This window comes from Carica papaya, chromosome 3 (genome assembly GCF_054855325.1).
Source record: "Carica papaya isolate Zhongbai chromosome 3, ASM5485532v1, whole genome shotgun sequence".
Classification (NCBI taxonomy): Eukaryota; Viridiplantae; Streptophyta; class Magnoliopsida; order Brassicales; family Caricaceae; genus Carica; species Carica papaya.
Window position 1 is genome coordinate 30,242,324 of NC_142311.1, and position 72,089 is coordinate 30,314,412.

At 32.0% G+C, this 72,089-nt stretch overlaps 7 protein-coding genes across 13 annotated transcripts in view; 1 reads left to right on the forward strand and 6 right to left on the reverse strand.

Moving 5' to 3' along the window:
• LOC110819933 (Heavy metal transport/detoxification superfamily protein) overlaps window positions 1–902 on the reverse strand; it is a 2,720-nt gene extending 1,818 nt beyond the window's left edge. Inside the window, exons 1-3 of the mRNA XM_022049287.2 lie at window positions 429–902; window positions 241–316; window positions 1–38 (exon numbers count right to left, since the gene is read on the reverse strand). The exon at window positions 1–38 is cut by the window's left edge and continues 1,818 nt beyond it. Of these exons, the coding sequence (XP_021904979.2) occupies window positions 1–38; window positions 241–316; window positions 429–458 (144 nt within the window). The 5' untranslated portion in view covers window positions 459–902. The remainder of the gene's footprint in view (window positions 39–240; window positions 317–428) is intronic.
• A 4,345-nt stretch (window positions 903–5,247) lies between these two features.
• LUL4 (RING/U-box superfamily protein) lies at window positions 5,248–11,188 on the reverse strand. Of its 4 annotated transcripts, none has more exons than XM_088216423.1 (4): window positions 10,509–11,187; window positions 7,471–7,984; window positions 6,931–7,023; window positions 5,248–5,270 (listed from the first exon to the last, which is right to left on the reverse strand). In XM_088216423.1, exons 1-4 carry the CDS (start codon window positions 11,033–11,035, stop codon window positions 5,262–5,264), a joined length of 1,143 nt encoding a protein of 380 aa, XP_088072549.1. In that variant the 5' UTR covers window positions 11,036–11,187; the 3' UTR covers window positions 5,248–5,261. The 4 variants fall into 4 exon arrangements, with proteins under 4 accessions (XP_088072549.1, XP_088072547.1, XP_021905048.2 ...); XM_088216421.1 differs by lacking the exon at window positions 5,248–5,270 and adding an exon at window positions 5,533–5,885 and having other exon boundaries at window positions 10,509–11,188; XM_022049356.2 differs by lacking the exon at window positions 5,248–5,270 and adding an exon at window positions 5,533–5,874.
• Window positions 11,189–12,000: 812 nt separating this feature from the next.
• Window positions 12,001–13,963, reverse strand: LOC148268557 (RING zinc finger protein). 2 transcript variants are annotated; one of them, XM_088216425.1, is made up of 2 exons: window positions 13,305–13,963; window positions 12,001–12,748 (listed from the first exon to the last, which is right to left on the reverse strand). In XM_088216425.1, the coding sequence occupies exon 2, from the start codon at window positions 12,745–12,747 to the stop codon at window positions 12,265–12,267; it is 483 nt and encodes a 160-aa protein (XP_088072551.1). In that variant the 5' UTR covers window position 12,748; window positions 13,305–13,963; the 3' UTR covers window positions 12,001–12,264. The 2 variants fall into 2 exon arrangements, with proteins under 2 accessions (XP_088072551.1, XP_088072552.1); XM_088216426.1 differs by having other exon boundaries at window positions 13,237–13,963.
• Window positions 13,964–14,100: 137 nt separating this feature from the next.
• Window positions 14,101–22,007, reverse strand: LOC110819922 (SNARE associated Golgi protein family). The gene is made up of 9 exons (XM_088216424.1): window positions 21,605–22,007; window positions 20,913–20,974; window positions 20,461–20,515; window positions 19,313–19,411; window positions 18,969–19,055; window positions 18,043–18,159; window positions 16,721–16,813; window positions 15,443–15,473; window positions 14,101–14,520 (listed from the first exon to the last, which is right to left on the reverse strand). The coding sequence occupies exons 1-9, from the start codon at window positions 21,698–21,700 to the stop codon at window positions 14,336–14,338; spliced, it is 825 nt and encodes a 274-aa protein (XP_088072550.1). The 5' UTR covers window positions 21,701–22,007; the 3' UTR covers window positions 14,101–14,335.
• A 3,588-nt stretch (window positions 22,008–25,595) lies between these two features.
• On the reverse strand, window positions 25,596–28,940 carry LOC110819839 (cytochrome P450 family protein). 3 transcript variants are annotated; one of them, XR_015817998.1, is made up of 3 exons: window positions 28,315–28,940; window positions 26,005–28,039; window positions 25,596–25,909 (listed from the first exon to the last, which is right to left on the reverse strand). XR_015817998.1 is itself a non-coding variant. In XM_088216427.1 (2 exons), exon 2 carries the CDS (start codon window positions 28,037–28,039, stop codon window positions 26,186–26,188), a length of 1,854 nt encoding a protein of 617 aa, XP_088072553.1. In that variant the 5' UTR covers window positions 28,315–28,940; the 3' UTR covers window positions 25,596–26,185. The 3 variants fall into 3 exon arrangements, 1 of the variants encoding a protein (XP_088072553.1); XR_015817997.1 differs by having other exon boundaries at window positions 25,596–25,916; XM_088216427.1 differs by having other exon boundaries at window positions 25,596–28,039.
• A 978-nt stretch (window positions 28,941–29,918) lies between these two features.
• On the reverse strand, window positions 29,919–35,666 carry LOC110820008 (alpha/beta-Hydrolases superfamily protein). Its single transcript, XM_088216428.1, has 9 exons — window positions 35,212–35,666; window positions 34,393–34,469; window positions 33,811–33,916; window positions 33,079–33,171; window positions 32,907–32,972; window positions 31,584–31,729; window positions 31,220–31,328; window positions 30,794–30,858; window positions 29,919–30,256 (listed from the first exon to the last, which is right to left on the reverse strand). The coding sequence occupies exons 1-9, from the start codon at window positions 35,482–35,484 to the stop codon at window positions 30,109–30,111; spliced, it is 1,083 nt and encodes a 360-aa protein (XP_088072554.1). The 5' UTR covers window positions 35,485–35,666; the 3' UTR covers window positions 29,919–30,108.
• Window positions 35,667–63,300: 27,634 nt separating this feature from the next.
• Window positions 63,301–65,125, forward strand: IPT5 (isopentenyltransferase 5). Its single transcript, XM_022049328.2, has 3 exons — window positions 63,301–63,656; window positions 63,759–64,390; window positions 64,490–65,125. Exons 2-3 carry the CDS (start codon window positions 63,765–63,767, stop codon window positions 64,860–64,862), a joined length of 999 nt encoding a protein of 332 aa, XP_021905020.1. The 5' UTR covers window positions 63,301–63,656; window positions 63,759–63,764; the 3' UTR covers window positions 64,863–65,125.
• Window positions 65,126–72,089: the final 6,964 nt, after the last annotated feature.

A 72,089-nucleotide genomic window follows, 5' to 3' on the forward strand; every position in this document is an offset into this window, starting at 1 on the left:
TTTACCTTGCTCGGAATCTATGGTGGTCTTGTAAACCCCTGTTCAAACCAGGGCAAAGCAAAAACAATAAAATCAGAACCGTGGGAGTTTTGAAGAAAACGATATAGTTTACAGAATGAACAAAAACAGATCAAGGATTTCTGCGAGATTTAACACGAAGGAAAATGGGGCCAAGGAATATGGATTAATACCATCATTTTTTGAAAGATGAAATAGAAGAGGGAAATGGGGGAGAAGTACCATCAATTTTCTGCAAGATTTTCTTGACTTTCTGCTTACATCCATCACAGTGAATATTAACTTTAAGAACACAGGTCTGCATGCAGAAGCAAATTCAAAAGAACAAAACCATAAGTTAAGGAGAAGAATAAGAAGAAAACAAGATACAAAGAAAAGCAAACAAAAAAAAAAATAAAAGGAAGAAGTACCTGGATCTTCATGAACTCTTCTTTACTCATTTTGTTTAACAACAAAAAGAAACAAACAGAAAAGAACAATTAAACGAGAAAACAGAAAGCTTCAAAGCTACTAGATCTGAGATGGAAACAAGGTGCTCCTCTGTTCTTCTTCTTCTTCTTCTTCTTCTTCCTCCTTTTGGGTTTTTCTCAAGCATGTACAGAGAGAAAAAGGAAAATAAAACGAGAGAGAAAACAAATGGTGGATCAGTTTTGTGAGCAGAGAAAAGTTGAGAGACTAGAAAACAGGAAGAATGGTTGAGTCTTTGGAGAGATAGAGTGTGTGGGTGGACATTGAAACTCTGGTTTTCATCTGTTTCAGGATTGGAAAGAGAGAGAGAGAGGAAAGAGGGGTTAGCAAGGAGAGAAGCAAAGGGACTGGCAGAGAGAGTGAGTGCTGCAAGGTTTCACTCAAGTCTTTTAGGCCTTTATTTATTGGTGGGATATAATGTGTGGGTGTGTATATATAATATATAAATGATGTATGTATATATTGTGAAAATCACTGAGTTTATATTAGGCTTGTAATAGCCACTAGCCACTTAGCCATGTGGGTATTTGGCTTGGCTTAAAGGTTTAATAAATAAATAAAAAATTTAAAAAAAAAAAAAAAGGGGTGAGAAAAAGATAAAGGCAATTGTGGCTTCTCCAGTTTGGGTTTTAGGCTTCTTCAAATTTTTGGAACTTTTGCAATAGTTTACTACCAATAATATCTTTTAAAAAAGCACAATTTTTAAATTCTGATTTTCTTTGTCACAAATTAAAGACCACTTCATAATCTATAAATTTCTAGATTCAAGTTTAAATATATCAATAATAATTATAACTACTATTCTCATATTATTTAATACTGATATGTAAGAACACAAAAAATAATAATAATAATAATAATTGTTGTGGAATTTTGAATGTTTAATAGATGGGTTAGGGTTTAAGTAATAAAGTAAATTAATGAAGAGGGTAATTTATGATATATAATTTTATATTAAATTATATATATTTATATGTATGCGTGGATGAATGTATTGTCAGATTTTTCTCTCCAAATTTGGGTGGTAACCATAAATAAATAATCCAATTTAATGTGTACATGTAAAAATTATTAAATTTTGCATACTGTTTTTGGTACGTTGCAAACATTTTGTTTCCCCATCTAAATTTACCCTTTTGCCCCTCTTTTTGGCCTTTTCCTCTCTTTTCCCCATACTACAACTTTGTAATTTCCAATTTGTATGTACAGGCACACATGATCACGTATACATATACATATACATATAGAGAGAGAGAGAGAGGGATTTATTATTTTTTTGGTTGGTTTTTTGAGTTGGCATAGAACCAGAATTAGCAATTAGGTTGATACTGGTTCAATTTATTATTTAATAAAAAGACACTTTTTATTAATTACAGAATTGAATTGTTTATTTAATAATGACAAATCAAATAATGAAATTTAGGTTCGTAGTTTGACATCCCAAATTTCTAACATCTAATCAATTCTCAATTATAATAAAATTACAAAATAACAATTAGTGAATTATTGATTTTTAAGAATCTATGCAATTTTATTTCAAAAACAGAAGTTATCAACCTGAGTCATTAAATTATATCATTAATTCAGTTTTTTTGAAATCTTTTCTTCATAATTCACAAAACCCACTTAAATAATATATTTTTACAAGAATTGCAATTAACATTTATGTGATATTTATAATTATATAAATTAAATAAATAGTTAGAAAATGATACTTAATTTTCAAAGATTTACATGGTCAAAAGTAGAATTGGAACTAATGGTCAAAAGATCTTCAAGTAGCTACTGACCTTCCAACAACAACAACAAATTAAGTGGGCGACTGCTGCCCTTTTTTTAAAAAAACTATTTAGAAAAGAAAATTTGGACATGAAATCCATTTAAATCCAACGTCCTGAAAAGAGGGAGAAATTATATGATCTCCAATTATATATATATATATATATTGCATTTGGAATTTTACTCTGTGATAAACACCCAAATTGTTCATTTTTAAAAGTGACTTGTGAATTTTACTGTGTGGCAACTAAAGTGAATTAGTCACTTTCTAGATAATTTTATGATTATAATATATTATCTACAATAATAATTTTTATTTTTTTTTTATTTTATAATGATTTTAAAAGTTACTTTTTAATATCTAAACATTATATAAATTTTTTTCATTAAAAATAAAAATAAACTGAACCATTTCAAATCAAAACAAATAAAAAAAAAAAAGATAAAAATCGTGAAATATCAATCTAATAATTTCCCCAAGGATAAATACTTCTTCTAGGTTTAGTTCACTTTTAAGATGATTGGAGTCAACTTTTGCCATGTTCATTCACACACACACGTACATGTATGTACATGTGTGTGTGTGTGTCTCTCTCTCTCTCTCTATATATATATATATATGTGTGTGTGTGTGTGCATATACATGTATGAGTAAAATTGTTCACCACACCCCTCTGCTCTGCTCTTTCTGAATTCCCCGGAAAGATACTACTTACCAGACACTCGCTACAAGTTGGGTCAGTACGTAGCCACTCTTACATTGTTATATTTAGAGAAGACGTGACAATTCTGGAAAAATCTATACTTACATCTATACACACACATACACACACACACAAAATTTGAAGGCCTTGGTGTTCAAGTCATTGCTAATTTTGCATGTGATGTGAATATACTTTGGCATACTTTGTTTTGCAGTTTTTGTTGTATGGACTTTTGTCAAGAAAAGTAAGCATGCATATGTATAGGCACCGAGATTTATATATACGAAAATGAATCAAAAGCTCTTTTGGGTGTTTTTTTTTTTTTTTTTTTAAATTTTCTTTTAATTATCGTTTTTAGCAGAAATTAGGTAAAAAAGAAAGCCTCAAATAATTGCCCTACTATATTTGGTTAAGAGTAATTTTTTGATATTTATCTTCTTATTTTACATAATTAAAACCCATTAAACTAAATATGAAAAAATATATATTTTAATTCAAATTTATAATATTTGATAAAGAAAAATAAGTAATTATTCAATAAGAAATGATAAAATATTATATTAAATTAAATAATAAAGCAAAATTGAAAATGATGCATGGAGAAAACAGAAGGCATGTTTTAAGGGGTGTGAAATCCTTCTTTTCCACGCAAATAATTTTTCAACATTTCTCAAAAGCTTAAACCATATGAAAACCCTTGTCTCACTTTTTATGTCTTTCTATTATTATTATTATTATTATTTTCTCTTTTTTCTTTTAAGATGTGATGTTACTTTACTTGTAAAATTGCATTTGAATGGCTTGATACATATCCTCCCACATCAAGTTAAAAGCAAAATGCAAAGCTAATATAATATATATATATACATATGTGTAGCTAAGTGGGTGATTAGTGATATCTTTATACTATATATACATAATATGAGTTATATAAGTATTTGTTTAGTTTATTACTAGTGAAATCACTTAATGGTGGGTTGCTTTTAACTCAAAACTAAATTAGTTAAATGTTTTTTTTTTTTTCACATTATTTAATTAAATAATTAATACTTTTTTAATTAAAAAAAAAATCGTGATTTCAAATCGAAATTATGTTTCTACATTTATTTTTATTTAAAAATTATTTATAGTACATGCGTATAATATAATAAATTATTTATTTATAAAAGTTAATAAAATATTTTTTTAATTTAAAATAATTATTAAGTATATATGTGGTTTTTTAATCTCAAAACAAAAACAATGGCATAAATTTAGTTTTAATTAAAAGAAATTGGAAATTATGATATTTTTATTATTTTTTATGATTTTTAAATTCTACCAAATTCTTTTACTCCATCTGTGTAAAACTTATAAGTAGAAAAAAAAATGCACCAACTTATCATATTAAATTACTTGATAAAATTTGCAGAAGCATAATGATTTAGGACCATTTGAACAGTAAAAAAATATATTATTACTGTTGGAACTGAAAGCTAAGAAATTTGAATTGGGAAGGAAATAGTCAAATATGATTAGGAGTCACATGAGCACTCCATGGGGTGTGAGACAGTGATTGATGATGGATGCATGGTAGATGGGTGAGGGGCCATTTATTGCTAATCTTAAATGCAAATGCTCAAACTCTCAACCTTCACATGCTCAACATAATACATATATACATATACATATATCTATATGCACGAATAGAATAGTATTTTTCTGGTCTTAGCCCCCAAATTTGTGTGAGAAAAATTAATATTATGAGAGATTTTGTACATCTTGAGAAATTTTGCCAAGGAAAGAATTTTATTTTATTTTATTTAAAAAATTCTAATTTAATTTTACTTTTTATGTATTTCCATTATAATCATTTTGGGTTTTGACCCACTTCAATTTTTTTTTTTGGCAGAACCACCAAAACTTTAGATTGAAATTTGCATTCATTATTTATTTGGCATTTTTCATGTTGTAATCAAATTAGCTGTTTCTTTTCACATTATGCATTTGGGTCTTTTCATAAATTAGGTTAAGTAGATACCCAAATCTGAATATCGTATGCAACCTCCTTTCATACATAACCAAACAACTCCATTCTCTTTTTCCTTTTTGCCTAATTTCCTCCCTTTAATTGAATTTCACATGTATCAGAGTTTAACACACACAATTTCTATTCTAAAATAGTAATTGCTTTCCTGACTTGTAAGCCAAATCTAGAGCTCGGTTCTTCTTACAAGACCTCGATGTACATAGTTTACCTTTAATGGGTTTCGGAAAAAAATTTTAGTATTAACGTATAAAATTAATCGAAAATCACCCCAACTGCTTAGCCAAAAAAATTTATGAACAAAAAAAAAAAAACAATACGTTAGGTTAAAGCAGGTAAAAAAGGATTAAATAGTTTTAGTTGATGATGTCAATTTGTAAGTAAAAACTTTTTTTAGTTATTGAATTACACAATCAAAAATCAATGTTGGGTTTAACAGTAACAGGTGATGCCTACAAAACCACCATCACCAAGCAAAAAAAAAGAACAAGAAAAAAAAAAAAAAAAAAAAAAAAAAAAGAGATTGTTGTAGATATAGAAGAGTCCAAAACTGTGGCAGCTATCAACTGCTAGGTGCCAGCTCCATGAAATGGGCAAGTTAGGCAAATTACAAAACAAAGTCCAAGCAACACTGGGTATATTTCATTATCATAAACAGTTCAGAACTGTAGCATATATGTCTGTAAGTGATGGTGGCAGTTCGATTAGGACAGCCTCTTATAGAAGAAGAATAATAATAATGATAATAATGATAAAAGGTCATTGTTTTCATAGATAAATGGCATCAAATTTTAGAGGTCCAAATTCCAGATCAACAGTATGTCTTGGCATGTTTTCTGCACCATTTTTCTTGATTTACTTTTTCAACTTAACCTCAACCTGCAAAAAAGCTGAAAACCAAGTTCTACTGCTATCCCAACTTATTGAATTAATCAATGGAAATGTTTTATACAGTGAATTTTCCACCAAGGTACGACTGCCCTATCAACTACTAGTAGGGTGTATGGGATATAGATATATATTAACAAGCTCTAGAAGGTTGGTCTGCAAAGAAGAATGAGTTATATAGAAAATTCCCCAAAATTTGTTTTTTCAACCAGCTGGACAAATGTTATTTACCATTTTGACAAGCCTGCTTGCAAGCAATAAAAGAAGATAGGCTCTGAGACTGCAAATAGAAATATGTTTTAATAAGATGCAAAAAGTGAGTTTATTATTGCACATCTTTTGTATTCCTCATCTTTTCAAAGTAGAAATCCTCTCAACACATAACCCAAGTTTTGAAGATTCTTGGTTTGTATTCCTGAATGCTAACTTCCATGGTAAATATTCTCTTTCAGCCTCTCCTTTTGGCTGCTAGCCAAATGGGAAAAAAATCATGCCTCTACACCTACTATGTTCATCCGGTCTAGCACCCTTACAGCATCTTTCTTTTGTTGCTTTTTGAATATCCATACACACCAAACCCATATACTCATGAAGAACAGATGAATTTTTTTAACGAAAGAAGAGCAGGTTAAGAACATTCCTGAAAGGGTTAAAGAATAAAGCATAAAGCAATGAGTTCTAGAGCTTCGCAAAGACTTCATTTTATTTTTTTAATTCTTCAAACAACTTTCGGTAATGAGGGGAAAGGTATAATCCTTCCACCTCACTGATAATACCTTATGTAAACAATGAAGGAAAGAAGAAAAATTTCACTTGTTACAAGCTTTACAAATTATATGGCAAGATCTAAGCCTGATAATCTCTGACATGTCAATGGAAGTCAGAGAACCAAAAGTGAGGTGGAAATATACACAAAAAGAAAATGGTTGCATGTATAACTATAATATAAAATATTACAAAAACAAAAGAGAGAGGAACTTAACAGTCATACCATACAAGCAAACTTGGCATGAAGAAAAGAACTTCTCAGAGATTATTGCTATTTACCTTGATCTCTATAAGTTCCTCAATAGGTTGCCGGCAAATAGGGCATTTATTTGACTGAACCCTCAAAGCTTTTGCACAGTCGCTGCACATGCACTGCAAGACAAAACATATATTGGCTTCAAGTATATCCAAGTGAGATTCAGAGTGGAGAAAAGAGAAAAACAGAGAGCAGGCCTGAAAACAGGCCTGTCATAAACAGATGGAGCTTTTTCCTAAGAACTTCTAAGAAAATTCTTATGACCATTTTTTCCAAAAGCTAGATCTAAGTGAACTTCGAGAAAATTTAGACATGAACAAATAAAAGGGGGAAGAATCTCCGTCAAAGCAAGGAGAGAGATGAATGTTTCAATCATTGTGGCTGTTGCAAATGTTTCTAATCCCAGAAGCAAATTTTCTATATAAGCACTCCCATTCCCCACCCCTACTGATTTTAACTTTCAACAGCATATAACATACTGTTCAGTTAATATGCAGAAAAAAAAAAACAAACAAACAAAAGCAAGAATTGCAGTAATTAAACAATTCAGGGGGAACCCTCACCATATGTCTGCAAGGTAATACAGCAGTATCCTTAGGTTCAGACATACAAATCACGCACTCCTTCCCTGGGTCACTATCATCAAAACCTTCTGCTGTTGCTGAGCTTCCAATTCCATATATCTCACGCAGCTCATACCGAACTCCATCAACCCACAATATCTGTCTTATTACTTGCACCTTGAAAGAATCATTATTGTTTTTCTCCAGAACAGCTTGGGTAACTTGCATATGGGCAGATGCATTTGATACAAGTTCATCAAGATTTTCATCAGCTAAGCGTGGTGATACGCGTGTTTCGGCACATATTACAAGGGGGAAAACATCTTCTTCAGCTGATGATTTTGAAAGGTCATCTAACTCAAAGAAGCCTAAATCAATTCCTGTTCCTGAGGGCTGACAAAATTTTTGGCCAAGTCCTTTTTGAAAGGGGATTCTTACTGGCATAAAAGCTTCAGGAAATAGGGGAACAAATCTACAATCTGACTCCTCCTTGGCAAAGTAGAAAATAGTGATGCTGTAAATTAGAGAACAAAAGGAAAGGACCCATGTTAAATTAATGCCAAATATATCATGCGCTTACATCGCTTGTTTAAATGATAAAAGCATAAAGAAAATCATATTAACATGCAGCTTCAGATGCCATCATCTGTTCATAAAATTAATAGCTCACAACCCATAGCAAGTTCAAAAAAACTTCTCATGCTATAGCAGTCATGTTTGGAGAGTCAAGTATCCAACAGCAAGAATCTCTCAGGAAATTCAAGCTTAAGGAGAGGATTTTCATTTAAAAAAAAAAACGATGAACAGAAGAGATGTGCCATTAGAAAAACCAAAAACCAACAGATATCATTCAATCATAAGTGGCATTATTAGTCAAAATAGTCTTAAGGACTAGAGCTAACCCATGCTTTTAATAGAGCTCTGCACCTGCATCTACCTCACATTCTAGATGCTAGTAAAAATTACACTGCTTTTCCAAGAATAATGCTGTTCGACTTTTTCACAAGTACAATGGCTATACAGGAAAGGGAGAGCCTACTGTCTCTAATAGAGCTCTGAACCTGGATTTGTCTCACATGCTAATAGCAATTATACTATATTTTCAGGACTAATATCATTGACTTCATTTCACACCTATAATGGTTATAGAGGAAAAGAGAGACTCCATGGTTTTAAAAGGAGATCTCCACCTGGATCTGTCTCACATGCTACTAAAAATAGCATTACATTAGCAGGACCACTTTCATTATATTGAGTAAATAATCAATGACATATATAATTCAAAATGACAAAAACATTTATATGCAAAGGTGATTCTGTTAAGCTCAGAAAAACAAATTGTTGCTTCCACTAACTTTATAGGGAGGCATATTAAACGAAAACATAAGATCCCGTTAAAATGATTCGTATCATGTTCATGTTATGAGCTTATGTAGAATACTCAATCTAGTAAAGTTAACAGTTCCGTCATACCTAGTACCCCTTATTTTCAAAAAACAACTTATATCATGAAGACAAACTACTAATATACCAATATATCAAGCTACAGATTTTGCATCATAGAAGTGATAATACAATTTCTGTGGACTAGCATTACTGACCTCAAACTGGAAATGAGAAGAAACTATATTGCACAAGTAACATCTTAAATAAAATAATACTCACAAGAATCGCTTAACAAACATAGAGGTTCAGACTGAAGCTCTAATATAACGAAGCAAAAGAGTACATGCCTCAGAAAAGGAATGAAAAAATAACTAATGAAAAATCAATTTTCATAAGAATGCTCTCTCTGAAAAGGAACGAAAGAACATTTCACGAAAAATCAATTTTCATAAGAACACTCTATTACTTCCTGATAACAGGATTCTTAACTGTAAGAAAGTTATCAGACAAGAAAGGATTTGAAATTTCATCACTTTCAATTTCAAGAAATGCCCTTTGATTGCATCAATCATCTAAAAGAGAAAGAGAAAGGAGCGGAATGAATCTAAGAAAAGGACCCATAAGATATTCCCTGGAAATTATACCACTAATAACAACATAATTAGCTGACCGGTTCATACTTTAACCATGTCAGAAATGGACATAAACAGAAAGCAAATAAAGATAGGACTATTAGTGAAGAATAACATTCAGCAATATATAAGTTTGATCTTTTTGCTCCATGTAGAGGGTAGCATTAGAGTAATGGCTCCAGGAGCAATGCAGACTCACTACTTGACAAAGGCAAACTACAATACAGGCATATAGCAAACAAGGTTTTCTGTACTAAATCACACAAGATAGAATATCTCCCATCTTAATACTTTTCTTTACTCAAGTTGCAGAAACCTGAACAGCCATTCAAAAGACGTGATAATGAAACAGAATTTAGATATGGTCTAATTTTCAACCTAGAATAAACTTCAACTCAATTCTGCTAATATGGTCTAATTTGCAGTCATGCTATATACTTAAATTTAGATATGCAGAGACTTCGATAATTTCTTCATACAGACTACTCACAAGCTTTTACTCCTTACAATAAAGAAACAGGCAAACAGAATTTTGGAATGGAGCAAAATTCCATATGAAGGTCATGCCCTAGAATTCTAAATGCTTTAAAGTCCTTGTTCATAATACCATCAATAATATTTTTAGCAACCATGATCCTATCAACATTCCCAACATCCAGAGCACCTGAACTCTTTATTAATACTCTCCTACTATTTATTTTGCAAATGTATGCTCATAGTTATTCAGTATATATCACCTTCATAAACCTTTCTCTAGTACTTAAATCTTTCGGTCCAATCCAGTTCTGCAGATCGTAGACAACTAGTTACATGAAGCTTTTGAATTAGAATTTCCTACTCCCATATCTTTCTGAAGATTCAAAGAGCAAACTTCTTAATTCTTTTCGGGTCTAATTACCAACCAGTCAAAAGTGGCCGAGACTCAGATTCACCAAAACCCACAGACCTAAATCCGACATATAACAAGAACTTAATATAATAAACCAAAAAAAAAAAAAACCAAATCTCCGGTTTCCTTACCTCCCATCAAACATGGCATCAAAGACAAAAGAAACCAGGTGCTGATCAGGGTGCTGCTCATCTATTTTGAGCCGCAACGTATCCTTGTGCACATTTACATCATTCCTCACCTTCTTCGCGTTCTGGTGGTCCACGTACGGCGGCGGCGGTTGCACCTGTCCTATCACCGGAGGCCTAATCGGAGACCACCCATTTGCATAGTAAGGATTTTGATGCTGATGATAATGGTAGTTAAAGCGACCCACCATTGGATTCACATAACTGCATGAACTGTAAGGACCACATGTGTAATGAGAGTGAATCGGAGGAGGAAGAGAAGGCGGTGCGGCGTATGAGTTTTGTGGTGGGGGATACGGAAGATTTGTAGCGTACAGAAGATTCTGAGGCAGGGGCGGCGGCGGAGGAGGAGGAGGAGGAGGAGGTGGTGGAGCGGGGAGAGATGGGGGTTCATGGGAGTAATAGTATAGTGGTGGTGGGTTTTGTGGGTAATGATTGTTTCTTCTTCTGCTGCTAAATGAAATCCCCATTTTCTGTTTGGATGGAAAGAAAAAGTTGATGAGAAAGCAAGAGAAAGTTAATGGAGGAAGAAGAAGAAAGTTGCAAGAGTTGATTTGAAGCAAAAGAACTGTTTGCGTGTTGAAGAAAACAGGTAGATTTCTTCTTTTGACTTTCTCTCAGTTGATTAACTATATGAATATTTTGTCTGTTGGTTCCCACAAAAGATTATTCTTTTATTTTTATTATGATTATGACAATAAAAATTGAAACTTTATTTTTTATTTTTTTGTTTCCTCCATCAATTTTGAATCTCAGCATGTATAAACTAATCATCGATTTTTGACTGAATTAAACAAATATTTTATATAAAAATTGATGAACATTAAAAAAAATAATTAAGCAACCTAATTATTACTAATTTTTTAATTAGTAACATATGATTCTCAAGCAAGCGTGTGGAAGATTGGGCTACAAGTAGTAATTTCCAAGCAAAACCATCATTAACCCAAATTCTTAAATTTATAATCTTCATGTGCTTCTCATCACTTTCTCTTGCTTTGATTTTTCTTTCCCTCCAAACAAACACCAATACCCATGTTCACTTCAGTTCAGCAGATTGGCTAGAACAGTTATATGTTATTAAAAACAATTTTTTTTTTTTTTACGTAGTACTAAAAAAATATTTTATTTGTTGATTTATTTAATATTACAGATAGTTAATCAATGTGGCATTATATTTTCTATACCCAAGACTGCAATGAAATAGACATAAACTTGGTCAAAGTTCTGAGATAGAGATAAAATCAGTTTTCAAAATCTTATTTTAACACTATATATTATAAGGAATAGCAGTTTATATAGGTAAATAAATTGTTAGAAATAGTCGTATGGGATTACATTTTCTAACAATTACCATGCTGGAATTGGAATCTTCTCATACAAAAGTTGAAAAACATGGAATCTATTTGATTGAATTAAAAAAAAAAAAAGTATATAAACCAGATCAAATATCTTCATTATAATATTAGATGTAGTTTTAATACAATATCATGATCAGATTGGAATATGAAAACACCCATCTGATAATTCTTCCATCCAATACATCAACACCAAAAACATGAAGATCAAGATCAAGACAACGATCAAGGCAGACAAAACATAGAAAGACACCACACAAACCCCAACATGAAATTTGCAAAACTTGACTGTTTATATAACTATAATATCATAATTGTTAGGATTTATATATATATATGTATCAGCAAACATCAGGCCTAGGTTTCTTACGAACAGCTATGCATCCTTTCTGATGATCTTTGAAAATTCTGATATCAGAATAATCTCTCAAGTCCTCCAAGCTTACATACTGCTGCTTCACCATTCTTGAAGAATCACCACCAGTGTCATGCACCCAAATATAGGGATGACATGACTCGTCATAGTAATACAGCAAGGTCTTGATGCCGCCATGGGTGCAGCTCCTTCCGGGCATGTAAGCTTTGTATATGCTCTTGAAGTTCAGTCTCTTTGAGCATCCCGGCTTCAAAGTATGGATCTTTTTGAGAATGGATCCTACCCTTATCTGCAACTCCACTTGCCTGTCACTCAGGTTCCAGATCCTGCTGCTCATGCTGGACGCTACCGGGTTATGATCGCGGCAACCATCAAGGCAGCCACCCGTTGGGAAAACTCCGAAGGCTGCCGGCAGTTTTTGTCTTAGGGACTTTGGAATCACATGCATTCTGCAACAACAAATAATTCAACACATAGGATGTGTATGTGTGTATCTTATCCCATATATATAAATCCTAACCCATTTTTCAGATATATATATATATATATATTTGTGTATATTGGTCTACCAACGGCTGTGATTAACAGATGGTGGAGGATCTTATTTTTTATGATATTTCTGATTGGTTTGTATATTCAATTTAATACCTTTATGGAGAGAACCTTAAAATCATTTGTTTAATACTAAAGAAAATGGTAGGGACCTCAAAAGTCACAAATTTTAAGCAGAAGAAGACAGTGCGAATTCTAAGAAGGGTAAAATATGTATAGACATATAGATATAATATGTGTATATATATATATATATATGTGGGACATGTAAAGGTGGCAGCCGCACTGGTCTTTTCTCCTGTTTGTTTGGGAAGATGGAAAAAGAGAGTGGAAGGCAAAGTATTTAAAAGATTGATGATATGGGAAGCCTATGATTTTGCTTCACCTTTCATGATTGAAGGTCACTTTCTGGTTTCCTCATGTTGCAAGTTTTCAAACAAACACCAACTTTACCTTCTCTGTAGGTTAGGGTTTTGCACCGATTATGCTAGTGGATCATTGCTTGGACCGCACTATACATGGGACAAAACTTACTTGAAAATCCTCTTAGACTTAGTGTTTGAAATGTTGTTTCTTTTTCTGTCGTGCAGTAGTCTTAATGGTTTGTGTTACAAAAGTTTTCATGACAGCTTTGGCCGAAAACGAGGATGAAGACGACGATACCTTTGAGTCTCCGCAGTTGCCTATTGTGGCTGAAACAGTAGTAGATCTCAATCAGAGTAGGATTGGTTCAAATTTAACATATATATTTATATAAATATGTATTCGTATAAATATAAATATATAAGATACACTTATTAATGATCAGTTATGTGCAATTTGAAAAACCCACAAAATCAATGCATTTTGAAAAATTCAAAAAGAATTTCTAAACTTGCCCAACTTCGTAATGAATTCTGAGTTCATGTGTTACAGAGCACGTCTCATTCAAATTTAGCAAAACTTATTCTAAACTGTGTTATGATCATCTCTGCTTACACTATCTCTTTGTTATCAAACACAATCCTACAAAGAGAATTGGTATCAACTAAAAGCAAGCTAACAATACTTGTTTGGTCACACTTGGAAAACCCTACCTGTTAGGGTTTCCATTAATTATGAATCTTCAAGCTTTTAAGGAGATAATAAGCACTATCCATAGTAACATGCATCACCTGTAATAGGAGATGCATCTTACAGAACTTCCAGCTAAGGCCATTCTTAGAGACAACAGTAGTAAAAAATACACACCAACAGACAGATCCCAGAATGCACCCAGGAAAAAAATCACTCCCTCTTTAAAATCACTATTTGTCCAGTTAAAAGGACCAAGGCTACAATTCAACATATCCCAATTGTATACTTAGCCGATTCTGCCCAAACCTAAATTCATAAATAATTGAACTATACAACTCATATCTGAGACATCAGATGCTTAAGCAATAAAGTGGTGTATATTCTTTTAAAGGAACAAGAGAAAGAATGTACATGACATGACATGGGATTTATTTTTCATGATTATCATCTGCAACATCTATCTTGATTATGAGTCGCTGATTGAGATCTACTGCTGTTTCAGCCAGAATAGGCAACTGTGGAGACTCAAAGATATCATCTTCATCCTCGTTTTCTGCCAAAGCTTTATCCAAAGCCGTCTTGGCAACTTTTGTAACACAAACCATCAAGATTACTGCACAAAGGAAAACAAAAGAACATTTCAAAAACTTCGAAACTCACCAAAAAAATCTTCTGGCAATAAAGTACATGCTGATTAACTTTTAACACGACATATCAGTTCCATGGTTGATTATAAATCTTAAAGTACAGTTAACTCCAATTATTTGGTTACTTCCTAGAAAACAAACTTCCTCCGGTCTCCCTATGACCAGAAAATGATATTCTTTTTTTGATATAAAAGTTAGTAGATGTATTTATCTAAGAGAATATTGATAACAGCTCAAATGTTATTGAAAGATAATAAGTATTGTACTCTAACCAGAAAATTATATCTTATCCTAAATTGGTTGAAAAGCATTGTACTCTAACCATCAGCGGCCAAAAGTTAGTGATCATTTAACCTACACAGTTCATAAAAGGCACGAGGGATATTTCTCATTCAAAATTCACAAAAGAAAGAACCAACCAAAAAAACTCCCAAAGTATTGATAGTCTCTCCTCCATCTTATCTTCTTTTTTCCCTAGACTCTTCTGTTTCTTAGGCAAATTTTGATAAAAACTTGAAATTTACGCCCTGTGGGTGGCCAGCTCATTTGGTAAATACATTTATACACACAAGGACACGCAACAGAATCCTACTCACACTTGAGAAGTGGCTGGATGAGGAAAGAGTGAATACCTCTTAAATAACTAATTAACAGACCAATTGACTCCATTTAGAACAAAAAAATAAACCATAATATGTTGATGCCCTACACCCAAACATTCTACAGTTACATTCTCCCAAAGGACCTTGGATCATCAAGCTTCCCTTCATTTATATTAGAGGATTTAATGGAGGAGGGCAGAGTTATTTTGCCTCTGTATCCAGTATACGGCAAGCAAAAAAGCCAAATGGGATTGGGAAAAAATAGTTGCCAGCAATTGTAACTCACCAGACACCACAAGGCTCAAAATGAGAAAAACCTGCACCACCATGAAGGAACAAATATATGTCAGGTTACAGGATAGAAAAAGTTTAAAGCAATCATTGTTTCAGGAATTAGAAAGTATATCATTCAAGCTTCTTTCCTTATGACTACCCACAGATTCACATGTTGTGTCAGCCCAAGGTTGTTAATAATGAACAAGAACTTATCTCAACTTTCTTTTGGAGTAATTCACATCCATATATGTATATGTTGGGTTGACATTTTAGATTTGAGATATATTTTAAATTTACATAACCATTTCTGTTAATTGCCCAATCAAGCCAACCAATACTGAAAAAATCCAGAGCACTCGATTTAAGAATAGAGATATTGATAAATTTTTGTGGAATTCCTTCCTCTATTTATTATCACTTTGTCACTATTCAATTTGCAAGTATGTGTTATAGTTATCAGCACACATCATCTTCAAAAATCTTTCTCTAACAGCTACTATTTCCTTTGCATTCAGTTATGAAAATTTAGAAAATTGCATTAATGATTATAAACAACTAGTTAGATCAAGCTTGTAAGTTAGAATTATAAGTTAGAATTTCGTGCTCCCGTGGCTTTTCTAAGATTCAAAAAAGAAAAATCCAAATTTTCTTTTCACATCTTGCCATCAACCAATCAAGTTAAACAACCTCACCAATCAAAACCAAACCAAAAATGGCTTTATAAAGAAAGAAAAAAAAAACAAAATTAAACTATAAGTAGGAAGTATAGAACATAAACTATAATAAACTTTTTTTTGAATGAATAACTATACTAAACTAGAATAGAAGTAAATAGAAAAAATGAAAATTACCAAAAGATGATATAAGACACAGAGAAAGAGAGAGACAAAAGAAGAGAAATACCATGTTAGGTAAAAAGTAGGGATTTACTCCTTTAGAAAAAAATTATCAAAAGAACTAAAAAAATTATACAAAGAAAATTTTGGCATAGAATTCCACTTTGGGCAGCCCAATAGCCACTGTAGTATTATAGATTGGTTTTGACCAATATATATCATACCTAGTATGATTAACATAGGCTGATATGGTCCAGAACAATTTTACCTATATTACAAGTCATAATATGCTATCTCTCACCTTTGTGTAGACCTTTATGCTTCAAAATAACTATTTTTTAAAAATCCAAAAAAAAAAAAACACCCGAGCATGTGTTGACAGTTAAAAAGACATGTCTTGACAGTTGAAAAGATGTAGATGATGCCTCAAATAGACATTCCACAATCCTTACCCAACGAGAGGTTGAAAACTCATTCCATCCATGTGTAACATCAGAAAGATCCTTGAGAGTTGTTCCAACATACACTAGTGCAAGCGTTATTGGCTGCAAAAAAAAAAAAAAAGAGTATCAGACACATCCAAGACAAGAACCTACCCCATACTACATTATCAATAATCTCTCTTATACAACCTAGCATGAATATTAATAAACTGATCCAAGAAAGCAATTGTTTTCTTCACAACGAAACTAATCAACTCGTCCTGATTGTTCCACATACAAAAAACTGTTCAGCAGAGAGAACCTCCAGTTCTCTGTATACTGAACCATGCAAACACTATGATGTTACTACTAACAAGGTCCAATAACTACTTCTAGTGTTTGTAGGTTTATATTCAAGAGGGCTTTATTACCTCTTTTATTTGTGACGCAAGGAGGATAAATTCTCGTTGCAGAAAGGGGACACTTAGCTGGTGGGTGCTACTGTTGGATAAAACAGAAGGGATTAAGGACTATTTCTCCCCTCTATTAATTCTTGGGAAGACAAATACTTTTTTGGCATCTCTTTGCACTAAGGTGCATTACCTATATGAATATTTTCTTTCTATAGACTGGCCACTGTTCTTTATTCAATTGTTCACTATGTTGTTTCAACCTATTCTTTCTTACTTCTTTGTTCTAAAAAACATTTGGAGGACAACTAGTCCTCCAGTTATGCCCTTTGTTTCCCTTCCTCTTCAATAATAGTTTTTTTTTTTCAATAACATTGAACTGAGACAGGATAGGTGCCTCCCATAACTGAATCCAAATTCACAAGCCATATGCAAGCATCAATTGAATTCCCAACTAAACTACCCACACTTGCTACTGACAGAATTTTCTGTTTATGACATAATTAATTTTATAGGAGTATCATTGTTAACAGACAGGAACTAAATATTTGCTGAGATGCATTTTCAAGAAGAGTATCATCCTTCATCCTTTATTTGTCCTCGTGCCAATATTTTTTCCTACAGCGTATACATTGATATGCAAAACTCGTGCCAAACCATTAACTTCTGTATCATACTAGAGATTATGTACAAAAAGAATCAACTGATATATAGCATGGTACAGTCAGGTTTCAAATGACAGTTTTAGGATTTCTGCGAATAAAAGACTACTCTACTTATTGATTCATTTACATACAAGGCAGACAAATTGTTATGAGATACCAAACACCATAGAATCTAAATTTTATTAGAAATTCATGAATAATGATGCTTGTAGCGTATGCTTAATATATCAGGCCACTGGACCAAAAGACTATTAGTTTAAAGAGATAAAAAAGATACCATCATTCCCAGCCATGAAGCCAGCATGTATGAGCCAACTGGAACAGGAGTGACAGACAGAAGGTAATTCAACATGTTGAATGGGAGCAATGGAACAAGTCGAAGCAGCAACACAATCTGTCATCAAGAAAATAATTAACCGAAAAAAGTTTTAAAAACCAAATTAAGAAATTAGTCAATAGAAACTACAATTTTTGCAGTCATAGTCACATTTCTTCTTTGTGAAAAGTCCAAGAGATATGCAAGAATGCTATATAAGAATTTTTCAGTGCACAAATGCATGATTATGAGAATTTTAGTCTTGACTATCTTCATATGCAAACTTCCAATGTTAAAATTGCAAATTTGTATTAATCTTGAAACGCATAATTAGCATCTCCTTGGTGCCAAACCAAACAATCAGGAATACAGGCATCTAGTTTGAAATTCTCACAAATTCATGGACCGGTTGAACAATCAAAACATAGGTATAATACACATTTAAAGCACAACTTGTACTCTTCCAGATATCCATTGTTCATGCCATTGGTTTTTAGCCCAGTGAACTTTTCACTGGCTTAATCACAACCCTCAACAATCAACAGCCTTGGCCCGGCAGTTAGCCAAGTCCCTAACTATGTTACAAACTTACTTTCGACTTCTATCTCGTGTAACATTAAAATATATATTACATTGTACTAAAAAAATAATCACAAATTCAAACTAAAACTAAAAGTAGATTTAATTCTAAGATTCACCAATTCACTTCATATCCATCAGGTGCAAATAGTTACATCTGCTCATTGCTTCATTGTCAGTCTCATAGTTCTGCAGTCACTCCCTCTTACTATTATAAGAAAAGGTCGGCAAATGTAACACGTAGAAGAAATCGAAGGACAAATTGCGAGCATCCAGTCATTTAAAAAATATCGAATATGAACACAAACCTTAAAACCAGATCTTTTTATTGCAATTGCAACTGACCGGAACTTTGGATAATCCTTCAACTTGGAAGCAACATAAGATTTCCCTATCTATAAAAGAGAAACACATTAAGATACAAATAAAACAATATAAACAGTTTAAGACACTACCAAAATTATCAAAATGGACTTTGGAACAGAATATCGAAAGATTAACCAAAAATTAACTGCTAAGGAAAATAAAACATTGTCGACCAAAATGCTAAGATCCTCACGGCAATCCATCAATAATGATCAATTATAACAAAATGGGCACTCTTTGGAACAATTAGTAGTGTATCTACCACTGGAAGTGTTCAGAAACTTACCGTACGGCCAAGGAGAAAAGCAGCCCCAGCACCAACAGTAGCACCAATAGAGTCAGCCACAAAGCCCACAGTTAATCCGAAAAGATAACCACCACCAAGCTAAACGATGGAAGCCAAATCGCATGTAAGATGGCACTTACTTAAATACTCTGCTTTATATGTAACTATTGTTGGAAAGGGTGTGCACATTAAGTAATATGATTGAGACTAAGAATCAATCACACATACAAAGACATGAGATTGCAAAAGGGAAACACCAAGTAGACATTGTCATTACCAACTAATATTGCACACCAATCATAGAAAATCTAGTACCATCTTCAATTAATTAGAAACAAATCATATTCATAAACGCTGCCTGGTTAGATATGAAAGCTGGTGTTTGCAATTCTAATTCAATGTATTGCACAATAATCTTCTCAACCAAGAATCGCTTACCAATTCCCAGAGAAAGGTAAAGGATAGGGAAAAGGACAAGCTATAAATAATCTACACACGAGTTACAAAATTTTGGATCACACTCCACCAGCAACCTTATCCTTCCTTGCTATTCCTATAACCAAGAGAAACTCGTAATCTATTGTCTCCACGATGAGAAAAAGAGACTGAGGCTTTTCCAAGCACTTTTTCATGACAAAGGCATAAGTGCAAAAGAGCATAATGCAGTTAAGAATGAAATTAAATTATAACCAGGCAAGGAAGCAAGGGAGCAACTTTTTACACTGTTTTTACATAGTTTATAGTTGATAAAACCAAGATTTAATGTAAACTCTATTGTCATTTTCGTACTTTCGACTACTTGAAGAATTTGTCTTTTTTCAATTACTTAGAGAATTTGTCTTGCTTCTTTCCTTTTTATGTTGTTCAAAAGATTTTACCCACATTTTTTGCATTAACTTCCTAATATATTTAACCAAGACATAATAAAAAGTCTAATGCATTTCGATTTTGATAAAAGGAATTAGAAAGCAACTGCCCAAATTCCTACAGACACAGGCCAATATTTGAGATTGTGAATTCAAATATTGATGGAAGTAATTTAACAATCTCAACAAAATAAGCAAAACAAAAAAGAGTAAATTTTCTCTGAAGAAATTAGAGAGCAAAAAGGATTAGCTAAAGCATAAGGGTAAGAATTGAATGCTTACAGTAAGTATGGATGCTGGAACAGCCAAAACTGTCAAAGGAATGTAAGCCACTGCCCTGCATATCATTCAGAGAAATATTAACTGTGTTAACAAAATTGGAAATACTTGGGTTTGTTCCAGTCATATGGGCCAAAGAATAAGAACATGATGACTACAGTGAAAATATGACAGGATAAAAACATTTAATAGTAACAAGTAAGTATTTATTGCATTTTTGTGAAAATAAGACATATTGCAAAAATAGTTACAAAGATATTACGAAAATAAATACTTCCCGGGCATTTGCCATTTCCTCTTCAAAGCTGCTTATTGGCACTTACAAAGTACTCTACTTAGAAGTTATTAAGCAGTAGATTCAAACAGAATGTTAAAAACTGTTTGTCAACACGTTAAAAGCAAATCCAAAGACACTTAATTACATTACAAAAGACAGAAAACTAAAGATCACTTACAGAACAAGTGGACCCCAGACCCCAAGATCCTTATCAACCCATAACAAAAAGTCTTTCAGAAGCTGCATGAAGAAATAATCAGATCAACATCTGCAAGGAGCTCATCCAAGAAAGAACCATCTTTATACATGTCAAGTTAGTTACAAGGATATGATGGTAGCCTGGAATATTATGTTTTAGAAATGACATATAGCATTCATATATACTGTAGAGCTCAAAATTAAGCAATGACGCTATTAAAACTACTCTGTGATCTTAAGACGGTTTTATCAAAATAAGCTAGCTTAAGTCCAAGTGAAATTAGAGCATGCGGAGGAGTTATTTCCCCTTTTCAACCAAATCTTTTTTTTTTTGGGATCGAATTCTGCCCTATGGTCAACCTAAATTCAGATGCTCATCTAATTAAGAAACAAACAGGCAAAAACCAAAATTCTCTCAGAAAGATTGAAAGTCAATTAAACAAGACTCTATTGATCCCCAATTAGCAAGATATACACAAAAACAAGCCATAAAATCCCTAAAGAATGCCAGGTAAACAAAAAATTGAACCGAACCCAAATTCAAATTATCAAGGTTCACCAAGAACACCAAATGCTGGTCTCAAGAACCCATAAAGAACAGTGAAATCAACATATATCCAGAATATAAAATCAGAAAGAAAGAAAGAAAGGAGGAAAGGGGGGAATTGGTACCTTTTCTACGGGAAGGGTGAAACAAGCAAAGATAACAGCGGCAATGAGAAAGAGAAGAAGGGCGATCCTGAGCGCAGAACCCCAGGTAAACGCCATTGAGAACCTGCGACGCCAAGGTCTGCAGTATTTTTCGTCGTAGTCGTTGCCTGATAGAGTTTGCTTCAAGGATAAGCGAGCCCTTAATCCCTCTACGTTTGCCAGATTTTGGCTGTGGAAAAGAACCCTAGAAAGCCAATGTAGATTTCTCTATGTGGATACCGTCGGTTCGCTTCTGAATTGCATACCCATCATCAATCAAAGATACTCGAGAAGGAAGTCACCTCTTTCTCTCTCTCTCTCTCTCTCTCTCTCCCCCTCCTGACCTGACCTGGTTTGATGCTCACGCTATAAGTGGGGATTTTGTGTGGGAAGCTGCTCAATTAACATAATTCCAGAGGCTCTGTAATAATAATATTATTTTATTGTTATTACCATTTTATTTTTTATTTTTTATTTTTTAAAAAAATAACGCTAACCTATAATTATTCTCACATGTTTTATATAATAAAATTTATTAATTTTTTATTATTTATTTACCATTTTTACATATTGTTATTTTATAAAAAAAAAATTATTATTTATGTACTATTTTTTAATTTATATAAAGACAGATAATTACAATTTTTTTTTTTATTATATGATTCGGTCATGGTAAAATTATATATAAAATTACACATTAAATAGACTAAAATTCTGTTCTTAAATTGATTTCTTATAATTTTAGATGGAGTTCTTAATACATTTATTATTATAACCAACTCATTATTATATTTTTAATAAAATTTTAATTTTTTTATAATTAACTCTTTATTGTAAATAAATAAATAAAAACTATCATTTAGAAAATATGTTAAATTATTTTTTTAGGTAATTGAACATGGGCATCCTATTCCAAGTATTTAAATGTTTTAGGAAAGAGAAGTAATTATAATTAACCCTTGGGGTTAATTGTGGCTTTACATTAATTATGTTTATTTGCAATTATATCAGCTTTGAGTACGTGTAATTATTAATTTATTTACACGCAAATTACCTTTTTTTTATTATTATTTTTAAAGGAACATTTAGTTGTTTAACATTTTAATGTACATGTAAAAAAGATCTTCAATCTTTATAATAAGCTTTGGAAAAGTTAATACTCACCCAAATAGAACTCAGTCATTATCTCTTGATATATATATATATATATATATATTTTAATTTTAGCAATAAGAATAATATTATTTAAACTTGATTTTCTGTAAAATATGTCAGATGATCAAAAGTAAAATGCACACGTGGATTAACCCTTAATTCTACTACATTATATTTTTATTTAATTATTTATACACCAAATTTAGTCATAGTTTAAGAGATGTTTTAGATTATTTATTTCCTACTTAATTTTAAGAATTTTATATTCACATTTTAATATAAAACGTATAGTGCATATGAGTTTTTAACATTGACTTTAAAAATATAGATTTAATTATCTTGTTGTTTCTTTTTTAATAACTTACTTAATTATCTTTTTAATATCTTATAAAAATTTAAAATGTATACGTAAACCAATATGAATAGTAAAATATTTGTAATAAAAAATATATATTTATTAAACATAACAACTTAATTTGTGGAATCCACTTCCTATTGAAATGATTAACTATTTATTTTTAAATAAAAAAACTACATGCTTTTAAGTAACTTAAAGTTTACCATCTTTAAACACATTTCTTCAAATAATTCAAGCCATCAGTCTTGCACATTTGATGCATATATATAATTTTAAAAACCTTATTATTATCTTCAATTCTAAAATAATATATTTTTATTCTCTGTTGACTAAATTCATCTAACTTGGATTGAATATGAAATTAATTTCAAATTAAATGCAATACTCATTTAATTTTTTTTTATCACTTTTGTGTTCCGTTCTCCTTATTTCATAAAACTATAATTGAATTCAACTTGAACATACCAATTTTTTTTTTTTTTTTTTTTTGTGAAATTTTAGCACTAAAATTAATAGAATTAAGTAATATTTTCGTTTGTTACGTGAATAAACTAGATGACAGATTGTAACAAACTATAGAAATTGGCAATAAATATATACACACAACTGTTATATGGTTAACATGTCTGTTTGTTTTTTTTTCTAATTTAAATGTAATAATTTTTTTTATTTATAAAATTTTTATAAATAATTAATTTTATTAAATTTTTTAAAAAAATAAATTAAGAATGAAATTGAAAGAAATTTTGAAAAAAATTCGGTAAGTGTTTTTAAAAGCAAAATTAAAAATATAGAGTTAAAATGCAAAAGGAAAGAAGTTTGATCACGTAGGATGATCAAGTCAGCAGCGCCGGTGGATCAGAGCACGCCGCGTGACAACCCTGCTGACATCGGCATCACACGGAAAGCCACGCGAGCGATCCACGTGCCTGACAATCCGACATCCCAAATCTCATCCCGCGTGCTTGAACGGTTCAGATGCATTCTCCATTTGGATACGATCGGGCAGATGAGATCAATCGCGATAAACGGTCCAGATTTATCAACACAATCAATCTAAACAGACAACGATTGGACGGTTCTCCTTGTTCCACGTCGATGCGAACGGATGACCCAGATCGATACGAAACGGGTATTTAAACATCACGTATCAGAGAACCCTAACCCTAACCGCACATGTGCTCGTTGGAGAACAAGAACCAGATACTAGAGAATGAGACCAACCCCCGGCTGTCATCGCACCAGAACCACTGTCGACTGTCAAAAAAAATAAAATTTTTCCTTATCGCTTGGAATTCGATTTCAAATCTCCCTGTAACTGCATCAGAGCAAAAATTATAACAGATTAGCCAAAAATCGCAAGTAAAGCTCGGTAGAGTCGATGTGGCCAAAATCCTAAAACTCTTCCGATGAGCCCATTTTCGTTTCTCATTTCATACGATTCTTTGATCATTATATTCACCGTCACTTTCTATACATGGTTACCGAAAAATAAATCTTAACCGTGAATGAGAACCGGCAGAATCACAACGCTCGGAAATTCCACTGCCGGTAGATTCGATTTTTTTTTTATTTTTATATACTTTTATTAAAAAATTATATTATAATTAATATATAATGATAGTTCAAATTTAATATACTATAACATAATAAAAGAGCATATGCTTCCTCTATCTAACAAACACACCATGAAAAATCAATGTAATCCATGTATACATTGTGGAACAATTCAATGCAATATCATGAAATTGGGAAAGCAATGATAAGAGATGTTTTATCCTTGATGATATGTACTTGTCTTGGCTTTGTTGGTACATTAAAATATCACAGTTCGACTTCACAAAATTCCGACCAAATTACCGAAGTTGTTTCTCATAACTTGATTGTCAACTATTTGCTTGTACATTCCAAACTTACAATTATTTCAACAACTTTGAAGTTTAAATCATTAATTTTAAAACAATTAAACTTAAATTATTAATAATTTATTACTTAACTCTTATATAAAATTTAAAAATCAAATATATTTCTTATAGGAGAGTTACATAGTGCCTATAGACCCAAAATCACTATATCTGGCTACATTTATTCAGGGGCCATATTGGTAAGGAAAAGTCCATTCAACACATTTCTATATTTGCCTTTTACATGAAAAAGACCCAACCAGAATAAAATCTCAGTTAGACTCAGTAAAACTCTGAACATTAATATTAAATTCATTGCTGATGCCAAAAAATATGTATAATATACCGCTAGAACATAGAGGCGAACCTACTTCTGGCCTAACTAAGCATTTCGGTTTCCATGTTCTTCCATGGCTTTTGCTTAACATAATGGTGAAATATTATCTACGAGTTAACCTCGATACATGCAAGCTCTAGTTTGTCATGAACCCAGAATTCAAGTAGAAACAACTTCTCAACCTCCCCAAGCTTAGCTCTCATTTCTCGTAAATAATAATTGCCGGTCATAAAACCATGAGCTTTCCATTTATATTATACATGAAATAGTACAGAGCTTCCATTATTCCGCGAAAAGATATACAGCATCTTTTCAAACTCAAGCAAATTGTCAGCTCAAATAGTATATAAATAAAATCGCTTGATCAGTAGTACATACCAGAAAGACTGAGGCAGCGTGATGCGAATTCAAAAGCAGTGCAAGCTTTGAAATAAAAAAATATGCAGCAGCAGCCACGAATGTCTAATGATATTCAGCATTGAGATTTCTACCCTCTGAAATTTATAACCTACAAACTTTGGAGCTCGACCTACCTACAATCTTATATATATGGTAACAAATTTACAAACAAATAAAGAATGCTAATTCTCTTGAAACAATGAATCACACAACATATTGAACTTGATACCTCATAGATTCGAACTCCAAGAACCAGCCAAGATGTCTCAAAATGCATTCTTGTGATGCCCTTTCTAGCAAGGCCCACTAGACATATCAGCAAATCTTAGACCATTACAGATTCTATTTCTCCAGTTGATCCACCGAAAAAATCAGCATATGATTTCCATCTGCCTTTGAATTAATTGTTGCTACCTTGCACATAGAACATTGAGCAATATATGAGCTAACATTAAGTCCACAAAGTAGTAATGCCCGATTTCCCCATCTCTCCACTTCATCTTTGCCGGAGCTCTGCCATAATGCACTCCATCATTGCACCGGTTATCATAATGCCAAGGATATGTCATATCAAAGTTATCTATCACTGCAGAAACCAATCCTGCCATTTTCATTTTCTCCAAGAATACCCCATTGAATGCCTCAATTTTATTAGGGTTAAAGGCAAGAGTTCGAGCATATCCACCCGTTGCTATTGTGTGACGGTAAATGATTTTTGGAACCTTCAATCCCCTCTGCCTTATTGACTCCATAACATCTTTCCAGAATGAGGCTGCATAGTCTGCTCCTTTTGAAAATGCTCTTATATTAGGCCAATGAACACCATCATGCAAGCCGGAGTTGATGATCACTGTATCCGGAACAGTCCCTTCGGAGAAGTATTTCTTCAACAAATTTCGAAATCCTTCGTGTCTCAAGGAATCCAAACCTAGGTAATTCTGTGTCTCATTCCAATGACCATTGAAAATGCTAGTTATTCGAACTGACTGAGAAAGGTCTTTGTGGTTTGTAAAGTTCATGTCAAATCTTCGAGGAACAGATGGTATTTCAGGCAAATCCAAAACAAAATTCAGCATGTTCCTAATGGTATCAACATGATTTGAATCGCCCCAAAAGAAAATCCACCTGTTCTTCAAACAATCCCAAGCTGAATCAGTTGAAAACATCTTAAATGAACAATGAGTAGAGTACACCCAGCCATTACTCTCCAACAATCCTAATGAACCATTACACCATGGACTATGACATGGAAAATCCGGCGGCAGGCACCGGTATCTTCCATCATTGCTAATCTGACAATCATCATTCTTTCCATGACGGGTCCATCTCCCGGACCAAATATCTCTAGTGAAATCAGATTGTTTACAAACTGTAATTTCTGGTAATTTAGCTTCAGTTTTGTAAAATTTGATACGAATGCGACGTAATTCCTTATCAAAACCAAACCGTTGAGGCGAGAATTTAAGACCTTGAAAATGTCTAAACAGCAAACTTACAGTGAGATTGAAGTCGCCGGCGAAATCCGGATGGACTTGGAGCAAAACCGAGTACCACCCGTTTCCGAAATCCTTCACCGGGGGCCGAGATTTCCATTTCTCCCCGGAAAGATCGGTTTCAAAATAATCCCCACCCAAACAAACAGGATTACCCGATTCGTTTAGCGCTTGGAATCCAAATTCATGGATCTCACCAGCTGGTAGCTCCACCAAATTTCTTCCGTCCAACCCAGGAATCGAAATCTGAACAGTCTTGGATTCTCTGCATGGCTCCCCTCCGGGCTCCAACCACCTCGCCAGAAGCTTCTCTGTGAATTTAGGTTCCAATTCAGCGAACACCCATTTCAAACCAGTTGAAAATTTGGGTTTTTCTTCTCCATTGTTCTCACGTGGGCTTCCAACGTAAGTAGAATTGGCTTTGGAAGGAAAAGGAGTCACGTTCGTTTGGTTCTGAGTTGACTCGGTGACCGGAATCTGAGTTTCGTTTGCCGCAGAAACAGGAAGATCGCTGGTATTTCCCGCGAAATTTTGAAGGTGGGTTTCGGAGATATCAGAGGAGATGTTAACTTTCATGGAGGTAAAACCATGTCTGAACCTCCAAGCTTCGAGCAAGCTCTTCATGGTACATCCATCAATGCTCCAAACAACCAACATACTTACAAAAACAAGAGCAGTAAGAACACCGAACCGCCATTGATGCAAAGGATTTGACCTAAAAAACGCCCAGTACTTCGGCGAGGGAGCCGAACTCAAGCCTTTCTCCGGCATCTGTCACCATTAACAATAACCACGACAAGAACAGTAAACGAAACTAGAAGAAAAACACAGATTTCAAACACGAACAGGAGAACAACAATTAAATAAAATAATAGAGGGAGATGGAAGTGTTTTCACGCAGAAGAAAACAATTTGACGACAATGCGAATTCCAATTGGCTTTCGTTCAAAGCAAAAAGCTTCGATTATTTTCCCCAACAATAAACGAAAATATTAATAATATAGTTGTTATTTAATAAAGTAATTAAATAAGAGAAAACTACTTACTGGGTATACACTTTAATGGCGGAGAATATTCAATTTTTTTCTCTCCCTTTATCTCCACCCTTGGAATTTTTCAAGATGAATGAATGCGAGAGGATGTATTTTTTCTAACTTGAGAGAACAGAACTTTCAATACTCCAGCCTCGTTGAATTGAAAGCGAGATTAATGGAGGAAATCACCGGATAAATCTTAATGAAGTTCTGGGAGAAAAAAATATAGAAAAAAAAAAAAAAAAAAAGGAAGAAAGAGAATCCTAGAGTTCTAATAGGAGTTGTTATAGCGGAAAAGAGCTGGAAAGCAGGAAGAAGACAACTTTCTGCATTGACGGAAATACCCTTATACTTTCCCAAAAATTCCAAGGTTGTCGACACGAGCCACCGAAATCACGGTTACGACTCCGAGCAGCACCGACATGCGACGACGCAGTGAATCGCGTCGGTGAAGGTGGCGAAGGGTATTAACGTAATTTCATGCATTGAAATAATTAATCTATCGTGACAGCACCGTGCACGGTGGATTGGAGACAACAGTCCTCGTGTTTACATGTTATGCGTCGATGGCCGAATTGTGGACCCCACGCCTCTCTCCACTGATGATCGGAGCCAGTAACTTTACCATTTCGAGTCGAATTAGTTTGAATTTATGAAATATATATATATATATATATATATGTTTTTCTTTTTTTATTGGTCCAATAAAATTGACGTTCACTTTTTCCTTGAGAAAATATCTTTTAATGGTTGACGTTGATTCGAGTGGGCAGTGAGAGGCCGTTATTTTGCTAGCCTCACCGCCGGTTTCGCTATCTCCAATCAATGACTGAAATCAAAATTCAAAAGCTACAAAAGCGCAACCTTGGTAACATTCTATCTCCGGCACGGTTTGTTTCCAAGAGGGTCGGGTCGGGTCATTGACCATAAGGAAACGACGTCGTTTCGCCAGCGGACATGAAAAGGACCTGGATTGGATGTGTCTGATCAAAATCTGAATGGGACATTTAATGGGTTCTTTGGGTTTCATGTGCACAACAACTGAGTTTTAACGTTCAATGGATGACTAATAAATAAATAAACAAATGTGAGAAGAGAGAGTGGAATTGGTGGAGCATAATGCTCCATTTATTTTTGGTTATAAATGAGAGAGAGAGATGACCGCTACAATTTTCTCTTTAAAAAAAAAAAAAAAAGAATTGATTATTCAATGACTTTTTTTAGTAAAATAAAATACTTACCATCTTAACTTACTAATAATATTAATTACTTACTTAATCAGAACTCTTTTATTATTTAAACATAATTAGAACTCTAGATTTAGTTTATTTATGGTGAGTTTTAGATTGGTACGAAAACATCCCTACTCCCAAAGCGTGCGTGTAAGTCACACTTGGGTCCTACCATTCATGGGTCTGATCATTTAGGAAATTGTCATCTATCCAACGGATTTATAACTCAATCTTAAGTAACTTCTCTGTTTTTGTTAGACTTATAAATTGATTTAACTAGAAAATATGACAAACCAAACAGCAGCTTATGCTACAGGATCCAGAGAGTAAAAGGATCATTAGAGAAAATAATAAGAAAAAAATTAAAAACAAAAAACAAAAAACAAAACAAAACAATCTGTGCAGCTCTATCAATAATCACAAGCTTCATTTTAAAAGAAATACATATAGAGAGACTATAGATGTCTAACCATATCGAATACGATAGAGAGCTAAAACGAATTATATGAATAGTTACGAGGAAAAAAAAAAAAAAAAAATAGGCAAATCAAGATAAGAACAAATAAGATGTGTATTAGTTCCACGGATCATCCCAGCCCTTTGGTCCCTCTCTTTTGACAAAGTCTATAACGCTCTGCACGGCTTCATTAACTCTGTTGGAGAGGGAGTGATTCCCATATTCAACTTCTACTTTCTCTGCACCACCCATTGCTCTGCACAATCTGCATCAGATGATAACCACCGCCGTCATTTAATCTAATTATATCAACCAACCCGCTTCCAAATCCTTCCTTCAAGCCTTCTAATCTTAAAACCAATTTGTAAAGTTCTTTTTCTCTTCTAAAAGTTACTCTATCAACCTTAAAGGCAAAGATTTATAGAGAGGATATTCTGTTTCCCTTAAAATGTAGTAGCTTACAAATTCTTTAACAGTATATATAAGCTCATATAGTTTTACTATAAATAAGCTCTTGAAGTACTTAGGCAAAATACAAATCTATAAGTTGTATTATTTTATTTACTTAAATAGCAAATATATAATTTATAAGCTATCAATTTTGTTAAAATGACAAAAGATGAAACCCTTAAGAATATTCATTAATGTTATTACAAGAACTTATAACTTATCGTGCTTGTAACTTTTCACTATTTAAAAGGAAGGTTAAAGTGCTTATAAGCTCATGTTAAGAAAATAATATGGTCAGCCAGACAACTTCTAAAGCTGTGTTCATTGACTTAGAAAATACTTAAGATCTTACCTGTCAACTAGCGCTTTCTTATCAACGTAGTCTGGAACATATTCATCAGCCATGGAAAAAATAACCTGCTTGGAACACATGAGAACCTTATTCATAGTTGACAAGGCTGAAGCAGGATCTTTCAAGCATAAAGCAAATGAAATGCAATAGTGATGTCTGGAGCAGCAATACTACAATAGCTATTGGTTGCTTGCTTTGAAAGTAATGTTCCTGCCCCTCCCCGCCCCCACCCTCTTCTTTTTCTTATTTAGTAACTATACCTCCACAACAAATAGAAAAATCAGAAAACAGAAACTGCTTTCACCTAAACAGGAACAAATCATCTTCCCTAGATTAGACAATTTTTAGATGGAACTTCTCATCGTATAAAATGATTGACATTTTGCAAAACAAATAAGAAAATTGGATAAGGGCATATTACTATACCTGGCAAGGTGTGTTAGACATGTGCCCAAGTCTCATTCTCAGTTGGTCATCGGTAAGATCAGAACTAAACATGTCATCATCACCCATGTAGGCACAAAGAGAGTAGTACCTATAAAATCAAACAAAAGTTGTCTAAAGCTATAAGACCAAAATCCAGTGGTAAGAAAGGATTTACCCAAATGTGAAAGAAGATGATGACAACTTGACCAAAGATAAATCACTTGAAAATACTGAAATAAGTTTGGCAAACAAATGGAAGCATATTATACAGCAAAATTTTCAGATTCTACAGCTTAGAGAGTCCATAAACAGAGCCAAGCATATTTTTCAACTCGACAATGAGAATAGATGTTGCTATCAGTACCTATTTGCAGTAATTGGAGCAGATGGATCTGCTTCTGCAGGCATCAATTCTGGGCCCCGGCCTTCTTTTATCATGCTGGAAGCTAGGTCAATCATAGCAGCTGTTTCGGGAAGAGTTGCTCTATATTCTCGATCACTGACTGGAGCCTGAACATTCCAATATGCATTATGACCAAAGCTGCAAGCAAATGCACAACATGTAGGCAAAAGGAAGAAATAAAATATTGCATTAGGCAATTTACTAGTTAAAAACCCCACTTCATAACTAGATATTAAAGGTTAAAAGTTTATATCAGCCCCACAACATATCATAGTCATGCTTCATCCATTACAGTTGCTAACATAATTTATTACCTGGCTCTAGAACATCGATAACACTGTTAAACAAGAACATGTTGTAGATGAAGCTTTGTTAAATAACAATGTTTTTTTAAATTGATAGAGGTTATTGCTATTAATCTGAGATTGGTATCTTGTCATGGTTTTATCTTCTGAACTAAAGATCTTAATTCATCTATTCCTCAATAGAAATGCATAAACAAAGACTGATGACTAAAGATCTTAGTTCATCTACCTCGACAGATATTCATAAACAGAGCTTATCATTATTTTCCTTCCATTTTCATTCACTATAACAAAAGCTAGTTTTCATACTCTCTCTTCAAATTATCACACTTTCCAAGACTTCCATTACAAGCCAACAGAAAGTCTTTCCCCTTTCCCTCGCCCTACTTCCTCTCCAATAAGTATTACGTACGCCTTTAACTGACATAGAACAAGCTAATCGCTTTCCTAACTTATCTGAAGCATCCATCCCGTGCATCGAGACTGAAAGGCAAGAAAAGTTAATTTTAACACACATCTACAGTTCAGAGGTTGCAGACAGCTTTACATATCAAGCAAATCAACATAGCAATGGACATAAAGTAATGAGAACTTAAAAATGTTCATAACCCCCCTAAATAGATTGAAAAAAAGATTGAACTGAAAGGTAGATACCATAGTAGGTTTACCAATAGCCAGATACTTAAATGGCCTAAAGCTAGATACTTTCATGCTTCCTTTAAGCAAATATCAGTTGCTTAACCAATAATGTAAAATAAATAAAAAATTAAAAAAAAAAAAAAAAAAGAGAAAAAAAAAAAAAGAAAGAAACTAGGTCAAAAGGCCCAGCACTGGTTGTCAGTTAAAATCTAATCATTCAGCAGCAAAGCACAAACTTCAAGCTGTACTTATAAAATGATCAATGGAATAATATGTAAAGATCATGAAACCTTTATCTTGAGTGAAGCAGGGGAAGTAATTCACGATGCTTAGGAATTACCTGTAAAATGGCAGCACGAACTGCTCGAGAGCATGCAGCATTTGTACGCATATAGTGAACGATATCCTGTATTCATATGCAAAGTAAGGGAGCCATAAACATGAAATTCCATGATTAAGTGTTCAAACTAAGTATATATAGCTCTCAAGTTTTAGATACAATCAGCAGTCACCTGACAACCGGTACTATGACCAAGTAGCACTACACCTTCTGAATCTTCTTTGTTAATTAAATGACTCACCAGCTGATCAAGCTCCATAGCATCCTTCAAGATAGATAGAGCAAGAATATCTTGAACTTGTTTATGTTACATTGTAAGATCAGAAGAAAAAGCAAGAAAATACCAAGAACATGGTAAACCACTTTGTCCCTAGATTGAACTTATTCGAGAAGTTATGGTAGAACTGGGAAAACAAGGATGTTAGCAAATTGTTGATTGACTGATGTCATCAAAATTTAATCAAGCCATTGTGACATAGGTAAAGTTACAATATGAAAGCAAGCAAAATCAATGGTTAAAAAGGTAACACATTAGTCACCCAAAATTAGGGCAAGAACAATCTGCATGGTCCTCAACTCACTAAATCCTCCCCTCAATCATGAGTTACATCATGTCTAACCCAAAATGGAAGGATGAGAATGGCAACAATCAACAGGTTGAGTAAATTATCCTCCTTCACTCTTGTCTATTACTTGAATAATGTGCTATTTGGCAATGGTTTGATGAAAAGAAAACTTAAGCAATTTCTATAAATTTATCAACTCAACTTGTGTTATCAGGAGCACATGATATTGCTCTCTCTTTGTGAATCCTCTGCCTTCTATTTTCTTTTCGTTTCCAGGCTTAATAAAGTATCGAAGTGTTCAACATAAATAGATAACATTTAGTTGGAAAAAATATTACTTGTTGCAGGCTGGAGGTTCCATATCCACTATATGAAGATGACATAAGTAGCTGAACAAGTGACCATTTTTCTTTATCCAAAGCAATTGCAAGTGGTTCTAAGTATCTGCAAGAAAGCAAAGAAGGTTATATTATAAACACATTTTAAAGCAAACACCATGAAGATCTGTTAGAAAAAAAACAGTCATTTTCCATTGATGTTCTACATTCTGCAGAGCCCACCTTGCTTTCGGTTTAGCTTATTCCAAAATGTCAATCCAATTAGAAAATTGCATACAACTTTCAGACTTCAACATTAGAATCTCTATATGTTTGCTAATGTCCTTTCTTTTAAAAAATTTTTAACAACGCCAGAGTAGTGAGAGAAAAAATTGCCAACACAAGAATACTTAGAGAAAAATACCAACTTTTGAGGAAAGACAGATTCTACAGGATGAACAGAGTAAATAATGTGTCTTGAGTCATCTTAAAGAAGGCCTGATATCGTATCAATTGGAGTAAAATGATAGACGAAAAGAAGACAAAGAAGTACTCTATAGGATTAGCAATGTTAAATTTGAAAGTAAAAAGGAGGAAACATACTCAGTAGCCAGAAATCCATCTGTCAGTCCACCAATAAAAATGACATGTTGCTTGAAATCACCTGTCTTAAATGCCACCTGTGATGACAAAGGTCAAATGAGATGCAAAATTCCAAAGTTAACATAAACCCATCTATACAAATTTAAAGTCCTACATGAGAGAATTATCATAAAAACTGAGTCATGATGAACATATGAGAGAAGAAGAAAAAGCATAAGACCTTATAGATATTGAAGTGATGAAGTCCCTTATCAACAAATAGTAGTCAACTCAAGAGTCCCCTGTCTTTGTTCCAACTAAACAAACTAGACTCCTAAATCCTCATAACAGCTACTACACTACAGTAGACCCTTTAAATATACAAACTCTAAAAACCCACTAAAGAGATTCTCAGACATAATCCAATAATCAGACAAATTTTTTGTTCAGAAGAAAATCATTGATCCACCTCTTCAAATCCACCCTCTTCGAATGACCATTGCGGGGACTCTTAAAATACCATAATCTAATAGATGCGTCCTACTTTCAAGATTTTGGGACCTCTTTGTTTGAATTTTTCAAAAAGTCGACATTTGAAGAAAACCTGAGCAAGACCTTGAATGCTATAAGCACTCATCACACTCAAGCGAGGTTCAGTTTTGAACTACATCATTTCATCACTCCATTTATTCACCATCAAGATACAGTAAAGCATTAACACGTAAAACAAGAAATGAAGATCAAAGTTCCAAATTAAGCAAATTAAGGTAATAAATGCTAAAATTGATTCCAAACACCAAAGTTGAATCATAAATCAAGAGAAGATTGCTTTCAACATACCTGAATCGGCTTCGGCCCGTATTTGAAGAGCACACCATGGAACTGGTTCTTGCCCTTAATTGGTCCACCATAATCGCCGCTGCCACCGCCGGAGACAGAAGTGCTGGAGAGCTTCAATGCGGCTGATTTACTGGAGCGGCCGCCAACTAAGCCGGATAACCATGAGGTGGATGTGGTTGATGAGGTTGACGAAGACGAAGACGAATCAGAAGAAGACGAGAGAGTAGCGGATGAAGTGGAGAGAGAAGAGGTGGATGAGAGTGAGAGATTCATTTATCGACGTGAAGGTTGAAGCTGGGGTTTGATTTGGATCAGAACATCTGTGCAGTAATGGAGATTTCTGTGTGTACCGGGATTTGTGTGTGTATGGAAATTTTCTTCCGTTGATTATTTCAATTTTTGGCTGGGATTTCAAAAAAGAAAATAGAAAAGAAAAGAAAAGGAAGAAGAAGATGCATGAAGCTGCTTAAAAAAAAAAAAAGAAATTATTTAAGATTTTAGATTTTAGATTTTCTGATTTTGCCTGAGAGAAATAGAAAATAAATCAAATTACATATTTTAATTATTCACAAATATATTATTAAAAAAATATTTATAATTTAAAATAAAAAAATAATAATTAAACATCTTATAAAATTTTTTAAATTTTTAAACTCGTTTTAAAAAATAAATATATTTTTATAAGTAATATTTCATTTATTTTCTCTTCAAACAATGCAATTATAAGTGTTGCGATAGTTGACCCAAATTCATTTGTTCAACTCATAATTTAAGGGATAAACTTGTAATTTAAACTTATTAAATATGTTTAAATAACAAATTGTATGAACCTAAAAAATTTATAATTAAACTAAATTAAATATTTTTTATGATAGAGACTTATACCTATAATAGGAGAATTGATATCACTTGTTTGAACATAGGTAGTTGAAAATATTTTTTTGGGCCTCCGTATGATCAACTTATGAGCAACAATTGTTAAGAGATATGACCTTGTTAGACAAATAGATGGTGCCTGACATTCTTTAGTATAACACCAATATGTAACATTTACGACAATAATTTGGCATAAAGTTTCAATGCTTGGATTTTGGAAGCAAGGTACAAGCAAAGTATAGAAATGCTTGATGAAATAAATGTACATGAAGAGTCTATCTATAAGTAAATGGATAAATTGTTATAAGACATATTCAAATCAAATTATATTTAATAAATTTAAACACGTAATCTCATACTGAGTTAATAAGAAATATAAATGAAAATATATCTGAATCCATAGCGAAATAATTGTTCGCGTGCTACGGTAGAATATTTCGAATCAATATGATGTCTCAAAAAATTAGTTTTTTTCTGGTGAAAGGATTTCAAAAAAAAAAAAATAACAAACTTGTAATTCGGGAACCATAACCGTCTTTTATATTTACAAACTTTTGTAATTCTCATTTCACTCATTGTAAAATAAGAATATTATAAAATGATATCTGCACATTACGAGCTCATATTTAAGTTCAACGTATTAAGATTCAATACTGTTTAATCGTATTCGATCTCTTTTAAATAAACTCATTAAATTGATAATCTGATACGCATACCGAGACCAACATTAAGCTCACATGTTAAAAAAATTTAACAATCTCTCACTTGAATTTTATATGACACTTTAACTATATGTTAAATAACCGTAAGAGTATTCAGAACTGTACTATCAATACCTGAATGCATTACCAAACAATCCCATCTATCAATCATAATAATATATAATCAAAGCAGCATTCGATACAGTTAACGTAGTTAAACCCATCAATGGTCATGTATATCAATACAACCAAACGACATGAATCAAACATGGATGCGCAGTATAAAAATTACATGTTATGTGATCTAAGCATTCTTATTTCTAACTAGTCATGTTTTAACATTAGTGAGATCAATTAGAAAAAAATTCAGAAATAATATATAACCCAAAAACTAAAACATAATAACTGAAATGAAACTATAAACCAAAACTAAAATACATAATTTATGATATGTCTTATAAAATAAAAGCAATAAGAGACAAAATTCTCATTGAAACTACACATAGGGATATAACACTTATATGAGCAGTGTGCTCATAAAAGATCTTAATGATAATCCCTTACCCTTTATTGGATGGTGTTATTTTGTGGTTAATTAATATAGAATATGGTGTTAGGATGGTAAAATCATGTTTGTTTGTTGATGGTGTGGTTAATTTAGGGTGTTTAATGGTATTCAAAAGGCAAATTTTTAAAACTACTGATTCATTAGTTTCTGACGGCTCATATTTTTATTCCAATTATACCCTCATTAAATTTTATTAATTTCTATTTCACCCTTAAAAAACCCTCATTTTTGCCTTCATTTTCCTTTAGCAACCCGACCTTCTTCTTTTCTTCTCTTCTTCTCCATCTGCTTCTCTTATTCTCGATCTGTTTCCTTCATCACGTGATTTGCTTCTTTTCCTCGTGTCTCCATCTAAAATAATCTTCCCTTCTCTTCTTTAAAGCATTATCTCCATCTGAACTCATCTGAAAGTACCATCTTCCCTTCCCAATTTGCTGGTATGCTTTTCTTTTTTATTATCTAAGGCTTTTCTCTTTATTATTAGATTGCTATTGTACTTTCATCTTTTCTGTGTTTGTGGAAGAAGCCCAGATAGAAAGTAAGTTTTTTTGGGTCTCGTCTGTTGATTTGATTTGGGTTTTTAACATATGTATATATGGCTTCAGTTTTCTTGCTGGTGGCTATGATTGCTTTTGCTACTGAACAAAGGAGGAGCATTGTGTATTTTCTTTCTTTTCTTATATCTATATATATATATATCTCTCTATATATATATTAAAAATCATATACATATGTATATCTCAATTTTTTTATGTTTTATTTGAGTATTATCTATTATTTACTAATCTTTGTAATAGTTGCTCTTTTCCTAATAATTTTTTTTTTCATATATATATATATATATATATACATATATCTAAACTAATGTTGTCATCGGCATCTAAAATTATTCCCCACTGTTATTTTCCTTCTTTGCTTGCTACTTGGTTAGGCATAGAGACAAGAGAGGTCCCTTGCATCATTCTCTTGCTTTCGAGTGCCTGTCCTTTTGCAGATTACTTGTTGATTCGATTGCTCTATGTGATGGCCTCCATGTGAGAACATTTCTCTGAAAAATTCTCTTTTAATAATTAGACAACATGCTCAGAGTTTTGGGGTGTCATTCATTGTTTTTCTTTCATTCTTTTCTTGCTTTAAAATCACTTGACACATTATAACTTTGTCTTCTCTTCATGGAGTGAAGCAATCCCATCTAGAGGATTCAGATTGTCAGTAAATATTGCTACAGCTTTTGTTGTATGATCACTAGCTTTTTCTGCTACATCTGGTACTTTCTCTATAGCATTTTTTTACTATTCCACAATTGATAATATGGTACCTTCAGTAGCATTCATGATTTACTCTTCGATTTGGTAAGCTGCTTCAGCAGCAGAAGTCTTTGCAGCTGAAACCCTCATATGAGCATCTTATGATATTTGAGATGTGGTATGCTAAAAAGAAATCTTTGTTAACTTTTCAACTTGTACTCCAAATTCAACAACATTTTTTTTTTTCTTGCAAGGACCAACTTAGATTCCAAAGTAAACTTCTTTTCGACCGATGCTTGCAGCTTCTGATGGAACAGAGACTTGGTTGCCTTAAGTTCTGTACTAGTAATTTCTTTATCATGCAAAATGGCAGCTACATACTCCTTCTGCTTCGCCTCAGACCTAGCCAACTCTTCAAGCAAGTGATTTATCTCTTGTTTCAAGCTTCCTTATTTGGCTTGGCCCTCAAAAAGAGCCTTTTTCGCTTCTGTTAATTCATCTTCTATTTTTTTTTTTCAAAACTCCACTTCTTCCTGATGAATAATCATCTACAAAAACATCAATAGAATCATCCTGTCATGGAAATTTATTGATATGTGCTTTTATGATCATACTGTTGTTGTTGCAGACTTAAAAAATGCCAGCCACCAAAGTTAAATATGCAATTTCCATGTGTTTCTAGTCGTATTTTCTTTAAACCAACTTGAAGTTTTATTGACTGAGGCCTGAGTGGGTGAGTGAGAGTTTCGTAGTCCGTAGGCAATCAAAAACTTTGCCTACCTAGATAGGCAAAGAATTTTTCTACCGAGACTTGCCCTACATTTAAATCCTATCCAGAGTGGATAGTCTCTAGTATCATCAATCCTGACTTTCGTAAGGGCAAGGTGTAATGTCTCGTGCTCATTAACTTCCCTGTCATTGATGTTCCCTAACTTCTAGTAGTCTCTCTTTGTTGATTCTTGTCTTATACACAAAAGATATATAATAGTTGAATATGTATATACATACACACACATATATGAAGAAAACAACGGTGCATGGCATGCAAGTGAAAAGAGTAGAAAGTTTTGTTTGGGATTACCTAAAATTTTATTTATACTTGAACAAGCACAGACAAATACCGCCATAATATATATATGTTTATGGGAGAAAAAAGGGAGAATAGTTAAACATATATTTAGGTATAAACAAGTATGAAAATGAGAAATAAAAACTAGATATGTTTTCATATGTTGTTTTCTTATATATATATATATATATATATATTTTATGTTTTCTTTCGGCGTATATATGCATATATAAATATAAATATATAGATGGTCTACATACATGAGCTAAAGTTGATAATTCTCAAGTTAAAAATTTATAGATACAGTCGAAATGGAGACAAGTTGGTGCATGGTGTATAAGATAATTTAATTTAATTAAATTATATTAATTGCATAGTCATTTGTTATTTAGTAGTCTAACGGCAGTGCGTTTGAAAGGAGTTGGAGAACATCACCCTGTATCGACACTTTCAGAAGGTTGCAATCATTTTCCTACAATTACTTTGACGCACGAGTAAATTTAAAAGGAGTTGGAGAACACGTGATTTACAAATGGTGCTTTGTTTTCTCTAGATTATCTATAAATAAATAAATAAATGGCAATGGAAGCAATTTTAGACATCATTTTCAGGTAAAATAGTTTAACATAATGTTGGGTCTGCAATTGTGGGTATGGTCTCCTAAATTAGTAAATTTAATAAAATACTTCAATTGGTAAATTACCAGATATTTAATCATGCTTAAATTAGTAAATTACTTGCATGAATTATGGGTTATAGTTGAGATAATGCTACCTTTAGGTTTGAGTAACTTCTTCTTTTCCTCACACTTTAATGTAAAAATTATCTTCAAACGTGTTTAAAGATTGTAATAACTTTGTATGAACACGATGCTTTAGAGTTTTCAGTTCGTTGTAGCTTGTTGATTTTCAAATAATAACATCTTTGGTCTCTTTCATTTTTACTGGTTTAAAAGGTCATTTTATTCTAACTAAAAAAATAATGCTTGTTTTATACAAAATGATTATTTATGGTAATTTTCTGACTTTTTAGTTCCTCGCAAGTTTGTGAGATTAAAATGAGATTCAAATTCTATCTTATTTCTCCTACTGTGATTCTCATGTCTATTTTTTTTTATAATTGTTTCAGCATTTTATTTGTTTATTCTTCTTTTCATTATTTCACTGATTGGTTTTTACTTTCATAATTCAGATATGTTGTTTGCTAGATCTATAGGTTTACGTGTGTATGTTTATTTACTTGGATGTTTGTGGTGTTTATTTTCTTTTGAATTTTTAAATTTTTTTGAAGTAATTTCTTGCTCACTTTATTGTTTGCCTTTTTTTTTTTTTTAAGAATCATTGGCAAAACTATGTGAAAACATGGTTCAAATCCTGCAACGAGTCTAATAAATTTATAATTTTTTTTTTATCTTATGAACATCTTTGTTTATCACAGTGTTCGTATGATCAGGATATGACTAGTTTAGACTAAAGTTGAATGTGCTGAGATCTTAAATTTTTTATATCGATATTTTTCTTTATATGATATCTTCTTATAGTCTTTAACTATTTGGTTTTTTTTTTCAGACATTTGGTATTGTTTATGTTTCCGCATAAAGTAAGAAAAATGGATGTTAGGAAACATGTAACTATTTTAGTAGAGTACTTTGTCATACTTTTTGTCATTCTAGTTCGCAAAATAAGAACACTTAGGCATACTCATAAATTAAGACTAGAGAAAGAGGAAGCTTGAGATAAGGTTATGAAATGTTTGGTCTTAAGTGAGTTTTGTCAGCGCATCATTAGGATGAGAGTTTCAACATTTATGAATTTATGTCTTTTATTAGTTATAGATGGTAGACTTAAGCCCATCGCTCATACAATTATAGAGGAATAAGTAACCAATACACTTTACTTATTAGAACACAATAAGAGGAATCGAGTCATATCTTAAGTTTTTTTATGATCCAAAGAGACGACAAGTCGTCATTTCATTATGTGTTATGATGTATAGTACAGATGACAAATAAATTTATTAATCAGCTAGATGAATCACAAATACCTTTGGAAATAGCCAACAATCCTATATTCTTCTCATTTTTTAAGGTGAATATATAAGTTATATAAGTTTAATTATTATTATTAAAATAAGTCCAAGTTTAATTAAATAATGAACAATTAGTTTCAGAATTATGTTGATGCGATTGATGAAACACATATATGTGTGAAAGTACTTAGAAAAGATGCTCCAAGGTTTCATGGGAGAAAAAATTTCCCCACATAAAATGTACTGGCAGCTCGTTCATTTTATTTGAAATTTTCATACGTCCTAGCTGGGTAAGAGAGGACTGCATCAAATTCAAGAATAATAAAATATACATTAAAGAGGCATGAGAATCTTCTAATAATTTTTGAAAGTAATTAACATATATTGAATTGCAATATGTAATGTATAACTTTGAATAAAATGTTATAATATAATTTATTCTATATTGGGGATTAATTACTTCATATAGAGGAGAATGTTACCATTTGAACGAATACTCAAAGAATCCATCACACAATGCTCGTGAGCTATTTAATCTTTGTTATACTTATTTGCGTAATGCGATTGAGCGTGCCTTTGGGGTTATTAAGAAATATTTTCCAATTATTGGAAGCTCTAGTGAACTTAATTACCAGCTTAAGATTGTTAACTGCATTATATTTGTTTGTTGCATTTTGCACAACTATTTGCGAGAAAAGGATCCAAATGATGAACTTCTTACAGAGATTGATGAAGAATTTCTACACATTTCTCTAGAGGAACGAACTCCATGTAACATTAGAGACAGTATTAAGGAAACGATAAAAGGGGAAGCTATTAGAGATATGATAGCAATTGATATGTGGACTGCTTACGATGTTTGATTACATTTTGAACTAGTTGTGTTGCTTATAAATTTGTGTAGTTTAAGACATTTGTATAGTTTATGACATGTATGTTACTTTATTATTTTAATAAAATACTGTAATTTGAAATTTATTTTGTTATAATCACATTATATTTTTATTGCATATTGATATTTAAAATGATTATATTTCGTGTTTTCTTATGTCTTAAAAAATGACTAAGAGAAATAGACATGTAGATAAAGGGAGTAAAACTGTCCATTAGATGGATTCTATGGATGACGTTATAGTAGATGTCTTTTACAATCAACCTATATATGGTGTTGATCAGGTGGGACATTCACAACACATACCATTGATTGCATAGTTACAGAACTGCAAACTGTATTTTCCGATTTGGCCATTGATAAAAAACGAATGCACAACCGCATAAAAAATTTTAAAAGACAATTCTCAAAATGGTTTAATGTTTTTAAATATGGAATGAGTGGTTTTGCTTAAAATCCGACAATTGAAAGATTTGAAGCAGAAGATGAAGTTTGACTGCAACTAATATAGGTAAATATGTTACTATATTTTATGTTGTTTGCAATATTTTATACAGTTTAAATACTAATATATTAATTAATCCTAGGCTCAACTCACAATAGTTCAATTAAGAAACAAATGCGTGCGAAATTACGACAAAATGTTGAACATGTTTAGAAGGGATAGAGCTAACGGGTTTACAAGTGAGACATCATATTCAACTATAGGACAAAGAAAAAGGAGTGGTGCTGAATGTGAAATGAACGTTGAGGAGACTAACTAACAACATACCCAAGATTTAGGTAGTAATATTGATTTTAGTGGTGCGAATAGTTTCAATAATTATCCAACGCCCAAAATTCCTTCACATCCCCGACCTGAAGTGCAAGATTTTTCCAGGTAGAAGAAATTGAGATGTATGCCAACTATCCAAGAATAAGATTATCTATTTAAGAAAGTTCAAATGATTGCACATGCAATCAAGGATACAGCAACAAGTACATAAGATACTGTTTCAGCAAGCTAACTGTATGAAGAGATTGCTCGTATGAGTTTTGATCCATATCAAGAAACAAGAGCTTTTATGCTTCTTATGGACAAACCAAACATGGCTAAATCTTTAATGACTTGTTCTCCTGAGCGACGCAGTTTTTTATATGAAAAATTTGCTTCGTTCATCAAGTGGTGACTTATATTAAATCTCAAGTTCAAATATTTTGTACTTGTTATTTTTTAGTCTTTGATTTTTTAATTTCTTTGTATTTTCTTATAAGGGAAAACAGAAGCTGCTGTTGGACTAATTTGTATGGATCTTATTATTCTGATAGATTAATTTGTATGGATCTTACTATTTTGATGAACTAATTTGTAATTTTGGATTGATTAACTTATGTTGAATGTGAATATAAATTATCTACATATATATAGTGTATATTTATGTTAAAAAAAAGGAATTTAAAAGTTTGAAACTAAAAAAAAAAATGATTGGATAGATAAAATTTCAATGGTGATTAATAGTTAAAATTAATTAACGAATTAATTATATAGATATATTACATGGTATATTGTCAACAATTGTAATTAATAAAAAATATAAAGTTATAATATTTATTTTTCTTATTAACATGTAATTATATATATAATTTGTATAATTTGTACTTTAAAATTTTCATAACTAAAGGATATTTGGTTTAAAATACCTGCAATTTGACAATGTATGATGATCTTCTTCCCAATTCTTAAACGCTCAAATTTTTACAAAAAAATTAAATAAAAAATTTTTTATTTACTTTTTACATTTTTACTATCAAGATTTTACAAAAATATTAAATAAAAAATCATATATAAATTAAACAGACAATTCTAATAAGAAGAAAAGTTTAAGCTCATCAAGCTTTGGGATTGAATAGATTTTAATTAATTAATAAAATATTTGAGTTGTTTTTAAAAATAATTAAATATGATTTAATTATTATTTATTTATTTATTAAAAAATAGACTGAAAATAAAAATTAAGGATAAATAAAAAATATTAAAAATTAATTTATAATAAAAATATTATAAATTAAATTGTAATAAATATAATATTTCATATATAAATTTAAATAACCTTAGATTTTAACATAATTATTTTATGAATATTAATCAATAAAAATAAATAATTTATAAACAAATGGGTAAAAAGTTAAACACCAAATGTGTAACGGCCCTGGAAATTTAAATGAAATATATGTATTAAAAATCTCATGCGGAAGCGTAATAAAAATTTTGATTAACATCCCTTACACAATAACCAAAACGTACTCAAAACATGAAGGAACAAACTAACTAAAAGAGATACTCGAAATAAAAACTATAAATATAACTATAAAGTCTTTAGGCGTCCCCTTCGCCGTCTTCTTGCGGAACGGGCTCGGGAGCAACATCTTCCTGATCTGAAATGGTTAAATAAGGGATGAGCTACACCAGCCCAGTAAAGACATCACACTATCTCACCGCCATGGAAGTAAAGGTGGGTAGAAAACAAAAATGACCAATTGAGCATAATTTATAACGAACTCGTTTATTAACATAAAAATCTTTACTGTCCACTTACCTCGGTGAGATCCATGAAAATGACATATGAAAACAATAACCTTATAATATTATGAAATCATACACACTTTATAACATAACACATATCATACCCTTACATTTCAATCATCAGAAGACAGATTTCCTCTTTTACCAGCCTACTAGTATCCTTGGGGATCCATAGGGGGTCCCCGCTACACGTGAATCATTAACATTTACAACATGATTCCAGGGTCGTCCCCATACCCCGTCCGGTATGGGTGCCAAAATCATGAACCTCAATAATCTGTCCGGTATAAGGGTGAAACGGGTCGTCCCCATACCCCGTCCGGTATGGGCGCCAAACCACATGAGGTCTTTATACCCCGTCTGGTATGAGAGACCACGTTCCCGGTAGGGTTTCTTACGGACATGGTCCGTCCACCATCTCCCAAGATATCTAGTCAGGCTGTCCACATTATCCACTTATCAATTCACATAACCTTTTTGCCTTTTTCCTTAATCTCAATCATCCAATCATACCAAACATGTAAATCAGTAATTGACACCAAATAAGACAATACAGTATCGGGTTTACCATAATACAAACCATAATAAAAGAAATCATAGTTCATGCGTACGAGACCATAACATAATTACATCAAATATCATGCTACATTTAATACTGAAAATTAGATCAAACAATAACAAACCAACACTGTGTCAGACTCGGGCTCTATTAGCAACCTTAATCAATTATACATCTATAAATTCACAAAGTACAGTTTAATTATTTATTTAGCTTTAATACCATGATAGGAAATAGGGTGAGAGATCTTTTCTTGTTTCGGGGTCTGAATTTGATTTTACAGTGTGCCTACAGGCTGTCCCTAATTTTCCTGAATTTTTTCAGAAAACTGAAATGCACTACCGGTACCTGCACGTGTCCCAAAAAAATTCTAAATCAGACCTAGGGCCCCTTTCGACTAATATCAGAATTCTGGCACGGCGGCTCCGCTGTGCTCCGGCGACGGCGACGGCGCCGCCGCTTGTGGCGGCGATCCGTGTAGCAGCCCCGGAAATTTAAAATAGAATTTATATTATAAATATCAAATGCGGAAGCGAAGTCAAAATTTGAATAACATCCCTTACACTAAAATCAAAAACGTGCTCACAAAATATAAAGGATTAAACTACCTAAAGGAGAAACTTGAAAGTAAAAACTACGCTTGCGGCGGCGGTTCACCTCGGGTTGGCCGTTTTCGGCCGTTTCCGGCCGAATTCGGCCACACTCGCAGTAGTTCCTGCGATAAAACAACCCTACGGCCCTCGGGGGGCCGAAAATTTACGGAAAACCGAAGCTTACTGGCGGCGGTGCTGTCGGGTGCAGCGGCTCTCCGGTGAAGTTCGTGTTTTGGTGATTCGGCTCCGATCAACCTGTAGAGAAAAGAATGGTGATCACGGTGATATAAAAATTGCATTAAACGGAGGCCGGGAAGGGCCTCATCGGAGGCAAAAACCGAGAAGGGGCGCGGCGGCACCGCTGGCTTTTGGCCATGTTTTTCGGCCGTTTGGCCGGGATTTGGCTCCGATTTGGCCACTGGGGAAATCAGCGTGGAAAAACGAGTTGGAGGTATGAAATTTACCTCGATCGGCGGTCGGAAATCCCTCCGGTGCGGCGGCGGGTGGCGGCGGCCGGCTTCTGGTTCGTCTTCTCCGGCGAGGGCAGGCGGCTAGGGTTTGGGGTCTGGTGTGGGGGTCTTATTTATACCCTTTTTCCTTTTGATCTCAGCCGTCCATTTTGATTTAATCTGGGCCGTCCGTTTTTTATTAAATCTGGGCCGTCCGTGCGCGCGATTGATCTGGGTCGTCCGATCGCGCGCACGCGGATCGCCAACGTGGCCTGTCCCCGGTCGACGTGGTTTTGCCACGTGGCAGGTCCTGGTTGGCCAGGCCTGCTGACTGGGTCTGCTGACGTGGCTGCTGACGTGGCACGCGCCTTTTTTTTTCCTTCAATTTCTTCAATTTCCCCGGGCGCTACAATCCACCTTAGGTTGGTCATTTTCAGCCGAATTCGGCCACACTTACATCGGTCCCTACGATAAAACAACCCTAGGGCCCTCGGTGGGCCAAAAAATTACGAAAAACTGAAACTTACCAGCGGCGGTGCTCTCGGGTGCGGCGGCTCCTCCGGCGTGAGTCGCGTTTTGATGTTTGGCTCCGATCAACTTGTAGAGAAAAGAACAGTGATCACATTGGTATAAAATTTGCATCGAACGGAGGCCGGGAAGGGCCTCATCGGAGGCAAAAACAGAAAAGGGGGGGGGGGCGCGGTGACGCCGCTGGACTTCGGCTGGGTTTTTCGGCTGTTTGGCCGGTGGTTTGGCTCCGGTTTGGCCATAGGCGGACTCAGTATCGAAAAACGAGCAAGGGGGAGAAAATTTACCTCGATCGGCGGTCGAAAACTTCCCCGGTGCGGCGGCGGATGGCGACGGCTGGCTCCTCCGACGTCTGGTTCTTCTTCTCCGGCGAGGCACTGGCGGCTAGGGTTTTGTGGTTAGGTGTGGGTGGGGTTATTTATACCATTTTCCTTTTAATCTCAACCGTCCATTAAGATTAAATCTGGGCCGTTCGATCGCGATTAAATTGGGATTAAATCTGGGCGATCCATCGCGATGCAATCTGGGCTGTCCGTGCCTGATTGAATCTGGGCCGTCCGTACGCGTGAATCTGGGTCGTTCGTGTGCACATTTGATCTGGGCCGTTCGTGCGCGCGGGAACAGATCTAGGCCGTCCGATCGCACGCACGCGGATCACCCACGTGGCACGTCCCGTTTCAGCTCTTTCTTGCCACGCGGCGTGTCCTGGTTGGCCGGGGCTGCTGACCGGGCCGCTGACGTGGGTGCTAACGTGGCACAACTTTTCTAAATTGCGTTTTGACCCCCGGTTTCTGATTTTCTTTTCAAAAACACCCCCAGAATTTAAATTTTCACCCCTTTTTTCCAAAATCAATTTCAATTAAATTCAAATAATATTTTTACCCAATTTTATCATTATTATTATTTTTATTTTCATTAAATTAAATTAAATTGAATTAAATTAAATTAAATAAAAATCCAAAAAATTCAAATACAAAAAAAAAGAAAAATAAAAATAATAAGAAAAAAATTAGAATCACTTGAGTGTTACAAAATGAAGTCCAATTCCAAACGAATAGATAAAAAAGCTAAATAACTAATATTGATTGAGTACGTATTATTAAGAGAATGATTGAAATAAGTAAGTTGATTGAATGTACGCAAGTATTTAATTATTTAAAAATTATCAAAACTGAAAAATTATTCTCAATAAAATTTATTTGTTTACTTTATTTATATTATACAAATGATAATAATAAATATTATGCAATAGATAATTTTTTAGATTTTTTAAATTTAAAATCATAAATAAAAAATTGTAGTTTTAAATTAATTTTTTATACTAACTATAAAAAAAAATTTATTCTTCATAGCAAATTTATTTTTTGATATTTTAAGAAAAAAATTCATTAAGAATTCCAGTTTAAATAATTTTTCAAGTTAAATGACTTAATTATAAATTAAATTAGTTTTTTTCCCCTTTAAAATTACATACAATAAAATAAGAACAAATTAGTAATTTGACTTAATATACAACCATATTATCCTATCAATCTAAACAAAACAGGTATCATTATCATACATTAATATATTTTCTTCCCAAACATAATATAACTTTATAATTATCCTGCGCAGTTACCATATATTATCTTATATTAATTATCAATCATAAAAATTATCCAAATAGAGCATTAGTGAGCAAATCTACATGGAGTTTGTTTCAATGTGTTCTATTGATATCTACTTATTTTAAACTCTTTCTTTAATAATGAGGAACTTGATATCTATATGTTTTGATTTTGTCGAGCTTCTTGTATTGTTGGAATACATAACTGCAGACTTATTATCACAAAATAACTTTAATGGTCTTTCTATGCCATCAACAATACGCAGCCTAGTGACAAAATTTTCATATTCCATGATTGGATAACTCATAACAAGTTACAAACTCTATTGTCAAGATGGAAGAGACTTTGTGTGTTTGTTTAACACTCTTATAGGAAATGACTCCCCTAACAAGTAAGTAGATATAGCCTGACGTGAACTTTTCTACTGTCTTAACATCTAGAAAAATTAGAATCAAAATAACCAATGATCTCTAACTGATATGATCTCCTGTATGTGAGCATATAACTTTTTGTTCTTTGTAGATACCGCATGACACGTTTAACTGCTTTTCAATTATCCATACTTAGATTTCTTAAATATTTACCTAACATCTCAATAATGTACGCAATATCCGAATGTGTACAAACATGTGCATACATAAGACTCCTTACAACTAAAGCATAAGAAATCTTTTGCATCTATGTAATCTCTAGGCCATTCTTGGGTATTGAATTAGAGTAAACTTGTCTCCTTTAGACATAGGGAAGTCACCTAGTTTACAATCTTACATGTCAAACCTTTTAAGAACCTTTTCGATATACCTCTTTTGTGATAATATAAGAATATCTTAATAGTGATCTCGGTGTATCTAAAGTCCTAATATAAAATAAGCGTCTCTAAGATCTTTCATCTCAAATTTTTTTTTCAAAAATATCTTGATTTCGTGCAATAAGTTTATATTACTACTGGCAAACAATAGGTAATCGATATATAAAATCATAAAAATATAATCTCCTATTGAACTTGTGGTATGCATAATTTTTCACTAAATTCATCTAAAAAATCAAACAAGATGACAACTTGATAAAATTTGTGATACTATTGACGGGAAGTCTACTTAAGTCCATAGATGAATTTTTTTAGTTTGCAAACTATTTTCTGTGCATCTCCTAAAGTTTTCTATTTGCACAATATAAATTGTCTCATTAATATCACTATTGAGAAATGTTGTCTTAATATCCATATGATATAACTCAAGATCAAAATATGGTATTAAAGTCATTATAGTCCTAAAAGAGATTTCGATAAAACTGGAGAGAGTCTCTTTATAATCGATGTTTTCTTTTTGAGTAAAATCTTTACCAATAAGACAGGTCTTATACCTATCTACATTACATCTTGAATCCCTCTTAATTTTAAATATCCATTTGCAACCAATGTGTTTCGCATCCTTAAGGCAATGAGACAAGATCTCAAACGTTATTGTCCTTCAAGGACTTTATCTCTTCATTCATAGCATCAATCCACTTTTGAGAGCTAGAACTTTTAATGGCTTGACGGAAGTTGATAGGATCATCTTCCACCATACCAATGTCAAACTCATATTTTTTTAGATATCCAATATAATCATCTGAAATTGCACTTCTCCTATCTCTAGTGGATCTTATTGATGACATAAGTTCTTGAGGGTGTGAAGTTTGTGCTTTAGGAATAGTTTTCTGAATAGTAACAAGAGATATTATGACATTGTCTTGATCTGGATTTGCTTCTTGAACAATAATAGGTATAAGAATTTGATCTTCATCATTTTCAAAAGTAACTAAGGGAATAGAAATATCGACTTATTCCTCTTCAAAGACAAGGTTCTGAACTCTTTATCCCCTTGTAACCCCTAAACCGTTCATAGTAACCAATAACATAGCAACTATTAGTTCAGAATTCTAGTTTCTTTTCTCGTGTTCTATAAGGCATGGTCTCAGCTGGACACCCTCAAATGTGCAAATGTCTCAAATTAAGCTTTTTGTTCATCCAAAGCTCATGGGATCTTTGTAGTTGCTTTAGTTGGAACTCTGTTGAATAACTATGTTGCGGTCTTTAATGCTTCTCTTCGTAGTGATTCAAGTAAGATAAAATGATTAATCATACTCCTAATCATATTCTTAAGTATTCATTTCGCCTTTCCAACGTCATTCATGTTAGGAGAACCTAACATGGTGTACTGTGGGACGATACTGCATTCTTCTAGAAATCGAGTAAATGGCCCCGTATGCTGTTTACATGATCTGTCAGATCTACCATAGTATTCACCACCACATTAAGATCTAATAGCCTTAATCTTTTTATTGAGTTAGTTTTCAACTTTTATTTTAAAACTGTTGAACACATCTAAGAACTGAGACTTTTCATGAATGAGATATATATGAAATAATTATCTATGAATGTTATGAAACATTGTTGATCATTCCAAGAAGCCATAAAAAATGATCCAAAAATATATGTATTAATGAGTTCTAATACGTCTATAACCCTGTTGACACTGAATCTCTTAATGTTTGTCTGTTTTCTCTTGATACAATGGACACATCTATCAAAATTTGTAAAATTAAGGGATTCTAGAATTCTATCTGACATAAATATGCCAATTCTCGTTTGAGATATGTGATCTAATCTCTTGTACCATAATGAAGCGGAGTTCTCATTGGTTAATTTTTTCTTTACACTTCTTATACCAACATGTAAAAATTTATTATAAAAAATAATTGTATCAAGCAAATAAAGATTATCATTTGTTGATAAAGAACTTGAACCAACCAGATTTAAATTAAGAAAAAAATTAAATTTTCTATTTTCAAATGAATATGAATAACCAAATTTGTCTAATATAGAAATATAAATCACATTCTGTCAAAATGACGATACAATAAAAGTCTCTTCTAAATCACAACAATCTTAACTTGCCAATTACTTCCACCTCGATTGCTTTGTCATCGCCCATACAAATGAATCTAGCACCATTACTTGGCCTGCGACAATGGAGGCAACTCTGCATAAACACACTGATGTGAGTTATGACACTAGAATCTATCAACCAAGTCTGTATAGGTACATAAGTTAAATTAATCTCATAACAAACAAAGTTAAAAAACGAACCTTTCTTTGCGCGTCACACATGATAGTTAGCGCGTTGTATCTTTTGATGTCCTAGAGCTTTACAAAAAAATAAATATTTGTAGTCTGAATCTTTTATTATTTCTTATATTCTACTGGAATCACAACAGATTTACCTATTTTCTTTTTCTTATTCCTCTTATCCTTTGAGATCACTACGAAATGAGCACTCTCTATCATCTCATACTTGATCATTTTCTTCTCTTGAACATAATATAAAATGAGTTCATTCAAATTCCAGGATTCTTTCTGACAGTTGTATGTCACCTGAAAATGATTGAACTGTGGTGGAAGAGAAATAAAAGTAAAGTACTTTTTATAATAATTCCACTTTAAGTGCCTTAAGTTTTGCATGCACATGTGACATCTCCATTATGTCCTCTTTGATGTTTCTATTTTCTTTATACCTCATGAAAACAAGGACGAGAGAAGTGTAAATGTTTTGGTCTTATCATTTCTAGTGAAACGTTGTTCTAGAGAATAAAGGAAATCTCTAACTGTTGTGATCTCATTGGATATAGTGTCCTTAAAAACTTTTGAAATGACATGTTCCATAACCAACATACTCATACAGTTTGATTGATATCATCTTTCAAATTCCATCTTTTCCTCAAGGGTACTGTTAGGAGTTATCAGATCGAATTGATCAACCCGTAAAGTTCAATCCAGATCCATAACTCGAAGCACAAGTTGAACACTATTCTTCCATTGTTTCAAGTTTATGTCGTTCAACATTGGGATGAAATTAACATTCGCGGTGATACTTTCAATAGAAAAAGAAGGTCAACAAAGAACATACAAAAATAAATTAATTAATTAATACTCATATAAAAACATTAAACCATAAACTTTAATAATAAATTTTAAATAAAAGTATATTTCATCTTAAGATAACGAGCACTCCATTAACATTCTATCTTTAGACAGAATATTAACTTGTAAGTGATACCCTATAACAGTAATTAAATACAGACAGTAAAAACACATCAAATAATAAATATTCATTTTGGCCGATTTAAAGTTCATATGTTATACTGAATAATTGTCACGTATTTATTACCACAAATAGGAATACAATCATATTAAATATTAACCTTCATTTGGGCCGATTAACATTGATACAAATTACACCCATATAACTATTTAGATTATAAAATAAATAAATTATTCACAAAATATGTCACTTAGTGGAGGAAAATGTGTCGTATGATTTTGCCAGAGATCACCATGTATTGGAAATTCCAGTAACTTTATATTATCAATTGTGTGTTGCCGGATAGAGACTCAAATGTTAAAAGGAAACCTGAGAGGAAGAAAGGACCAAAAAGTTTTTGTTTTTGTTAAAAGTATTTATATAAATGTCAGAGTATTACAACTAGTAAACTGCCCATGAAGACCAACAAACAATCAGTGCAAATAGTAACAAAATTGACGAAATTAGATTTTATGCCAACCTTAATATGAGTTTTTTCATCCTTAGCATATGTGTCTTTGAAACAAATACTTATTTCATTAACTATTTATGATAACTTAAACTAATTGTATTCACGTTGTACTGCAACAACCAGAAAAAAAAAAAAAAAAAAAAAAAAAAAAAACCTTAAGGGGCAGAGAATAAAAGAAGAAGAAGAGGAGGAGAAGAGCTGCATTGACGCGTAGAAAGGAGTGCCATAAACGTCGCCATTCGCTGGACGTTCGAAGGTAAATTGATATGGATGCAAATATGTAATATGTTATGCACATATACGCGTAGTTGGATGTGAATTTTTTTTTAGAAAAATAGATTTCAAGAATATTTAGATTTTTGAAGTTGAGATATAAAATAGAAGTAATATTTAAAAAGAAAACAACTTAACGATTATCATTATGGGAGAGAGTGTACGGACTTAATACATATGATAAACCTTATCGTAGATGTATTTTCAATCATACATGGTCAAACACTTACAAGAATAATAATAAGATATTGCAAGGATTAATAGAGTAAACAATGATGATATAATTGTCATTGGAAGTAGGGAGCAAAGTTAATGGAGACCACCATGAAGTTGTTTTAGAGTAATTACATCTTCATTGCCCGGGTGTTTGCTTATATATTAAACTTCATATTATATTTGATTTTCATTTCATTTCAAGAGTGTAATGCATTTAGTTTTTTTGAAATTGTTGGGGTCGTACTTGTATTATTTTTGTACACCACCTGTGATGGTTCACATAGTTAGTTTGCTTTATTTTCTTTGGCTTGTTACCAATTCACAAAGTTTGTCATTTTTAATTATATATTCTATGAAGAAACTCTATATACTTGTATTGTGTTTGCATAATGAATATTTGAACAATAATTTTTTTTTTTGAAAATTTTAGTAACACTTCCTCCAAAGATAATTATTCAGTTACCTAATTACATTTTAAATCTACCCAGTTTAATATATATTGATATATAATGATTAAATAGTTATACATTTTGCATAACTACTACGTAACGCATTTAATTAACACATAAATATTGTATGGTTCTAGAGCATACATTTGAATTTTATAAAATTATGTCTTGCAAATCAATACATGACACGTGTATGATATCGAGAGAGTAGTTTAAGTCCGTGTAATATAAGTTGAATCAAGATATTAAAAAGTCTTTCTGTGTTGTGAGAACATGTCGATTAAATGATCTTCGAGAAGCTTAATCGTCATCTTGAGCTCTAATTCATTTTTGAGTTGCTTGCCTCAAGAAGATTTATTAGTACATTTATGAATTCACCATCCACCCAATACGCATGGGTACTAAAGTTGCTCACTTATAGCAATATATATATATATATATATGATATTTTAATCTTTAACAACAATTTTGGACATAATTTCGTCATATTGCTACTGAAAAACTTACAATCATTAAACAAATAAAAATGAATGTGATGGAAAGGATATAATTTGGACATGCAAAATATCTTCGACCATGTTTTTTATTGTTATTTTTATTTTTTGCTTCACTTTGGGCTGTAAGCTTGCAGTAGAGTGTAGAGTGTAGAGTGTACAACTGTGTCATAATTGTTTGTCACTGTCAAGAAGTTTGACATCTTAATTAGACTTCGTTTTCTTTCATCTCATCACATTTCCGTGCACCAGCCTCCTTGTCTTGCTCTGTTGGGCCTAACCAGACCACTTCTTAAAATATTTGTGCTATGAGAACAGAATTATTATCCCCCAACTTAAATTGGGCAACGAGGTTGACAATATGAATAATATAATAACAAAATTAAATCTTCGTTTTTTCTTTTTTTCTTTCGAAAGATTATAGAATAATGCATAGATAAACGAGGGTTAATTAAACAATATGTATATATATATATAAATAAATTACCAATTTAAATTAATTATTGTACAAACATTTATAATGTCTACTAATTAAAATAATTCCAATAATGTGTATTGGGTATTGCTGGGTTGTGTAAGATATTGACTTTAAATATATATATATATATATATTTTTTATATATCTTCAAATTTTAAGGTTAAGGAACTATGATTCAATTGTTAATTTTAATGGAATGAGACTAAATAACTCGAACTTATTTGATTTTCTAAATTTTAAGAGTATCATTTATGAAAGTGGATAAGAGAACTTTATTGTATGAGCTTCGTACTGAAGGAGCATAAGAGGGTGTCATTTACATAATTCCCTTAATCGTAGATGAACTCAATAATTCATTATTTATGATTCGTTATATGAACTTCATAGAAAAATAACTTTATCCCGAATTGATTTAAAAGTCAATTGTCTATTGAGATTAATTTATGTATACAAAATTGTATTTAAGAATATGTCATGAACATTTTCAATTCATAATGATGTTCTCTCAAATTGACTAATGCTCCAACTATGCTAGTGTTTTTCACTAGTATAATAATATGTAGTTCATCTTTACGAGTTTATCTGAGTTAATTCAAGATAATGAATTCATGATTTGTAAGCCAATAACTAATAATATTAAAGTATTGAGAGCCTTTTGAACTTAAATAATTATCGTATGAAATATATTAAAAAAAATTATGAATAATCAATAAGCTACTTATGACTGTTCTAAAATGAATTTTTAATGGGATTACAAAGTTGCGATTGAATTTAAAAGACTATAGAATCGGTTTTTATTTTGACACTGAAACTTTAATTAACTATTCACTTCAGAAGATGAAATTTGTGGTAAGATTATCAGAGTAATCTAAATATGTAATAAAAAATTTATATTCTATATCAGTAAAATTTTCAGCTTTAAAACTTGTTTTTAATGTTTATAATAAAGAATATCGATTATTATATTTATAGTAAAAAATAGAATTAGTTATTATCAAAGCTAATCAACAAAGCATCAATATTTGTTGAAAAACAAGTCAGTACATTTTTATTTAGACAAAAGTGATTATAAAGTTGGTTGTGCTCGAATAGATCTTTTAATATAAATATTTAAACAAATCAATTGGTGTTTTTTATACTTTTTTTAAAAGGAAGTAATATATTTGTTGCTATTAACATAAAATTTAGAAATAATTTTAAAAATTATTATTATTATTGTTTATGACAAAGAATAATATTTTTCCTCTCTTTCTTCATCAACCAAGTAATTAATTAATTAATTAATTTTTTTTTAATTTAATTAGTTGATAGATGAACAAAGTGACGATTGAATGATGTTTTTTTCCTCATCAAATTTTTGTTCTTGTATAAATTGGATCTTTTTGAATAATATACATTGAATGAAAGTGAAGGGGTCAACATAGGAATCAAAAGGAGGTGGGGTCAAAGGAAGTAGAACCCTTGAATAAACTTAAATATATGTCAACATGCCCTTCAAAAGTCTTCCTAAATATTATATATATATATATATATATATGTAGTAGATGAATTGTTCATATATATTATATTTCAAGTTTAGCAAGAGGGCCCTTTTTATAGTTAGGCTTATAATTATGTAGTTTAATTAGTTATATATATACACACATACATTACATGTAAACGTATATTATAAATAATCAATGTGGGTTCTTTTTTTATTCTATCAATTAAGAATTAAAAGCTTAGTACAAATTAATCCCATTATTGACTTCCTCATGATTGCTTTGAGTTTTTTTTTTTTTTTTAAATATATATTTCTCCTTTTAAATTAATTTCTCTAATGAAGAGAAAGTGATTCCTCCAAAGTTATAAACCACGAAAAATCAAAAGTTAGAGAATTTATCCATTTCTTTTTTTTTTTTTTTTTTCAAAAGGTTAAAATTTTCTAAGAAATTATTCTAATTTTTTTTTTTTTACATTTAAAACCCACACATACATCTATATATACATATATATATATATATACTCATATCAAGATCGTGATGATAGCTAGATATTAAAATTGTCATCATTTCTTTTTTCTTTTTTTTTTTTCAATATTTGTTGACAGAGCACACGTGCGTGGTCAATGTAATAGAAGAGAATATATATATATATATATATATGTATGTATGTATGTATAATGTTAATAATATGGAAATCATGATTATGTATTAATTAATTGGAATGCTAATCGAGATCTAAGTTCACGCCTCCAATAAAAGAATTGGCAATCATGACGCTTTATTTTTATTAGTATATAGTTTTGACAAAAATTTAAATTTACTCAATAAAAATATATCAATGAACGTCCGTTACATCTAATTCAAACATATTTTAATTTAAATTTGTAACCTATTTATCAATATCAATCATCCCTCAACAAGATAATTTTATACTTTTACATTTCTTTACTAATTTATACGTATGAATTGATATTTAAAATTATGTTAAAAAATTATATTATATTCATACATTTTATTATATATCCTTATTTTATGAAATTGAAATAAAAAGTATAAACAAATTTAATCATAATTAAATCTTCTCAAAGTGATGTTGAATGAAAAAGAAAAAAGAAAAATATATACATATACATTACGCACCCTCTATAAACTAGTGTGTGTGTATATATATATACACACACATATATATATATATTATATTTGACATCTTTATTTTCTCTTCTCTTCTCTTCTCTTCTCTTCTCTTCAATCTATTTCCCACCGAACACACCCTTTTCATTAACAAGCATATAGGAAATGATATGACGATTATTATGAGTCAAACCTTCCCCCCCCCCCTTATTTTACTTTTTGTCAAATCTACATATCTAATTTAGTGGCATTGCCATTTGAATTTCTTGTTAAAGCCACTTTTATGTTTCTCCCAATATTGCACGCTCATTCCATCATAATCACAAGTAAAATAATATATATATGTATGTATGTATGTACAATATTCTACATATTCTTTGTAAATATATAAATAAATTATATAATATACTTGGGTTACTAATTAATTTCACTTTGAGAACTATGATGATGATGATGATGATGGTGATCAAGAGACTCTATTAATTTTCTTGTACAATCTTTATCATAAATTATTCGACAAGTTGGTACCTCCTAGGGCTCTAGATAATGTTAAGTATTTATCTCGTTAATGATTATAAAGAGTGCCATTACACACACATATATATATATATGATGCTTATGATTAGAAACTATTAAAATTTATATATATGTATGTATAAATTATATATATTTATCTCTGTGTGTGTGTGTGTGTATATATATATATGTTTTTACTATAAAATAAGATTAAGTGGTAACATTAGGATCTTTTCTTGACGGCCACTTCCAAATTTATAATTCACATTAATTAATGTCAAAGATGTGGGTCATGGTTTTTTGAATTTTTGGGTGTGACAATTAGAATAAATTCATGGTATCTTGATCGTTCATGCTCTTAAAATAAAAATAAATATATGATATATGGAATGCAATATTCTGATCAGCCCACAATTTCCTAATTATAGATTAATGCATGTGCACAATTAATTAGTTTTAATTAAAATTAGATTGACACAATTAGATTAATATAGTCAGAGAATTTTTTTTAATGAAAATTTATTAATTAAATAATACATACATATTAAGCATAATACGACTTTCTGATGAGAATACACGAAAAATATAATTTTACTGAAACTCATATCATTGTTCCTCCCATTCCTATTAAAAAATCAACAATGTTATTTCTCTCTCTATTATTATGGTGAAATTCAACATATTTGATCACATCTAACCTGTTTTTAATTTGATTAGCGAAACCATTCATTCTCATAGGATAGAAGATATTTACCCATAACACAGCCACCTTATAGTCACTCTTAATTATGTAAACCCTACATTTAGTTTCATTACTAGATGCAAGAATGTCCAAATCTTCACATATAGATAGAAGTTTAATCTTGTTAAGATCCATCACATCCACACCTTCGGAGAAAAGACATTTGAAAAAGTCTTCCTCATTTTTAAGGAACCGACCAACACTTTTTGGTTATAATTTTTTTTCTAAACACAAGCATCGACATTATACATCCACGTCCCTGCAAGTGGAGGAGTCCTACAAATTGGTCTCAACATACCATTATCATGACGCTTTATTTTGACTTCTAAAATAGAAAATAACATATGGTTCATAGTGCTAGGATATGAAAACCACCCTTAAATGTTTTAACATACCATATAAGCCTAATAAATGAGGTTATATGGCTCATAATCCATACCGAAACGAAAACATAGAATTATGCTTTGAGGGCAAGCCCATACGATCCTCTACCATGATAGACCTAGACACCAAGTCTTCCAAGCCAACTTGCAATGTAGTAACACAAATGATCAATCATTTTCCAATCTTCATTACACAAAGGGCATTGATTGGGGATATTAAGTTTAAGACGATGATAACGCAGATAATCAATAACCAAAACCCTACCTTTCATAACTTACCACATGAAGATTTTCACTTTTGGGGAATTCTTGCTCTCCAACCAACACCTCCACCACGTCATCAACCACATAATGACATCCTAAAATCTTCTTAAAAGATCAAATAGAGAAAATATTACCTTTGTTCCATTTTTTATCATCCCTAGACCTACATTTGATCTCACCACTCACCATATGCACCATCTCCTCCCATTGGTCTTTTTCCTAATCAAATATCTCTCTTCTCAACCTAATATTCAATACCCACTTGCCATCGACCAATTACCACATTTTACACTTTTGGAATATTATTTTATTACTCCTTGAGTAATTTTTTCTAATAAATTTTCAAATATAGTTTTATTTAAGTAAAAATATTTTATTCGATTTGAGTCACCGCTAATTTATAATTTAAACAAGAAGTAGATATATAATTATTTTATAATTATTTAATGGACTATTTTTATGAATAGTAGTTGGAATGACTAAATAGTAGTTCGGTTAAGTCATAATATTTGCTCTTAAACTAAGTTCGTCATTATAGCCTAATAAAAAGTTAAGATGCAAGAAGCTAAAACTTGATATTTAATCTCGATGTCCATATGAAGGAAATGATTATACGAAAATATATTGTAAATTGCTATGAGTTTTTCTCTTGTTAGAATATCAAATTTTGATATTCTTAGAAAGACCAAATCATACATCTTAATCCCCCCCTTCCATACAAAATTTTCCAACTAAAGAGCCATTAACATTGAATTTGTAGAAAAAAAGAACATTTTTGACCATATATTTAGTTTTAGAAGCGAACAAATCATACAAGAAATTTCAAGCAATATTGCTTAGTAAGTTAATCAAATTCTATTTACCTTTACGAGCTCGACTTTTGTTATTTTATAAGAATTTTTTATCTTTTGCAATTAAAGTAATTGAAATTTTTAATTTTTATTTCTCGATTTTAAATTTTATACTTAAAATATAACTATTGGTATTGCTTTCACAGTTTATTTTATTAAATAATATATTTAAATAGATAACTCTTTTATAAAAGTACACATTCATTTTTTTTTTATAAAAAATTTCAAAATAATCAGCCTCATAACTACAAATTCTTTATGCATGAATACTTATGTATATCATGATGAACGTACACATACTCGTATAACGTATGGTAATTAAAAAACATTTTTGTAAATTGACCCACATAATCATCTTTATAATGAGTCACCATGAAATTCTGCATAATCACTAACCGCACGCCATTAAGGAGCTAAGAAACCAAGAAGCCAATATTTAACCGCATATATATATATAGACACACACACACACACTAAAAGTTACTTATAAAAAAAGGGTAATTAACCACATTAATTCAGCCAAAAATGATAATGAATTTAGAATATTTAAACTAATGATTGCCTTACAACTTAAAAGGGATATCATGTATATTAGTACGTAATATTTTTATTTGATATGTCATTTCAACATGATACGTGTGTATATATATATATATATATATATAGAGAGAGAGAGAGAGAGAGCATATATACGTGTCTGATCATGGTAGGAACATCCATGTATTGATATTACGAAGCAATTCATGAAATGTCTATTGGAGAATATATAAGAAGGAAAGGAAAGGGAAAAGACAATGCACCATGAATGCAATTATAAATAGAAATTAAATAAATCAAGATTCTTAATTGAAATTTGCTCCATAAATTTCTAAAACTATCTTTATACTCCAACATCTCTACCCAAAACCAACCATCACTACCCAGCTTATTCCATTGCTTTATATATAAAGGTTTTAATTTATTATTTATTTATTAAGTACAGCATCTAATGTGTGTGTGTCTGTGCCTGTATATATATATATATATATATATATATATATTATTTTCATTATAATTATTCTGATCCAAGAAAAAAAGAAATTACTATATATATGTATATATCATTGTCTGTTGTACGGAAGCCTTTTTACTACATGGGAAAAATTGTACCAAGTCACCCATAACAGTAGCATTTTAAAAGAACAATCCACATTAGTATTATTATTATTATTATTATTATTATTATTATTATTATTATTGGAATCCATCAAAACGACAAAATTAAAAGAAATAAAAAGTTGTGTATATATATATATATTCTCATTTACAAGCTTAATTGTCCTTTCCTAGCACAATTTTGTACATATATGAATATGTGATTACTAATTAAATAGGTATCAAAAACCACTAAAAGGGAAATTCTGTTTGCCCACTGCTTTCTCTCAAAACAACTTGCCCACCCAAAGTGTTGGTAATGTGGTCGCCATTTATATATATGTATACATACATATAGTATATGTATATCGTTCTCAAATTTAAGTACGTGCAAAAATTAACACAATCCTAAACTAAGCTAATGTAACATATCAATGAGAGGAATTCTCTTCTAATGAGTTGACTGCTTCTCGTTTAATTAATTAATTAATTATATATATATATATATAATATTACATACGTATGTTCCATCCTGAGTCATCAAAACCAATTATTAGATAAATTTAATTATATCTCTATACGCGTTTATATAGCTCATCACATGCAAGAGCCCGTCTCCATACATACACATCCATGGAAAAGTTTAATTGTATTGTTGTTAATTTAAAACACTTTGATTGAATCATTGAAGTTTAGAAAATCAACCAAATAATATGACCTTCCAACCATGAAATGTTGAAAATGACAAGAAAAAAACTAATATACATACATATATATATATATATATATGGACCTTTTGTAAATAAGAGTTTAATGGTCTCATATGCATGCCGCACATACACTTAAACACATTCATGCTTCCTCGAAATCGAGCTCGTATTAGTTAGGAGCATATATATGTGTTTATGTATATATATATATATAAGCTGTGTTTGTATATATAATGTAATAACATGGTTTTATTTAAATTTCAAAAATCTAAGGTTAAAAAAAAAAAAAAAAAAAAAAAAACCAATTTCCTTTATATCAAATCAAAAGCAATTTTAATTTTAATTTTTTAAAAGAAAAAAGTGAGTTCAAATTAAATTATATTTTCATTAGTAATTTAATTGTATTATTTATTCATAAAATTCATTATATTACTATTAGTTATTTAAATATATAATTTTTACGCTCTAAAATTAAAAGATTCACGAGAAAAAGAATTTACTATGAATATCCGCACTTAACCTAGAAGCCAAATTTACGCGTAAGTACACAAGGAGGACATATCACAAAGAATTGGTGCATCCACTGCTTCAGCTGGTGACATATACGAGTGGATCATGTGTGTGTGTGTGTGTGTGTATATATATGGGGTGTAGATATGGATTTTGTCATAATCATTCTTCCACAATAGGAACCAAAAACATCTTTATCTTCTTCATCCGAGTGCTCTTTTATATTACCATTATAACTTCTCTGTTCAAAACTATACATATACACGCACACGCACATAACTATATACAAACATACCCTTCTTCCTACTGTATATATACATAAACCATTTCTGATAATTTCCTATATATTTTCTTTGATCTCTTCTCTTTCCTCCCATTATCTACTTCTTCACCACCGTGCCTATATATATACCTATATATATATATATATATATATATACATAAGCATCTGTCTCTTAATTTCTTCAAATACACAAGTTGTCAGTACAGATCATTTTCTTCGACTACGCGCAAGTCGCCGCATATTTGACTCTAAAGGTACCATCCATGTCGTCTCTCTTTACACACACACACACACACAGACATATATAAATAAGGATTATAGCTAGCTTAGTTTAATTTTTTGAATGAATGGTTCAGGAAGAAATGAAGTTCTGCTTGTCTGCTGTGAAACAAGTACAGCCATTTATGAACTTCCAAGGAGCCGGGTTGACCATGGACGTCCCCTTCTTCCATCAGAAAGACAAGGTTGTGTTCGTCATGGGCGCCACCGGCACCGGCAAGTCCCGTCTCGCCATCGACTTAGCCACCAGGTTCCCGGCGGAGGTCATAAACTCCGACAAGATCCAAGTCTACAAAGGTCTCGACATTGTTACCAATAAGGTCACTCAAGAAGAATGCCGCGGCGTCCCTCACCATCTCCTCGGCGTAATACACCCCAACTCCACCTTCTCTCTCGCTGACTTCCACCATTTCGTTCCACCCACCGTTGACTCCATCCACAGACGAGACCGCCTCCCCATAATAGCTGGCGGCTCCAACTCCTATATCAGATCGTTGGTAAACGAATCCCCGGAGTTCCATTTGAGATATCAGTCCTGTTTCTTATGGATCGACGTCTCAATACCGGTGCTCCACACGTTCGTCTCCAAACGGGTCGAGAAGATGATCGAAAGCGGATTAATCGACGAAGTCCGGGGAGTATTCGATCCGAATTCGAGAGATTACTCTCGCGGAATCCGGCGAGCCATCGGTGTTCCCGAACTAGACCGGTACTGTCAAAGATTTATTATTTCTTTTACTCATAAATATTTTGCATTTGAAAGCAAGGAAATGAGTTTTCTTAATATAATTCTGTCTTTCTACAACAGGTACTTTAGAGAAGAATCGTTGGTGAGCAGGAAGGGTCGAGCTAGGTTGCTAGAGAAAGCGATTGCCACCATTAAAGAAAACACGTGCATGTTGGGTTGCCGGCAGCTGCAGAAGATTCATCGGCTTTACAGGCAGTGGAAACCGGAGTTTCATCGGATTGATGCAACGCAGGTGTTTCTGAAGGAGGGAGAGGAAGCAGATGAAGCTTGGGAGAAACATGTTGCGAAGCCGGCCGCCATTATCGTTGACCAATTTCTGTATGATGATGAAGTGAGTATTACTGTGCCAGTTGATGCGAGTAGTGGTGGTGGTGGGGTTGGTGTCGCCATTGCCACAGCTCCCGCTTCGGCTTCTCTTGCCATGATTCGATGAAAGGTCGAATGTCGGCCCCACAAAATCCACACTTTAGTTAAAAAAGGGAAAAAGAAAGTTAAATGAGAAACACACGTGATGATGACACGTGGCATGATGCAATATATATATATATAGTTTTTTTTTTTTTTTTTTTTTGCCATTTTAATTTTAAGTTGAAATTGCCTGGTCATTTAATCCGAATTTGTGACAATGTAACTGGAATTACCGATTGAGTATTTATAAGGAATATTATAATTTAATTTTGTTGCAATTTTTAATAATTATAGTTTATTTTTTATTATTTCAGATGAAGTTATTAAATCTTAAGAACATTATTCTACAATTTCTTTTTTTTTTTTTTAATTTTGATTTGTTAAAACTAAACACGTTGGGATATTTTTTTATAATAAATAATTTGACCTAAAATTATTATTAAAAAAACCAAGACAAATATTATATGTTATTATTACTTGAATTTATTTTAGTATATATGTTATTAATTAGATAATATATAAACATTAATTTAATAATTAAAAATTTCTAATGAAAAATATAGAACAATGCATAACTAAACTTGACAAAACAAGGTGGGTAAGTTTATATAAAGTTATTTATTTTTCAAAAAAAATATTATTTAAACTTGCTAATATTTCTAAATGTGAAGAAGTAAAATACTTGAAGTCTAAATAAATTAAAATTTTAAGAATTAAAAAATAATAATGTGGGTAAAATTATAATTAATTGACAGAATAACATTCAAAAATATTTAGAATTAGATTGATTTTTGAAAAAATCGTATATTTTTCTTTTGGTATATATATTATATGTCTATGTGTATATATATATATATATATGTGTATCTATAATAACATAATCAATGGCATGCTTGTTACTGTCGATAAAATTACAGCTTTACTGTTTAATTATATTTTCCATTAAATTTTTATGTAGTTTTGTATATAAATATAAATAATTGCTAACTAATAAATTAATATAATGATATTAAACAATTAAATCATAAAAATTAAACTCTGGTAATTAAATCACAAACTTTCTTCAATTCCAAGCCTGAAGGCACAAAATGGGGCCCAGGAACCGCTTGATTTGATGGGGGAGCGTAGATGCCCTTGATTGACAGTTAAGCTGATAAATATTCAACGGCTGTGATTGATTATACGGGTATATGCGGTGTTTTGGTAAAGTTTGGAATCAAGCCCCAAAAAGTTTTTTTTTTTTAAAAAAAAAAAGAAAAAAGCGTGTTTATGGTGGGCCAGGTCCAGAAAAAACTGTCTTCATGGCTCGTGGTAGCTACATGATTCCTCCAATGTACAGATTAAAAAACATTGGGACCCACTGACCATTCACCCTTTTAAAAGCCCAAGAGCTCACCTTATTTTTTTAATTTCATTTTATTTATTTATTCTAATTTTTATAAATAAATAATTTCTATAAATTATTGTTATTTTTTGAACCCAAATTCAAATAATTTCATATTTAATCATATAATGTCAAAGTTAATTCACCCTTAATTTATTATTTTAAGTTTTTTTTTTTAAATGAAAAAATAATAAATTCATAAATGGTCTAAATCACCTTTGCACAAAAATAATTGCTTTGCATCCACACACCCAAAAGGAGATGATGATTCTATAAAGTTTTTCAAGGGCTATAACATCACTTTATTATTATTATTATATTGAAGGGATAATAAATTTTAAATGGTATTAAAATTATGTTATTCATAAATTTATACAGAAATTAATTGAGTTTTTAAAAATAAATAAGATATAATACATTGAATGGTATAATCGTATTTTTAATGGTATACGAATATGATATCTTAATGAGATTTATTTATCTAAAAATATGTATTTGGATGTAAAAGTGCATTTAGTGGTAAATTTTTATGGCCAATTTTGTTTTAAACTTATTTCACTTTTATGATTATAAAATTTAACGTGTAAAATAAATTATAATGCTTATATTTAATATTGATAATGAAAAAAAAAGAGTTTGTAATTAAAATGGTGAATTAATGAAAATATAAAATATTAAAACAGAATTATTGAATGCAATTAAGATAATATAATCACGAGAATTAAAAAAGAGAGAGAAAGAGAGATAATATGTGCAATTTTGTAAAGGAGTGAGAAATATAGGGTTTCTATACATGATATATGGTATAAAGACATAAAATAATTGTTCTTGAAATATCATACAATTTTTGCATTATGATATATATAATGGTTTTATAAAAAGATCATATGTTGTTCGTATAATGGTATGTATAGACTTATAAGGACTATGTAGTGTTTATTATGTATATATAATATAAAAATCATATATTCTTTTATGTCATGGTATAAAATAAGTGTTATAAAGTTTATATTATAGAAAAATAATATGCAATAAATACCATGTAATTTTCATATATACCATGTTATATATAATGCTCTTGTGTAAAGATCATGTAATATATATATATATATATATATATATATATTGTAAAGGTCCAATACTTAATAGAAAAGAAAATATATAATAGATAAAATAATAACGGAAGCAATTAAGAGTTTAAAGTTTATATTTCTTGTAAAGTAAATTAAAATATTCAATAAGATTATGAGAATGTCTCCTTAAGAAAGTTAAAATAATAAAATAAAAATGAAACTGAAATTCTATAGGATCAATCTCCACTAGGCAACTCTGATATGATACGGAAAGCAATCTTCAGTCACTAATTTTCTTCCTGTTTGGGATTCTAATCTTAATTTTCTTGATATGAAATGGTTAAATGAGTTACACTAATCTAGTAAGAATGTCAATACTTAACACCGATACGAAAAACTAAATATTGGTAAAAAATCATAAAATAACTAATAAAACTATTTTTTTAAATAAATTCGTTTAACGTAAAAAACACAAACTTTATACCCACTATTTTTAAGTTTTTAAGTTCGACTTGTGAAGGCAATAATCAAGATAGAAGTTTATTACATATTTTAAAGGAATAATAATAGTAAACGTTACATTTTTACCTAATTACTAGTACCTCTAGGGGTTCATAGGGATTTCTTCTATGCGTGGACCAAATATCCAATTTATTAATTAACTAGCTGTTTGCATACCTCATTCGGTAATGGGCACCAAAATATGTCATCGCCTCAATATTCCATCTGGTATGAGGGTGAATAATATTTTTCAATCCTTAATAGTATCGGACTTCTCAGCCCCATCTGTAACAACCTAGAACTTGAAACAAAATAAATTATAAATTAAGTGTAGAAGCGAAATAATAATGTTAGGATTTACATTCGTTACACAATAATTCAGGATACCCAATAGGGTTACGGGAATGACTATTCTAAAAGAACAACTAATAATCAAAGAAATATAAGAAAAGTATACAAACTGAACGTCCTACTCGCAACTCTTTTGTGAATTGAGTTCTGAATCTTGGTTCTCTTAATCTAAAATAGTTAATGAAAGAGTGAGTTACACTAATCCATTAAGAATATCACGCTACTCACCTATATAGAAATGAAGGTTGGTAAAAATCATAAAAATAACTAATAGAACACTCAATTTAAGTAAATTCATTTTTTATAAATAAAATCATTTATCGTATATTTACCGTAGCGAGATTTGTAAAACCGACCTATAGAGGCAATAACATAAACAATACTATAATCTCATATTCAATCAGTCGGAACAACAACTTTCTCCTTTATCAGTTTACCGGTATTCATGGGGGTCCATAGGGATATCTCTACAATGTGTGAACCTTTATTCAATCTTTTCAACTAACGGGTTGTCTCCATACCCCGTCCGGTATGAGCGTCAAAAGATACCATCCCTCAATAACCCGTCCGATATGATGGTGAAATGGGTCGTCCCCATACCCTATCCGGTATGAGCACCAAAATACAAATCTTCGATACCCTATCCGGTATAAGGCAACGTTCACGGTAGGGTTCCCTATATACCTGGTCCGTCCACAATCTCTCAAGATATCCAGTAAGGCTATCATTCATCCGTTCACTAAATCAAATAATTTTTTGTTTATCTTTAATTTTTAGTTTTCCAATTAACTGTAAATTACGTTAAACAAGCAATACATGCATCAAGTAAACACAATCAAATTATCATACAAATTTAAGTATATTATCATGCACTCGAAACTCTAAAATCAATCAATCAGTTAAACATAGCAAACAGTAATAAATAATAGGTCCCGGCTCCATTAGTAATATTTAATTATCGATATTTTTAAATTATATAAAATATCATTTTATTTATAATTAAATTTCAGTTCTATAATAGGAAATAAGGTAGAAATTTTTACTCGAATCAATGTCTGAAATGTTAAGTTTTTAATTGCGCTTACTGACAGTCTCCGGATTCCCCGAATTTTCCTTCAGGGATTAAAACACGCTCTAAATACTAAAAAATACCTAAAAAAACTCAAAATCGGTGTTAGAAACCCTTTTTAGCCAATTTCAGGATTCCAGCACTGTGCCGCCGCCTGCGGCGGTGGTTTCCCTCAAGCTGGCCATTTTTGAATAGTTTTGGCCGATTTTAACTAGTTTTGTACTCCTCCCTGCGAGAAAACACATTAAGAAGCTTTGGTTGACTGAAAAAAGTAAAAAAAAAGGGGCTTACCGGCGACAGGGTTTCCGGTGCGGTGGCTCCGCCCACTCACCTTTGCAATTGGGTGTTTTGCTTCGATCAATTTGTAGAAAAAAATGGAGATTACAATGGTAGGAAAACTGAACGAAACGAGAATCAGGAAGGGCGTCATCGGAGGCGGTTTTTATTTTTTTTTTTATGCGGCGCTGCTAGGCTTTACCTACCATTTTCGTCTCATCTGCCGGTCCTCTTATTCTGATTTGACCATGGAGGTGTTCAAAATTGAATTTTGAGAAAATAAATTTTTTTTTACCTCTTTTGGTGATCAGAAGTTGCTCCGGCACGGCGGCAGGAGACGGTCATCTCTAGTGTCTAGGGTTAGGGTTTGGTATAAAGTGGCTTATTTATATTCGTCTTCTTTTAATCTGGACTATCCATTGCATTTGATCTGAAACGTCTGATCGCATTTAAATAGGAAATAAATCTAGACAATTCATAACGATTTGATATGGACCGTCTGATCGCATTTAAATTGGAAGTGAATTTGGACTGTTAATTACGATTTGATCTGGACCGTACGATCATGTTTAAAGGGGAAACAGATTCGGACCATCCACACGCGCAGGAACAAATCCGGATCGTTTGATCACGGTCACGCGGATTGTTAGGGTGGCCTTCCACGTGGCACCACACCAGTGTGTCTTGCCACGCGATGCGCTTTGGTTCGTCGAGTTGTTGACTGGGCATCCTACGTGACATATTTTTCTTAAATTGCATTTTGATCTCCAATTTCTGATTTTTCTTTCAAAAACACCACCAAAATCTAAATTTTCACCCATTTTTTCTAAAATTATTTTCAATTTCATCATCTACCTATTTTTCTTTATTTTTACATTAAATAAAAATTTAAAAATTATATTTATACATTAATTTTAAATATATTAAAATTAATTAAGAGTATTACAATTATCCTCCCCTTAAAAAGAAATTTGATCTCTCAAATTTGTCTCTCTCTCACTCAATCAAACAGTTGAGGATATTGAGCTCTGAAGTCTGATTCTAGCTATTATGGAGCCTCTCCCTGTGTGTGATTTTATTATAGGACCTTAGCAAAGGGAATTTTTTAGTTGCGAAGTACTCTACTCTTTTGGTCCACAATACCGACCGGTACCTCATCGTAGAACAGATCCTCCTAGAGTGAAAGAGGCTCGTGGGCCAAGACGTGAGAGGGGTCTGGATTGTACTTGTGTAGCATGGACACATAAAATACATTATGGACCCTGAAAAATTCTAGAAGCAATGTCAGTCTGTAAGCGACAGTGTCAATTCTGTCTAAGATTTCAAATGGCCCAATAAATTAGGGATTTAGTTTTTTCCTCTTGTAAAATCTGCTGATTCCTTTAAATGAAGTAACCTTAAAGAACACCCGATTACCTTTCTCAATTCTAAATCCCTCATCTGTGTATCCGCATAATTCTTCTGCTTGCTCTGAGTCATAACCCACACTTACTCAGCTTTGCATAATACTTCTTTTCTCTGAGAACCTGCAAAACCTGAGTTAGATGGTGAGCGTGTTCCTCTCTACTTTTGAATATACCAGGATATCATCAATGAATATAATGACGAACTGATCCAGGAATTGTCTGAAAATTATGTTCATCAAATCAATGAGATGACTGGTGCATTGGTTAGTTCAAATGGCATGACTAGAAACTCATAGTGTCTGTACCTACTTCGAAAGACTGTTTTGGGAATGTGTTCTGCCTTGATCTTTACTGATGGTAACCTGAACAGAGATCTATTTTGGAGAAGACTTGGGCACCTTACAACTAATAAAAAAAGTCATCGATCCTTGGGAGGGGGTACTTGTTCTTGATCATGACCCTGTTCAGTCTTCTGTAGTCAATACATAACCTTAACGTCCCATCCTCCTTCCTTGCAAATGTGACTCCGGCGCCCCAAGGGGACATACTATGTCGGATGAACCTACAATTCGATAATTCATTGATATGTTTCCTCAAATCCTCCATCTTAACACGGCTCATGCAGTAAGGGACAACTGAAGTAGGCTGAATGCCTAGCTGAAGGTCTATAGTGAATTCAACTTATTTGTTCACTGACAGTCCGAGTAATTCATCTGGGAATATATCTGAGAAGTCTTGGACTACCGAAATCTCTTAAATATAAATTTCTTTCTTGGGTTTGGTTAGTTAGAGAAAACAGCCGAGTTAAAACACTTGATAATAGAAAAAATTACCATGAGGAAACAAATGTTAAATAATTTTATTAATTTGTAAATAAATTCTCATTAGGAGGATTGAATACAAGTTTTTTATGAAAATAATCTATGGTGACGTGATACACCATTAGCTAGTTCATTCCTGAGATTACATCAAAGTCTCTCGTGTCAATTTCTATTAGATCCACATTCAATTTTTTATCTGCTATATTTATGACACATGCTCTGTATATAACATCCTTCAGTAGTGTCATACTCTTAGGAGTAGGCACAAACAATACAGAATTAAGTTTTTCAGGTAATACATTCAAATTTGATGCAAAAGCATGTGAAATAAATGAATGTGAGACACCAGTATTAATCAAAACATGTGCAAT

What these genes read in the sequence shown, in the direction of transcription:
- LUL4 (XM_088216421.1), bottom strand. Translation starts at nt 11,035, where the DNA reads ATGGGGATTTCATTTAGCAGCAGAAGAAGAAACAATCATTACCCACAA. An exon ending in GATGCCATGTTTGATGGGAG is followed by an intron (nt 7,985 to 10,508) that starts GTAAGGAAACCG and finishes TCTAATTTACAG; the next exon opens with CATCACTATTTTCTACTTTG. An exon ending in TATTACCTTGCAGACATATG is followed by an intron (nt 7,024 to 7,470) that starts GTGAGGGTTCCC and finishes TTTGTCTTGCAG; the next exon opens with TGCATGTGCAGCGACTGTGC.
- LOC148268557 (XM_088216425.1), bottom strand. Translation starts at nt 12,747, where the DNA reads ATGCATGTGATTCCAAAGTCCCTAAGACAAAAACTGCCGGCAGCCTTC.
- LOC110819922 (XM_088216424.1), bottom strand. Translation starts at nt 21,700, where the DNA reads ATGGCGTTTACCTGGGGTTCTGCGCTCAGGATCGCCCTTCTTCTCTTT. An exon ending in CTTTTCTCCTTGGCCGTACG is followed by an intron (nt 19,056 to 19,312) that starts GTAAGTTTCTGA and finishes TCTCTTTTATAG; the next exon opens with ATAGGGAAATCTTATGTTGC. An exon ending in AGTTTTCAACCTCTCGTTGG is followed by an intron (nt 15,474 to 16,720) that starts GTAAGGATTGTG and finishes ATGGTGGTGCAG; the next exon opens with GTTTTTCTCATTTTGAGCCT.
- LOC110819839 (XM_088216427.1), bottom strand. Translation starts at nt 28,039, where the DNA reads ATGCCGGAGAAAGGCTTGAGTTCGGCTCCCTCGCCGAAGTACTGGGCG.
- LOC110820008 (XM_088216428.1), bottom strand. Translation starts at nt 35,484, where the DNA reads ATGAATCTCTCACTCTCATCCACCTCTTCTCTCTCCACTTCATCCGCT. An exon ending in GAACCTCCAGCCTGCAACAA is followed by an intron (nt 33,172 to 33,810) that starts GTAATATTTTTT and finishes TCTATCTTGAAG; the next exon opens with GATGCTATGGAGCTTGATCA. An exon ending in AAGAAAGCGCTAGTTGACAG is followed by an intron (nt 30,257 to 30,793) that starts GTAAGATCTTAA and finishes CATCTGATGCAG; the next exon opens with ATTGTGCAGAGCAATGGGTG.
- IPT5 (XM_022049328.2), top strand. Translation starts at nt 63,765, where the DNA reads ATGAAGTTCTGCTTGTCTGCTGTGAAACAAGTACAGCCATTTATGAAC. An exon ending in GGTGTTCCCGAACTAGACCG is followed by an intron (nt 64,391 to 64,489) that starts GTACTGTCAAAG and finishes TTTCTACAACAG; the next exon opens with GTACTTTAGAGAAGAATCGT.